Source organism: Pinus tabuliformis, chromosome 1_2 (genome assembly GCF_031772625.1).
Source record: "Pinus tabuliformis cultivar Carrire ecotype Pingquan chromosome 1_2, CPIR1, whole genome shotgun sequence".
Taxonomy (NCBI): Eukaryota; Viridiplantae; Streptophyta; class Pinopsida; order Pinales; family Pinaceae; genus Pinus; species Pinus tabuliformis.
Window position 1 is genome coordinate 765540282 of NC_142298.1, and position 72089 is coordinate 765612370.

Sequence of the window (72089 nt, forward strand, 5' to 3'; positions counted from 1 at the left end):
TAATCGAAGATAAGCTTTGACATACTCTTTTAGATATTGGGAGGTTAATTTAATTAATTAAATTAGAATTACAATTAGAATCTATTCATCTTCTATGTATGATCTACTTACATGTCTCCTTGTGCATGGTAAGAATTTACTTAAAGTGAGGATATTTACTTTAACTGAAGATTAACTCATTCCTAACAATTTAATTTAATTTATTTTAATTGTAATATGTGTTTGTAAAGATATCACAAAGAGAGATTTGATAAATTGTTATTTTTCTTGTTGAGTTGAGAGGCTTATTTTATATGCAGTATGAGGGGATGCGAAAAATAAAAATTATGAATAAAATACAAAAATAATGTCAATTATAATTAAAAACAAAATGAATATGATGTAAAGTAATTAAAAGTAAAAAAATTGTAAATCAGATGTTTAAATTTTTGCGTCGAGAGGCACATTCTTTAGCATTCTACAACCTAGTATGACGTGATGTGTAAGTATTCTTTAGCATTCTACAACCTAGTATGACGTGATGTGTAAGTATGTCCGTGCTCAAAGTTAAATTTTAGCTAATGTCGGCCAACATAAAAACAAAAAATTAGAAATCTAAAAATATTAATAATGAAAATAGAAAAAATTAAGCAAAATGAAAATAACCATATAGATAAAAAAAACTACCATACAATTATCCCATGCCTTTAGATAAACAAATTATAATACAATTATCTCATGCGTTCAATAGTTCTCTTATTATATACGTTGAATTTGAATAGATCATAAATTTACCTTCAACAAAATTTTTTACCACGTTAAAATTTCAAATTAGGTAAAATTTTAAACATCTTTATTTTTTAATAAAATCAAAATTCAATACAAAGAATCCAAAATCTTGCTTTAAAATCTTTTAATATTTCTTTTAATTAAATATTTGTAAAATGAATCTTAAAACCATATCCTATGAATATATTAAAATCTTTCTATAAGTAAATATCTCCACGTAAAAGTTGTAATATTAGAAAATATTCATTTGATGTAGTTTTATTATAAATTTTATTATCATGCCATGTAAAAAATATCATTAAAAATTTAATATTAATATTGAGAGAATAATATTGATATTCATATTATTATTAAATCTAATATTAATATTATTCAACTTAATAACTTTTAATTAATAAAATATTAAATTTTAATATATATATATATATATATATATATATATATATATATATATATATATATATATATATATATATATAGATGGGAGGGAAGAATAAAGATATAGAGTGATAGAGGTCGATAGATAGAGGGAGTGAGAGAAAGGAAAGAGGGAGGGATAAATAGATGGAGTTGGAAGGAGAGAAAGGGAGGGAAGAAGAAAGACATAGAGAGAGAAAAGTGGAGAGAGAGAGGGAGTGACAAGGAAGAGATGGAGAGAGAGTGTTTATGCTTGGGGTGAGATAAAGAGACAAAGAAGGAGAAATGGAAAGAAGGGGGAGTGGGGGGGAGCAAGAGAGGAGAGAGGGAGGGAGACAATGATAAATTCGAATGACGAAGAGAGAGAGAGGGGGGGAGGTCGGAGAGAAAGGGGGAGAGAGGAAGAAAGAGAGTGAGGATGTGAGAGGGAGAATAAGAGAGGAAGGGGGAGAGAGAGAGGAAGGTAGGAAGAAAGATACAAAGAGAAAGGTGGAGAGATTGAAAGGGAGCGATAAGGGAGATGGAGAGAGAAGGAGAGAGGAGAGTAGGAGGGAAGAGATATAGAAGTGGGAGAGAGGGAGAGAAGGGGAAGAGAGAGAGAGTGAGAGAAAGGAAGAGTGAGGTAGAGATAGATAAATATGGAGAAAGAGTGTGTATCTTTTGGGGGTGATATAGAAAGACAAAAGAGAGACAATGAGAGATAGAGATATAGATGGAAGGTGAAAAGAGAGAAGAAGGAAGCAATTGAGAGATAGAAAGATAGATAAATATGGAGAGAGAAATCATGTGTGTGTTTTTTGGTGGGGGGTGAGATAGAGAGGCAAAGAAGGAGAGATGGAAGAAGATTTCTTTCACTATCTGCATTGATTTTAGTGTAGATGGTGATTTCTAATCCTATTTGACTGCTTGCGTTGAAGGAGATATACTAAATTAGAGGGGAGAGGAGGAATGAAGAGAGAGAGAAGGAGAGGAATGAGAGAGGGAGAGAAGGCTAAGAGAGAGAGGGAGTGAGACACAAATATGGAGGGGGAGAGAGCAGGAGAGAGAAGGAGAGAGGGAGGGAGAAAGTGACAGGGTTGAAGGGAAGAGAGAGAGAGAGAGAGAGATGGGGGGAGAGAAAGGGATAGAGAGGAGGACAAAGGGAGGGACAAAGAGACGGAGTTGTAAGGGGAGAGAGGGAGTGAAGAAGAAAGACAGAGAGAGAGAGAAGTGGAGAGAGAGAGAGAGAGGGAGTGACAAGGGAGAGATGAAGAGAGTGTGTGTATGTTTGGGGTGAGATAGAGAGACAAAGAAGGAGATATGGAAAAAAATATAGATATAGATGGAGGGGGGAGAGAGGGAAGAATATTCCTTGCAATAGATGCATTGGTTTTAGCATACATGGTGATTTATAGAATCCTATTTGATTGCTTGCATTAGATGCATTGATTTCAGTGTAGATGTTTATTTCTAATGATATTTGATTGCTTGCACTATATGCATTAATTTCAGTGTAGATGCTAATTTCTAATCTTATTTGATTGCTTGCACTAGATGCATTGATTTCAGTGTATATGGTTATTTATAATCCTATTTCACTACTTGCACTAGATGCATTGATTTCATTGTAGATGGTGACTTATAATCCTAGTTGATTGATTGCACTAGATGCATTGATTTCAATGTATACATTGATTTCTAATGATAATTTATTGCTTGCACTAGATGCATTGATTTTAGTGTAAATGTTGATTTCTAATCCTATTTGATTGCTTGCACTAGATGCATTGATTTTAATGTAGATGTTTTCTAATTCTATTTGATTTCTTCCACTAGATGCATTGATTTCAGTGTATATGTTGATTTCTAATTATATTTGATTGCTTGCACTAGATGCATTGATTTCAGTGTAGATGTCAATCTTTTATTATATTTGATTGCTTGCACTAGATCAATTGATTTTCATGTAGATGTTGATTTCTAATCCTATTTGATTGCTTGCATTAAATGCATTGATTTCAGTCTAGATGTTTTTTCTAATAATATTTGATTGCTTGCATTAGATGCATTGATTTCAGTGTAGATGTTGATTTTTGATTTGATGTAACTCGATGTATGATGATACATTAATTTTAAAGTGATTGGATTAGCAATCCGATTGATCTTAGTTTAAATACAAAAAAGTTATTGTCAAATTGCATTGATTTTTGTGTTATAGTAATTCAAAGTGTTAATATTGGAGAGCAACAGAGAAAATGTAAGATGTTTACTACAATAGCTTGAGTTAAAGATTTGAATGGTTTACGATTTAAACTGCACTTTTCATATAATCGATATGAAAATATGGCAAAACTAACAAGGGTGACAATAAGAATAGTAGAAGAAAATAGTTTGAGATTGATCACAATGAATACTATTTTAATTGACTACATTCTTATTATTCACATTTTTTGCCATTCAACACTATTACATTGTCACTTTGCATTCAAAATTTTTATTTCATCATTTTTCATAATTAAAGTTATTAACAATATCTATCATCTCAACAATTGAGGTAACTGAGCAAATTTAAAATTAAAACTACTCTTCAAGATATATTTAATAATACTTGGAGGGACATTATTAAGAATTAATTAGTTGTCAAAAACTGTGATACTTAAAATTAAATGAAATAGATGTGCAATATCAATCCTCCTGCAAGCTATTGACAAGATTGTCTTCCTTCTTCATCACCAACTAATTATTAATAGAAAATTACATACACATATAGAAATATAACACAAAAACTGTAACATTCACAAACATTACCATCCAAATCCAAACACATAAACACACAAGCCACTCAAAGCATCCAAACATAGACACACACAAACACTCAAAACATCCAAACACAGACATACAAACCATTCAAGGCAAGCAACATAGACTAAATTAAAGAACAAAATTATATGGTCATGTTAGAAAAAGAAAACATAATGTAAATTTCAAAGTATGAAGATTATCTCAAACAGTTGGAACCATCCTAGATCCATCTAACTCTGGATCTATCATGTGTTGAGAGCGATAAAATGCCTCAATGTGCAAACCTTTCCTTAAATTCTACATTCCAAAAATAAGGTTTTCACCTCTAGGGATTCGATCCCTCTTGGCCCATGATAGATCTGGAGTTAGATGGATCTAGGCTTGTATACTTTTCAAAAATATTTCAACAAGAAATTTAAATAAACTATTTGAAGATCTATGTCAACTAATTTATGTCCATTTCAATTTCATATATATCTATATATAGAAAAAAATTTAAGTTTTTATGGTTACAATTTTTATTTGGTAGCATTCAAAAAATACAATTTAAACAATAAAAAATAACACATTATATTTTGCACTCTAAAAAATTTATGCATGAAGAAATTTGATCCCTCTCGGCTCATGTTATATTTTTCACTCTAAAAAAATTTACATGTGAAGAAATTTGATCTCTCTCGGCCCATGTTAGATCCGTACTTAAGATGGATATATGCTCGTTGAGTCGAGAGCCTAATTTTACAACCCAGTATGATGTGTAAGCATGTGCGTACTGAAGATGGATCTATGCTAGTTGAGCCAGGAGTCTAATTCTACAACCCAGGTTGATGCTAATTCTACAAGTATGATATGTAAGCCCTTTCGTCCATCATCAAAGTTGAAATTTTGCTCATGTTGGCCAAAATAATTAAAAAAAAATTTAAATAATTTCTGCTAATAAAATTTTTTTCAAGTGAAGAAATTGGATCCCTCTCGGCTATCCATATTTAAGATGGATCTATGCTAATTCTACAACCCAGGAGATGTGTAAGTTTGTCTATTCGTCCATGCCACTTTAAAATAAAAATAAAAAATAAAAATTATGTTCTAAATAGAAAAAACACCGTCGGCTATAATTAAAAAAAATGAATATGTTGTAAAGTAATTAGAAGTAAAAAAATATGTGTAAATCAGATGTTTAAATTTTATACTTTTCAAAAATATTTCAACAAAAGATTTAAATAAATTATTTGAAGATCTATGTAACCTAATTTATGTCATATCAATTTCATATATATCTATATATAGATAAAAAAAAATTAATTTTTATGGTTAGTATTTTTATTTGGCCTTATGTACACTCTATTTCGCATTCAAAAATACAATTTAAACAATAAAAAATAACACATTATATTTTTCACTCTAAAAGAATTTACATGTGAAAAAATTTGATACAATACTTAAGAAAAATCTATACTAATAAAACATAGTAAACACGAAACATAGTGAATACGGTTATGTAATTGCCACTAAAATAATTTTAAAGCTTTGAAATATAAAACTAACACTCAACAATCTTAAATATTTTTGTACGTCCATTCAAAAAATTAAAATAGTAACTACACGTTTTAATGACAATATTTTTAGTTAGTTTAATTTCATAATTAAAGAGTAAAATTTAAAAATGGTAAATTAAGAATTATTTGTTTACCATTAAGGGTTATAAAATAATAATTTTATGTGTGAAATTTAAATTAATTTCTATTTTTTTTATAGGAAAAAATAACTCATTTTAACCGGTTAACCTTAAAACATTAAACAAAAATTAAACATTGAATTTGAAATATAACTTTTTCCTTTACATATGATCCATGAATGAGATTTATATTTAGCCATTCATCATGCATGAGATTTATATTTATCCATTTATCATAAATATTTATTCAATGTAAATAATTTAATTATAAAATTTAGTTTAATATATATTTTTTTAATAAAAAATTATTACTAAAATTAATACATTTTTCTATAACAAAATTAAAAAATTCTTTTAAAGTAAACATTGAATACATTGATAAATTCTATTATAAATATCACATCTTTTAAATTTAAAAATAAAATAAAATAGTGATGCACAAATAAGTATTGTGTTCACGTCTCATCAGGTTCATTGTAAAAATGAGTCTTTGTATTGTATACCATTTTAAATAATCTCACTTATTCTTTATTGAGCAATGATTTATATTTAGATGCATTGATTTTAGTGTAGAAGTTTATTTATGATGATATTTGATTGCTTGCATTAGATGCATTAATTTAAATATATTTAACATATTATAAATATTAGCATCTATGTCCAATCATGCTTAGAATCTTTCGCAACCTCCCATCATACTTAGACTCTTTCGCAACCTCTATTTTTTTTATGGCAATAACATGCAATAGCATATATACTAAATACCAATACATAGCTTGTACACTGTCACAACTCTAAGGACACCACACCATATAGGCATACATTTATTCTAATCATGCACGTATGGGAATATACAATTGGTCCTAGATTTCATAGCATAGTTTGAACACCAATCACACTCCAGATTGATTTATTATGATATGTATCTGTCACATTGCTCTTGAAGAAGTCTGGTTAAGGCCTTTGCATTGAGGAACAAGGTACTAGCATCTTCTAGGTCTTCCTTGCAAACTTGATCACGACTATTAGTGTGTGCCATAATACTTGCAGGTGATAAGAGTTGGACTGCATGCGCATATCTCTGGAAGATTTTTTTTCATTAATAGTTAGTTCCATAAGCCGCACACGAACTTGTACAATCTCTGAAGGACTGTAAGGGTGTGAACAATACGGTCTAACAAATCAATCGGCCATTGATCTCAATCTCATTTTCCCAATGTTCTAAATATTTCACCTTTTACTGCAACCACGGGTTTATCATCATTCGCTATACCAGAACAATCACTCCATAACTAGGAATCACTTCCATCGATCTTCACATATTCGTGGTCTAACTTTTGATTTGCTTCCAACTCTCTACAGGACTTCACACGCACTTATCAAATGCCTGACACGTTATACACATTTCAACGTATTTGATATGCATTACACATGCACTATGCTCTTTTCCCACGATTGATACGTAGATATATTCATTGCACAATGTAAAGAAGTGTTTAATCCACAATCATGGACCAGATAATTTGCATGTTGATTTTCTGACACAGGCTATCAATGATCCATTTCACTTCGTGGTCATACGCCCTTCTAACTAGAGTTATGCCTTGTCTCTTGTTGGCATTTTAGATACATTGTGATTTGTGCTATAACATAGTAAGAACATTGACATTTCAACCCCTACGTAGTCATGGCTAAGTTTGGAGGAATGTGTTTCATGGCATAATTGGACATAGATGTTAATATAAATATGCTAAATATATTTATATTTAGATGCATTGATTTTAGTGTAGATGTTTATTTCTAATGATATGTGATTGCTTGCACTAGATACATTAATTTCAGTGTAGACGCTGATTTCTAAGCCTATTTGATTGCTTGCACTAGATGCATTGATTTCAATGTAGATGTTTTCTAATTCTATTTGATTAGTTGCACCAGAAGCATTGATTTCAATGTATATAGTTATTTATAATCCTATTTGATTGCTTGCACTAGATGCATTGATTTCATTGTAGATGGTGATTTATAATCCTAGTATATTGATTACACTAAATCCATTGATTTCAATGTATAAGTTGATTTCTAATGATAATTGATTGCTTGCACTAGATGCATTGATTTTAGTGTAAATGTTGATTTCTAATCCTATTTGATTGCTTGATGCATTGATTTTAATGTAGATGTTTTCTAATTTTATTTGATTACTTGTACTAGATGCATTGATTTCAATGTAGATGTTGATTTCTAATTATATTTGATTGCTTGCACTAGATGTATTGATTTCAGTGTAGATGTTGATTTTTTATTATATTTGATTTCTTGCACTAGATGCATTGATTTCTGTGTAGATGTTGATTTCTAATTCTATTTGATTGCTTGCATTAAATGCATTGATTTCATTCTAGATGTTTTTTCTAATAATATTTGATTGCTTGCATTAGATGCATTGATTTAAGTGTAGATGTTTATTTCTAATTTGATGTAACTGGATGTATGATGATACATTAATTTTAAAGTGATTGGATTAGCAATCCGATTGATTTTAATTTAAGCACAAAAAAATTATTGACAAATTGCATTGATTTTTGTGTTATAGTAATTCAAAGTATTAATATTGGAGAGCAAGAGAGAAAATGTAAGATGTTTACTACAATAACTCGAGTTAAATATTTGAATCCTTTACGATTTAAACTACACTTTTTACACAATTGATATGAAAATATGGCAAAACTAACAAGGGTGACAATAAGAATAGTGGAAGAAAATAGTTTGAGATTGATCAGATTATTTTTAGTTGATTACTTTCTTATTATTCACATTTTTTGCCATTCAACACTATTACATTGTCACTTTGCATTCAAAATCTTTATTTCATCATTTTTCATAATTAAAATTATTAAAATATCTATCATCTAAACAGATTGAGGTAACTTAGCATCTTTAAAATTAAAACTACTCTTCTAGATATATTTAGTAATACGTGGAGGGACATTATTAAGAATTAATTAGTTGTCAAAAACTGTGATACCTAAAATTAAACGAAATAGATGTGTAATATCAATCCTCTTACAAGCTATTGACAAGATTGTCTTCCTTCTTCATCACCAATTAATTACTAATAGACAGGCAAGCAACATAGACTAAATAAAGAACAAAATTATATGGTTATGTTAGAAAAAGAAAACATAATGTAAATTTCAAAGTACGAAGTTTATCTCAAACATATACATAATAATGATAATCTTAAAATATGACACTGTTGCCCTTAGTTGGAACTAACCTAGATCCATCTAACTCTGGATCTATCATGTTTCAAGAGGGATAAAATGCCTCGAGGTGCAAAACTTTCCTTAAATTCTACACTCCAAAAAGAAGGTTTTCACCTCTAGGGATTTGATTCCTCTTGGGGCATCATAGATCTGGAGTTAGATGGATCTACGCTCGGATATTTTTCAAAAATTTTTCAACAAGAAATTTAAATAAACTATGTGAAGATCTATGTTAACTAATTTATGTCGATTTCAACTTCATATATATCTATATATAGAAAAAAATTTAAGTTTTTATAGTTACAATTTTTATTTGGTCGCATTCAAAAATACAATTTAAATAATAAATAATAACACATTTTGCACTCTAAAAAATTTACACGTGAAGAAATTTGATCCCTCTCGGCTCATGTTAGATCTGTACTTAAGATGGATATATGCTCGTTGAGTCGAGAGGCTAATTCTACAACCCAGTATGATGTGTAAGCCTGTCCGTATTTAAGATGGATCTATGCTAGTTGAGAGGCGAGGCTAATTCTACAGCCCACTATGATGCTAATTCTACAACCTAGTATGATGTGTAAGCCCTTTCGTCCGTCATCAAAATTGAAATTTTGCTCATGTTGGCCAAAATAATTTTTTTTAAAAATTTAAAAATAAAATAAAAATAAAATAACTATACAAAACATTTAAATAATTTCTGCTAACAATTTTTTTTCAAGTGAAGTAATTGGATCCCTCTCGGCTCATGTTAGATCCATATTTAAGATGGATCTATGTTGGTTCTACAACCCAGGGGATGTGTAAGTTTGTGCATCCATCCATGCCCCTTTAAAATAAAAAATAAAAATAAAAATAATGTTCTAAATAGAAAAAATAATGTCGGCTATAATTATTCTACAAACCAATATGAAGGGATGTTGTCTGTGCCCCTTTAAAATAAAGATAAAAAATAAAAACTATGTTCTAAATAGAAAAATAATGTTGACTATAATTAAAAAAAATGAATATGTTGTAAAGTAATTAGAAGTAAAAAAATATGTGTAAATGATGTTTAAATCTTATACTTTTCAAAAATATTTCAACAAGACATTTAAATGAATTATTTGAAGATCTATGTTACCTAATTTATGTCGATATCAACTTCATATATAAAAGAAATTAAGTTTTTATGGTTAAATTTTTTATTTGGCCTTATATATACTCTATCTAGCATTCAAAAATACCATTTAAACAATGAAAAATAACACATTATATTTTTCACTCTAAAAAAGTTTACATGTGAAGAAATTTCATCCCTCTCTCGTACTTAAGAAGGATCGGATCTATACTAGTAAAGCATAGTAGATGCAAAACATAGTAAATGAGGTTATGTAGTTGCCGTTAAGATAATTTTAAAGCTTTGAAATATAAAACTAATACTCAACCATCTTAAGTATTTTTATTTTATGTCCATTCAAAAAATTAAAATATGGTAAATTAAGAATTATTTGGTTATCATTAAGGGTTATAAGATAATAATTTTATATATGAAATTTAAATTAATTTTCATTTTTATAGGAAAATAATAACTTATTTTATTTCCTTTTGGTAGGTAAGCACCCATGGGGATTTGAACCAGTGACCTATCACAAGGAGGGTCTAAACCATGCACCCATTCACCATCAATCCAAAGCCCCATGGGCTAACAATAACTTATTTTAACTAGTTAACTTTACAACATTAAAAAAATTAAAAAATAAATAAAATAAATAAAATTAAACATTCAATTTGAAATACAACTTTTTCCTTCACATATGATCCATGAATGAGATTTATATTTAGCCATTCATCATGCATGAGATTTATATTTACCTATTTATCATAAATATTTATTCAATTTAAATAATTTAATTATAAAATTTAGTTTAATATGTTTTTTTAATAAAAAATTATTAGTAAAATTAATATATTTTTCTATAACAAAATTAAAAAATTCCCGTAAAATGAACATTGAATACAATATCCCAGATGCAGGTGAACGGTACAGGTAGAGGTACGAAGTCGGCGGGAGGGGCAGGTGCGTGGAGCACTTTCAACGACACCTGGCCTCACTTGCTGCCAGACTTCAATCTCTTGGCAAGCTCATTCATGGCTGCGTTAATGCGGCATGACATTCTACACAGGCTCCCTCGCTCTAATCCCATGGCGCTCCTCCAATTCTGTTCTGTTCCTCTTTTGCAAATGTCTGGCCTCCTCGCAGTTGTAGTGCTCTGCTCTTGGGATAATCCAGGAATCCATGGCGCTCAAGCACGCAGAGTAGTTTCTTTGCTGGATCTCCTGGTTCTCCAAAGTCCCTTCAGCATTTTCTTCTGTCGTTTGTCCTCCAACTTTCTCAAAGCACCAGCGAGTGGGATAACTCTCCCCCTTCTAGTCTCCCCTGGTCTGCAAAGACTTGCTGCTTGTCCTGCTCTTTTTGCTCTGAGCAGCATGCCTATCCTGCGCCAAAGAATGGGCTGCCGAAGGGGCGGCGCCTGTGGTCGTCCCATTCGCTAGGCTTCTTCCTCTTCCTCGGATACCTTCTCTGGCTCTTCAGGAGGTGGCACTAAAAGCCATCCTGCTACCAGGCGAAGTCGTGGTCGTGGCTGGGGGAACCAAGCTGCAATGTCGAACCCACACCATTCTCATGTGCATTCAACCCGCTTTCAAATCCCCTGCACTCTCAACAATCACTCTTTCATTGCTTCTGTTACGATTCAGCTGAGTGAAGGCACAGTTGGCTTGGTTCCGGCAATTCCAAATGCGACTTCGATGCTGAGGGTGGAAGAATTGCCAGGCACCTCTCAGAATCCGAGACAGCAGGGCGATGTCCCAAGGAGTTCTGCTTCCCAGGATAAGCAAGCTCTAGCGTGTTCGAATGTTCCGAGTGAAGTTGGCCCGCCAAAAGAAGAGGGCCATCCCTCAGACGATGATGACTCCTCCAGCTTCGGTTGTCAGATTGTGGAAGAAGTGCCTTCCACCGCTCAAGATGCATAATCAAGTTGTCGTTCTCTTTTGCAGTCTCCATGTCTGTTCAAGGGGAAATGTTCAGTTGTTTTTGTCTATGTTTACAGTTCGGGTTAAATGTATCAACTCCGTCAAGCAGTTTAGGCACTCCGGTTAGTCTACATTTTTGACAATGTGGTTCCTGTTTCAATGTACCGGTCATAGTCCAAGTTCTAATCGGTCTTCTGTTAGTTTTTTTGGGTCAATTTTCAGATTTGTAATGTGCATAAGCCATCTTCAAGGTTAGACCTCTTGAGGCTATTGCCTCGTTGTGAAAATATTTTGTATCAATATAGGAGTAGACTTATTCAGAAAAAAAAAAACATTGAATACAATATTAATCTCTGTTGGTAAACTCTATTATAAATACCACATCTTTTAAATTTAAAAATAAAATAAAATAGTGATGCACAAATAAGTATTGTGTTCACGCCTCATCAGGTTCATTGTAAAAATGCGTCCTTGTATTGTATACCATTTTTAAATAATCACACTTATTCTTTATTGAGCAATAAGAATGAATGGAAACACTACCTAGAATTAAAAGTTTGTAAGTTGGCTTGGTTAAATATGTAGAGTAGTTTTAATGGTTTGAATATTTCAGGTTAAAATGGTGGAAAATGGTTAATTAAAGGTAAGTTTATGTCAACAATGTTTGTAAAATTTAGGGTTTCATTTTGTAGATTCTGAACGATTTGCATAAGTGTCTCTTTGCAAACCCAAGGGTGTCGTCTTATGCGACATCTTTGACATGGGTATGACCGCATCAGGCGGGAGGGGAGAGATCCCCTCCTATTGAAGCATAACGGTCAGAGAAATGAGAAACCAGGGAGGAGCCATGACTGCAAACATCGCTGAAGGAGGAGGCAAAGGTAGCCTGGTCTTGGGAGCATAGTGGAAAGAAAGAACCCAGGGACAATGCCTGCTAAGACCAGTGAAGAAACCTTGATTTGTGATTCCCAATAATAAATTGGATTATTATCGGAAATTTATAAAGGATCAGGAACTGATTTGCAAGTTTAGAGGCATATGGCCCTTTGAAAGAGATTTGGTTAAATGGATCCAATTGAAATGGAAACCAAAAGAGAATATAGATATGAAGTTAGGGGTTTGGGGTTTCTTTACAGTGATTTTTACCAGTCTTGATGGTAAGGAGAGGGTTTTTGAAAATGAACCCTACTTCTACTACAATGTTGGTCTCTTCATGCGACATTGGGAGGAGTGCTATAACCCTGATCAGGAGAAATCTATGGCAACCCCAATAAGGGTTAGATTATTTGGTCTCCCTATGGATTTCCGGGATCCAAAAATTTTAGAAGGAATTGGAAAATTCATTGGAAGTTTTGTTAAGGTTGCATATTCAACAAGATGATGAAGGTATACCTCATACACCCGAATCTATGTGTACATGAATCTAATGGAGCCCCTCTTGGAATTTATCGAGCTGGAGTACAAGCATGAGGTATGGAAATAACCATTGGATTACGAGCACATCCCATTTCGTTGCAAAAGATTTCATGAATACGAACACTTGTACAAAGAATGCCCCCTTAATCAATCTGAACTTATGATATCTCAGACCGATAAGGTTGCAGCAAAACCTCAGGAGGATTAAGATGGATTGCGCGAATTCCAAAAAAATAAGCACAATACGCAAAATACCCTGGGTACATGCCAACAACAGCCTCGCAAGGCTCCTAACAACAAAAATCGCTACAAGATTTTGAAGCAGGAAGACAAAACTCCTAGTGATGTGCGAGACCTAGCTAGTCAAGAAAACCCTAGCACTCCTCCAAAGGGTGGCCATAAAGCTAAGAGGAAAGTTGAAGAGGAACAACAGGAAAAAGAAGGACAAGGGAAAAATAAATATCAAGTCAATATGGAAATAGATGGAACGAAGGAGGATCTCAGTGTAGAAGAACAAATCATGAAATGATTATTGAGTGAATTGAGGCATCTAGACGAAAGATTCATTCCTGAAGACCAAAAACAACTATAAAAAGAAAAATTTCAACAATATCAAGCTAAGCAAGGCTCAGTTTCTTTGGATCAACCAGATCACTTGGGTTCTCAACCAAGCCAAGGAGAAGAGTCGAGTGTATTTGGAAAAGTAGGTAAGAAAAGGAGTAGAAAGAATTTGCAAGAATCCATACAGATGGTGGGCGATTTGTCGGTAAACTCATGTAGGGTGGTGCCGCTTTCCATGGTCTTCCACCAAATTGATAAGCCTTCCCACTGATTGTTACATTCTAGAATGTGTTGGTTAATAATTGTCATTGATGAAATATAACTCTCTTGATGGACATTGATTTGATGACATATGATGCCATGGTTGGAAGTCACCAAGGATGATGCATGGTTGATGACATGAATGCCACCATGATCACATGGAAAACTTGGAGTCATGATGATGACACACTATGATGAGGACTGTCTGCACAAAAAATTATGCACAATCAACAAAACAATTAAATCTGGACACCTTGAAGGCATCCTCTCGAAATGAACTCTAGACCATTTGAAAGAGGATTGTTTCCCCTTTCCAACGAGCCCTCACACGCCTCCAAACTCCTGGTGGTTAGAGAGAAATCAAAATTTTAAGTCAGAAAATATATATTTAATTATCTAGATGACCTACATTTCACACTCATGTCGGCCTATTCTTAAAGACGTGTATCCTCACCTCCTTTGCAAAAACCACTATAAATAAAGGTTCAGACCTCATTCCTTTAGCATCCTTCGATCATCCAATACACAGAAAAGGAGTCGTAGTTCACAACTCATGAACACAAAAGGAGGCAACATTAGGAAGGGCAGCGATGGATCTTTGGTTTGGGTCTTAAATATTACTGACAACATGGAAAGCCAAAGTTGATCACCTTTAAGCATCTAAACACAAAGTCTCAGACTGTGTATTATCTCATACACCTCGACCTTCATACCTTTGAACTGTGGTGGTTCGAATATTGCAACATCTCCTTTGCTCAGACTGTGATTATAGTAGCTCAGACTGTGGTGACTCGGATCTCTTGTTGTAGCCTATCATACCTTAGACTAAATACCTCATTACATGATTGTTCTTTCCGGCCTCATTACAGGAATGCATGTCAGCCTCATTAGAGGATTGCACCTCAGCCTCATTGCAGAACTGTTCTCTTTCTCAGCCTCATTGCAGGACTACACCTTGGCCTCATTATAGGACTATTACAGATAGTTACAGTGACAGTTACAGTTATAGTTACAGTTACTGCACCTCGTGCCTTATTACAGACAGTTACAATGACAAGGCTGGATCTAAGGCACTATACCTCGACTCTAAACTACAAGCCTTCTTCTATACCCTCAGACTATGATTCTTGTACACTCAGACCATGTCTACAACTCTAGATCAGGCAGCCTTTTCTACACATACTGGTGGTCATGTACTACTAACATAAGACCAGACTGTGGTAAGACAGTGGCTCGGATATAATGAAGGACAGTGGCTTGGAGCTTGTAGCTGGGCTATGGTATTATTAATTGAATTTGCAGCAATAGTGAAGTCCAGTGGAGGACAAGGTACAATGAAGAGTAAGTGAAGTCAATTTCAAGTATTTATGGAATAGTGAAGAATTTTATCAAAGACATCCAAGTAAGTACATCACACGTTCTCTATTTAAAAAGGAAATTAGGATTGGTGTCCAAGGGGTTGGAGCCCCTAAACACAAGGTTGGAACCTTGAGAAGAATAGGGTCGAAGCCCTAGAGGTCAGAGCCTCATTAAAAAGTCCAAGTTGGTGCTTGGCTACAGGTTGGTGCCTGGAACTTTGAAGGGTTGGTGCCCTCAACTATTATTGTACTCAATTATTTGAAAACAGGATTACAGTCCTCTCTTAATAAATTTATTATTTATTTCATTTATGATTATAATTTTAAAGAATCTAACTGGTAAAAAGAACAATTGAAAAGAAATACTGATTCACCCACCTCTCAGTATTTCCAACAAGAAAAGGGGCAGAAATAATTTGCAAGAATCCATACAGATGGTGGACGACTTGTTGGTAAACTTAGGTAGGTTGGTGCCACTTTTTGTGGTCTTCCACCAAATTAATAAGCCTTCCCACTGATTATTACATCCTAGTATGTGTGAAGCCTCAACAATAGAGGTAAGAAACGATACTTGACAGACTGACTTAAAAGAGATAAACTGAGTATTATGAAGCTCCACGAAACTAAAATCTTGAAGACTAGACTAAAAGACATGGTCATAAATTTCAAACCCCAGTAGCTCAGGATTCTGAAGAGAGTGTAGGAGGGATCACTATCTTATGGAATCCTACTAAAATTACATTTGGAGATTGGGTTAGTATGCCTAAGATTCTCTCAGGAAAATTCTGACACATTGGTACTCGTGATTGGTGTCTATTGTTAGGGGTATATGGGCCTCACATTCCAGGAGAAAAAGGGGTTTTCCTTTAGGATATTAGAAAGCGCATAAGACTTTTCCCAGAGGAGATGTGGATTGTAGGAGGTGACTTCAACCTGATCATGTCACTAGAAGAAAAGAAGGCGTCCTGCGCTGCATAAATGTCGAAATGGAAGCATTCCGAAACACAATTTTGGAGGTGCATCTAGTGGATTTGCCAAAAAATAATGTGGTATATGCCTGGAACAATCAACACGGAGGTAAACATTAGGTAGCTTCATGACTTGATAGATTTCTAGTGTCGGAGTAAGTAATTAGTCATGATATTTTCCTCGAAACCTCTATTCTCCCATGCATGGGTTCAAATCACTAGTCTATCAGTCTAGACATTGACTTGAAAACGACCCCCAAAAATGGTCCTTTTAGATTTGAATATTTTTGGCTCACGGACCCCTTGTTCATGCAAAAAGTGGAAATCTAATGGAAAGTGAGCTTAGCCCAAGGGAGGAACCACATGCACACTTTTTAGCTAAAATTAAAGGACCTGAAAATCTGGATCAAGCGATGGAATCATGAAGAGTTCGATAACATTATGAATTATAAGCACCAACTTTAGAACCGAATGCAAGAAAAAGAAAATCAGTAGCAAAGGCAGATCTGAGAGCACCTCGGTGGAGGAAGGAAGATTGGTAAACCAAATGGAGGAAAGAAGGAAACAAGAAGAACTTTTGTTGAAGCAAAAATATCATATACATTGGCTTCAGGAAGGGGACAAAAATACTCGGTTTTTCCACAAAGCTATGATCCAACACCGACAACATAATAGAATATTATCCCTCAAGGATGACTCAGGGAATAGAGTCCAACATAAACCATTTCCAGTCTCTTCTATCGGAACCTCTTGAGGATGGATCAATAGCTATTCAGAGAATAACTTGGAACATTCCACAACTCATCTCTCGTGACCAAAACCTGGCACTCATGCGAGTGGTTACCCTGGAGGAGATAGAGGATGTTGTCAAAGGGATGGCTAAAAAAAAGGCACCAAGGTTAGATAGATTCACTACAGAATTCTATTAGGCTGCTTGGAGCTTCATCGGTAAAGATATTTTGGAGGTGGTGGAGGAATCTTGTCGCAATTAGAAGGTATATCGGGGTCTCAATTCCACGTTTATTGATTTAATTCCTAAAACTGGCAAATTTGAAGACTCTGAAGGATTTAGACCAATCACCTTGTGTAATGTCATTTACAAGATCATTTCCACGGTTATTGTTAAGTGACTCAAGCCTCTCCTTCCTGGTCTTATCTCTCCTGAACAAACCGGTTTTGTGGAAGGCTGTCAAATTCTAGACGATATCATTACTTCCCAAGAAATTATCCATTCCATGAAGCAACATATAATCCCTAGCATGATGATCAAGCTAGACATATTGAAAGCCTATGATTGGTTAAGTTGGACCTACCTTATCAATATTCTTAAGTATTTTATCTTTGAGCAGCGCTGGCTGAATTGAATCCTATCTCTTATCTCATCTTCTATTTTCTCAATCTTGCTAAATGGCTTTCCCTCCCAAACCTTCAACCCTTCCCACAGCTTGAGACAAGGTGACCAGATCTCCCCTTTTCTTTTTATTCTAGCAGCTGAGGGTATTAGAAGATATCTGAGAACGAAGGCTCAATCATCCCAAATTAAGGGTTTGCGTCCTTGGGGTAATTATCTTTGCATTACCCACTAGCAATTTGTGGATGACATTATGTTATTCTGTTAAGTCTCTCTACGGGAAGTGAGAAGGGTCAAAGCTATTCTGCAGGATTTCATGTCAGCCTTGGGTACCCAGATCAATAATGACAAGTCAAATATATTTTTCTTCAATACCCTTGTGAATATCCAAACCTTCTTGTCTTAGATGCTTGGCTTTGGGATTAGTTCATTACCTATCAAATATCTGGGAATGCCTTTGGTATCTAACTCCTTAAAAAATTCTTGTTGGCAAGGCCTGCTCCAAAAGATTCAAACCAAGCTGAGTAGATAGGCTTTCCGAGTGCTCAACATAGTAGGTAGGATTGTACTTCTTAAGGCATTTCTCCAGTTGATCCCTATATACTAGCTCTCTGGGATGACTGCCCCTAAAACTTCTTGCAATGTTATGGTAGATATTTTTAAAAAGTTCTTATGGGGTGGAGCGCAATAATTGAAGAAATGTGCACTAGTTTCGATCTCACAGGAGGCAAGTTGGATGGGGGTTTGGGCCTCAGGGATTTGTTCATCTCGAATCAAGTATGGGTGCTAAATTATGGTGGCATTCAAGCTCGATGCTCAACTGATCTTGGGAATTGGGTTTGGGATTCCTCCTTTGGGTTATCTGCAAGGAAAGAAACAACATGATCTTTAAATATCTCCATAAAAAACCCTGGAGGTTGTTTGGAAAGGCATAGTCCAAAAAATTCGAGAAACAATATTAGCATAGAAATGAAATCCGGATGATTGGTTAGTAGCTCCTCATGAAGCTATAATTCTAACTTTGCTAAATCTGTCCCCTTCTATGATTGTCCCAAGCTCATGGAAATTTATAGTTGCCCTTGTAACATCTCCCCAACATGTCTCTGCTCCTCTAAATGATTTTATTAAGCTAATTTTTGATGGTGCATCAAAGGGCAATCAAATACACAAAAAAGGAGTCGTAGCTCAAAACTCATGAACACAGAAGGAGGCAAAATTAGGAAGGGTATCGATGGATATTTAGTTTGGGTCTTAAATATTACTGACAACATGGAAAGCTAAAGTTGATCACCTTTAAGCATCTAAACACAAAGTCTCGGACTATGAATTATATCATACACCTCGACCTTCATACCTTTGAACTGTGGTGGCTCGGATCCTGAAACATCTCCTTTGCTCGGATTGTGATTATAGTAGCTCAGACTGTGGTGACCCGGATCTGTTGCTGTAGCCTATCATACCTTAGACTGAATACCTCATTACATGACTATTCTTTTCGGCCTCAGTACAGGAATGCACGTCAGCCTCATTAGAATATTACACCTCAACCTCATTGTAGAACCGTTCTCTTTCTTGGCCTCATTGCAGGACTACACCTCGACCTCATTACAAGACTATTACAGACAGTTACAGTGACAATTACAGTTATAGTTACAGTTACTGCACCTCGTGCTTTATTACAGATAGTTATAGTGACAAGGCTGGATCTAAGTCACTATACCTCGGCTCTAAACTACAAGCCTTCTTCTATACCCTCAGACTATGATTCTTGTTCACTCGAACCATGTCTACAACTCCAGATCAGGCAACCTTTTCAACACATACTGGTGGTCATGTACTACTAACAAAAGATCAGATTGTGGTAAGTCAATGGCTTGGATATAATGAAGGAAAGTGGCTTGGAACTTGTAGCTGGGGCTATGGAGGACAAGGTACAATGAAGAGTAAGTGAAGTTAATTTCAAGTATTTATGGAATAGTGAAGAATTTTATCAAAGACATCCAAGTAAGTACATCACACATTCTCTATTAAAAAAAGAAATTAGGATTGGTGTCCTAGGGGTTGGAGCCCCTAAACACAAGGTTGGAGCCTTGAGAAGAATAGGGTCGAAGCCCTAGAGGTCAGAGCCTCATTAAAAAGTCCAAGTTGGTGCTTGGCTACAGGTTGGTGCCTGGAACTTTGAAGGGTTGGTGCCCTCAACTATTATTGTACTCAATTATTTGAAAAAGAGGATTAAAGTCCTCTCTTAATAAATTTATTATTTATTTCATTTATGATTATAATTGTAAAGAATCTAACTAGTAAAAAGAACAATTGAAAAGAAATACTGATTCACCCACCTCTCAATATTTCCAACAAGAAAAGGGGCAAAAATAATTTGCAAGAATCCATACAGATGGTGGACGATTTGTTGGTAAACTCAGGTAGGGTGGTGTTACTTTCCGTGGTCTTCCACCAAATTAATAAGCCTTCCCACTGATTATTACATCATGGAATGTGTGAGGCCTCAATAATAGAGGCAAACAACAATACTTGGAACACTAACTTAAAAGAGATAAACTGAGTACTATGATCCTCCAAGAAACTAAAATCTCAAAGACTAGATTAAAATACATGGTCATAAATTTCAAACCCAGTAGCTCAGGATTCCAAAGGGAGTGAAGGAGGGATCACTATCTTATGGAATCCTACTGAAATTACATTTGGAGATTGGGTTAGTATGCCTAAGATTCTCTCAGGAAAATTCTGACACATTGGTACTCGTGATGGGTGTCTACTGTTAGGGGTATATGGGCCTAACATTCGAGGAGAAAAAGGGGTTTTCCTTTACGATATTAGAAAACGCATAAGACTTTTCCTAGAGGAGAAGTGAATTGTAAGAGGCGACTTCAACCTGATCATGTCGATAGAAGAAAAGAAGGGCGTCCTGTGCCGCATAAATGCCGAAATGGAAGCGTTCCATGACACAATAGTGGAGGCACATCTAGTGGATTTGCAACAATAATGGGGTGTATGCCTGGAACAATCGACGTAGAGGTAAACATCAGGTAGCTTCATGACTTGATAGATTTCTAGTGTCGGAGTAGTAATTAGTCATGATATTTTCCTTGAAACCTCCATTCTCCCATGCATGGGTTCAAATCACTAGTTGATCAGTCTGGAGATTGACCTAAAAATGACCCCCAAAAATGGTCCTTTTAGATTTGAATCTTTTTGGCTTAGGGACCCCTCGTTCATGCAAAAAGTGGAAAGCTGATGGAAATGGAGCTTATCCTGAGGGATGAACCACATGCACACTTTTTAGCTAAAATTAAAGGACTTGAAAATCTAGATCAAGTGATGGAATCATGAAGAGTTCGATAACATTATGAATTGTAAGAACCAACTTTAAAACCGAATGCAAGAAATTAAAAAAAATCATTAGCGAAGGCATATCTGAGAGCACCTCGGTGGAGGAAGGAAGACTGGTAAACCAAATGGAGGAAAGAAGGAAACAAGAAGAAATTTTGTGGAAGCAGAAATATCATATATGATGGCTTCAGGAAGGGGAGAAAAATACTTGGTTTTTCCACAAAGCTATGATCCAACATCGACAACATAATAGAATATTATCCCTCAAGGATCACTCAGGGAATAGAGTCCAACATGAAGAGATGGAAAGACTGGTGGTAAACCATTTCTAGTCTCTTTTGTTAGAACCTCCCAAGGACGGATCAAAAGCTATTCAGAGAATAATTTGGCACATTCCACAACTCATCTCTCGTGACCAAAACCTGGTACTCATGCGAGTGGTTACCTTGGAGGAGATAGAGGATGTTATCAAAGGGATGGCTAAAAAAAGCACCAGGGCTAGACATATTCACTACAAAATTATATTAGGCTGCTTGGAGCTTCATCGGTAAAGATATTCTGGAGGTGGTGGAGTAATCCCGTCAAAATTAGAAGGTATGTCGGGGTCTCAATTCCACGTTTATTGCTTTAATTCCTAAAACTACCAAATCTAAAGACTCTCAAGGATTTAGACCAATCACCTTGTGTACTGTCATTTACAAGATCATTTCCACGGTTATTGTTAAGTGACTCAAGCCTCTCCTTCCTGATTTTATCTCTCCTAAACAAACCCGTTTTGTGGAAGGCTGTCAAATTTTGGACAATATCATTACTTCCCAAGAAATTATCCATTCCATGAAGCAATATAAAATCCCTGGCATGATGATCAAGCTGGACATATCGAAAGCCTATGATTGGCTAAGTTGAACCTACCTTATCAGTATTCTTAAGTCTTTTATCTTTGATTAGCGCTGGTTGAATTGAATCCTGTCTCTTATCTCATCTCCTATTTTCTCAATCCTACTAAATGGCTTTCCCTCCAAAACCTTCAACCCTTCCTACGACCTGAGACAAGGTGACCTGATCTCCCCTTTTCTTTTTATTCTAGCAGCCGAGGGTATTGGAAGATATCTAAGAACGAAGGCTCAATCATCCCAAATTAAGGGTCTGCGTCCTTGGGGTAATGATATTTCCATTACCCACTAGCAATTTGTGGATGACATTATGTTATTCTGTCAAGTTTCTCTATGGGAAGTGAGAAGGGTCAAAGCTATTCTGCAGGATCTCATGTCAGCCTCGGGTACCTAGATCAATAATGACAAGTCAAATATATTTTTCTTCAATACCCTTGTGAATATCCAAACCTTCCTATCTCAGACGCTTGGATTTGGGATTAGTTCATTACCTATCAAATATCTGGGAATGCCTTTGGTATCTAACTCCTTAGAAACTTCGTGTTGGCAAGGCCTGCTCCAAAAGATTCAAACGAAGCTGAGTAGATAGGCTTTTTGAGCGCTAAATATAACAAGTAGGACTGTACTTCTTAAGGCATTTCTCCAGTCAATCCATATATACCAGCTATTCGGGATGGCTGCCCCTAAAACTTCTTGCAATGTTATGGTAGATATTTTTAAAAAGTTCTTATGGGGTGGAGCGCAACAATTGAAGAAATGGGCACTGGTTTCGTGGCCCCATCTCACAAGAGGAAAGTTGGATGGGGGTTTGGGCCTCAGGGATCCGTTCATCTCAAATCAAGTTATGGGTGCTAAATTATGGTGGCGTTGGATCAAGGGAGGACAAGACCTTTGGAAAAACATATGGACCAGAAAATACGACATGCCGCTACAGACAGAGGACATTCTCTGATACCAAGATCCTTCCAAGGGGTCCTTAATATGGAACTTGGAAGTAGTCAATAGAGACCTAATCACCCAACACTTTTTTTGGGAAATTAGAAATGGTAAATTGACACTATTTTGTAAAGGTTCATGGCAACAGAGAGAGAAGCTTTTTAGTCGACAAGATCTTGGCGAGATATTTTTTTACACAACGATTCAGAATTATCAGTAGGCAGATCAATTCTAGAAACCCTTGCCAGCGCCCTCAAGATGGAGGCAATGGAAGACTCATCATGATTGACCCAATTCACCCATATCCGATCAATGGAAATACTTGGACAAAGAATTACAATCATGAAAAATTACCAGCCTGGATGGACCAAAAATTCTTAGATGGGGCTACTCTATTGGGGTATCTTCAATTTTAAGGAAGCATATAAAATTCGATCGGAGGATCATCAGAATCAACACAACCAACTATGGAAGAAGATATGGTCTGGTCGGTTCTGGCCGAAAATAACTTATTTCTTATGGCTAGTTTGTAAATGGAGAATCCTTACTTGTGATCTACTTCAAAAACATGGTATGCATGGTCCATCGTTTTTCTCTTTATGTGGTCAACATAATGAGGACCTGGAACACCTCTTGAACTCTTTTCCTTTTGCTAATCATCAATGGAGACAACTAGGCACTCTGTTTGGCCATATGTATAGAGACTTCCAAAGTATGAAGGGAACCCTTCACTTACAGCGAAAAGGTATATTTTCAAGCTCTATGCTCAACTGAGCTTGGGAATTGGCTTTGGGATTCTTCTTTTGGGTTATTTGCAAGGAAAGAAACAACATGATCTTTAAATATATCCATAAAACCCTGGAGGTTGTTTGGAAAGGCATAGTCCAAAACATTCGAGAAACAATATTAGCATAGAAATGACGTCCAGATGATTGGTTAGTCGCTCCTCATGAAGCTAGAATTATAACTTTGCTAAATCTGTCCCCTTCTTTGATTGTCCTAAGCTCATGGAAATTTCTAGTTGCCCCTGTAACGTCTCCCCAACATGTCTCTGCTCCTCCGAATGATTTTATTAAGCTAATTTTTGATTGTGCATCCAAGGGCAATCCGGGTCTAGTAGGTTATGGAGGGCTCTTCCGGGATTCAATGAAGAGGGCGAGATTGATTTATGCGGTGGATTGTGGTTTTGAAACCAATAATGAGGCAATATTTAATGTTGTTAAACAAGGCCTCCAAACCGCTATTAGAATGGGTTACCGGAAAATCGTGATCGAAGGAGACTCAAAGCTGGTGATAGAAATCATCAAAAAGATGAATCAAGGAGCACGGTGGGAAAAAATCAGCCACAATTGGTGCATTTCTCAACTAGTTAAGGAAGTCAGTGATCTCCTCCACAACTTCGATTATATCCTCACCTCCCATGTGTGGCGAGAAGGAAATACCACTGTGAATTTCCTAGCGAATTGGAGTTACACACATGAGCGTAGATCCGTTGAGCGAACTTGGCCCCCTCCTATCCCGGAAGTTTATTTGCAGCCCTTAAATGCAATCCTGGAACAGGATAATAAGGAAAGTCAACAGTCCCGCCAAGACAAAGACCCATATCCCCAATCGAGGTGCGAGCGGGATAATATCGGTCATAGTACTGTGTGATGGACACTCTCCGGATCCCAAGGCGATCCCTCACCACCCTCCACATGCTCGTATCAAATGGAGTAGTGGAAGCATGTCTAGATGCATTCAATGTAATTATAGAAGGTGGCAAGGTTGGTTTAACACGACATGCTCCCGACCTTTTAGGTGTTCAATCTTATAAGTCTTATGTCTATGTATGGTTTCGACATAAGTGTGGAATCGAGCAACCCTGCAACCTGTGGAAACACTCCGTAGAGGTATTTCGCGGGGCTCTGGTTCATTCATAATGGGTTTAGGTCGTCGGTCTTGGGTATGTGCTAAGTCTTATCGCTTATTTATCTGTCATGACTCACTCTTCTTGTCTAAGGCTTTCATGGGAGAAGGGATAAACACTATATAAAATGGTATGGGAGAAGTATTCTCTGGAAATGGCTATGGTTGTCTCTGAATTGCTTGAGGGTTGTCTCATTTTCTATATTCCTATATTTGTGCTCTACGGAGTTTTGTTGGATTGTATGGGTATTCTGTTGATTAGGACGAGGAGCTGCTTAAGGTCTCTCTAGTTCTATCATTGGCATCCCAACCATGGTTTTCCTATGGCATTTGGTGGCTACGACCCTGATGTCCCCAGGTCTTTGCAAAGAAATGGCTTGGTTTTTAATTCTTCCCTTATTTGTTATGCCTATTGTTGGACTTATGGTTCAATGCATTGGGACTTCTCCTTTTTAAGACTCCGGGTCCATAATTGGGGCCACCGTTGGGTTTTGCATGGATTGTGGTTCTCACAATTGATTACCTTGGCAAGACCTATTAGGTGCAACCCCAGTCAACACTTAACTACTAGGTTTTGGCTTGTTCCGGGTTAGCATTCTGGGTATCAATTTGTGGGTTTCATTTTGTTTTATCTGTGGCACAAATGCAACATCATGGCTCGCGCTGCTTCTGGAATAGGCTAGATCACTCGTGGTTCTCATGGGCATGGAAAGAAGCGAATATGCTCGCAATCTCTACCACTCCTAGCACATTCAACAGTAAATCTCATGGATGCAAGTCCACCTCCAGGATCATTGATGAAGCAACTACAGCGTATCACACAGGCTCGACCCCGGTTCGTCAGCTCATCGCTAAATGGGAAGCAGAGTTAAATGAGATAGTGGGACTACTGGATCTCAACTTAGATGATTGGCATACCTTTGTGCTTGATCTAGGGAATTCTCGGGGCCAGGTTTCTTAGTATAAGAAAACTATTCATTTGTATTGGTTGTTGAAGAGCCTCCTGGTTAAAGCCCTGAAACACATTCCTCCAAGATTGGCCACAACTGCGTAGGATTTCCCAGACTATAGAAAATATTTTCAGCAAATCAAATTTCAGTTACAACAACAAAATGACTACCTTAGCCACATCTAGAGGCATATCCCATGCATTCCACAATCTGAACTTCCTAGGTCAAGTGCAAAGGATTTGGCTCCAGTTGACTCAACAGATGATGAGTAGTCTGGTGTATCACCTCTATTCTACTTACTAGTATATGCATCAATTTTTGTCTTTTTATTACTTTTAGTATGTATAAAATTATCTAGATGCTAGGCAATTTAAGGACAATCATACTTATTTAGCATGGACGGATAGACTTATTCTATTTTGTTTTTGGATGACTTATCATGCCGTTAGGTGGAAAATAGACTTGGTTTCCCTCCGGGCAGGTTGAGGCCACCTAACCATTCAATATATGGATGTAACTTGCCTATTTTTGAATGATAATGAAAAGAAAGGTCCTACCGAGCTTACAAAAAAATGGTGGAAAATGGTTGTTTGTTTTATTTTTTATTTTTAAAGTAATTTTTTGTATTGTTTGAAAATAGAGGGTTATATTTTAATTCCCTGAAGTATGGTTTGGTTAGCTATTAGGAAGATGTGATAAGACATCAAACTTTAGTATCTTCAAAAATGTAGAAGACAAAATATTGTCTATATATTTTGAAACCAAATACTTATACTAGCTTTTAAGCTTGTTGGGTCAATGTTAAACTGAGGATTACATAATTAAAACATAAAAGTATAAGAAAAGAAGATTAAAATACCATCAAGTAGAATTAACTGAATCGATAACTTCCATTGGGACGGGCTCCTTGTTGCTGCTTTAGGAGAAACATGGTTCAGGAGGGATGCCCATATGTTTCTTGATATGATCTAGTCTTTGATTGATTGTTTCCAATCACTGCCGCACCCAACCCTGAGAGAGAAGAATGTCCTCCCTACTCTCTTTTCTATTTACCATCACTACGAAGGAGTAACTTTAGGTGCCAAATATATATCCATTGTATACATCTACTTATTTTATCGCCCTAGAGTGTGCCCTACATCTGGGACTCAATCAACTAACTCCAATAGCATTTTAGTGTCCATAAGGGTGCGTCTCTTGTTAGCTAGTTTTCTTTCAACCTAAGTAATTTCCTTTTGGTTTGGCTATGATGTAAGTTCTCTAAACCAATCCGCCAAGCTTTCAACTCTCATTTAGGCTCGATTTTTCCCTTTTCCTTGATATTATGCTACCCCATGGTGCACAAGGGCTATCTGACATGAAATGATGGCATCCCTAGGAGTGATTTGGAGACAAATATAGATTGAGTGTCACACTAGTGAGGAGTATATTTATGAGAAAAATATATATACTTTTGAGTAGTGTAATCAATGAGCCTTGGCCTTTTTCGATAGAGTAGGCCTAGGAAGCTTAACACCAAACATATTACCAATAACCTCCTAAGAGTGGGGAGACCCCCTCTTAGAAGTAAGCATGTCTCCCTCACCTTGGCCTGAAATAGCAGACAACAGCAAGCTTGAAATAATGAGAACTATAAACATTTTCTAGAGGATAGTAATTGAACCTAAGTAACATGCCTTGGTAGCTTCTCATGGTTGGGATGCTTAGCAAGTCATAAGATGTCTGAAGGCATTGTGACTAACTGTAGCGTGCCCTTGACCATTTCTCGAATAAATCACCCCATTTAGGCTGTGGAAAATGAGTTTATTGTTTCAAGAGTTTATTATCTTTCATTTTTCAGTATTTAAAAAAATGATATATGATATTTAAAAATATATTAATAACCAAAAAAATATTTCAATGTGTATTATAAATAAAATATTCAAAGTTCTTTGAAAAAAATAAAATCACCTTAAGCTAAACTCGTGTCTATATAAATAAAATTTAAAAAAAAATTGAAAGTTAATAAATATTTTTTACATTATAGTTTGAAAAATATGTGTAATTCTATCATTTCTTAACATAAAGTTCACATAGTGTATACAATCCAGTATGAGAAGACTCACACAATAATAATAAGTAGAATTGGTGTAAGGTCAAATATTTTGAAATACAAATATATTTTTAATGAGATTGCCTTTCGGATTTATCACATTATTAAGATTTGGTCAACATTTCGAATCATCTAATGTGGTTCATCCTCACTAGAAAGGTGAAAAAATCAATCTCTCCAAATGAGATTGATTTTTTCACCTTTGTCCAGAGGATGAACTATTAGATGGTTCCAAACCTTGATCAAATCTTACTAATGTGATAAATATGAAAGACAATCTCATTATCATTATAGATCAGAAAATTCTAAGATCTAGAAATATATATATTTTTAAAGATTATATTAAGAAGGATTTAATTTCTCTAGATAAATTTAAAATATTTTAATGTGTAAAATTTCTTTATATATAATATAGATTTGACATGAAAAAACATACAAAATAATAATCAATAGAAGTGTTGTAAGATCAAATATTTTGAAATACAAATCTTTTTTAAAAAATTATATCAAGAGAGATTTGATTTCTCTATATAAATTTAATATTTTAATGTGTAAAATTTTCTCTATATTTAATATAGATTTCCATATAATGTGTATATTAAAAAAATATAATTTTAAATTTATCATATACTTTATTTTATTTTATTTTATTATATTATATTATATATATATTAAAAAAAATTATAAATCTACTTGATAACTATAACAATAACATATCAACAATTACCCATTAAAAATTGCAAAGTAACAGATCACATTAAGGACTAACCATTAAAAATTGTGAACCGTACATATACATGATCCTTCCTAAATTATTCTCTGGACACCAAGATGCCGATGAATTGTTCTTCAGCAGCTTGCATGTGCTATATGGAGTATTTTGTGGTACATATTACATGTGCTGGTGCCATGGAGGGAGAAGGTTGTGTCCTCAAAGCTTTAATAAACTTTAAAACCCCTCGTTTAATACTGATACAACATGATGCATTGTAACAGCTGAAACCTCCACTCAATAAAACTATAAATAATTCTTGAATCTTAATTTCCAATGTAGAAAGCAGGGAAGTTGGAGTTGTTTAAACCTCAGTTTAACCGTAATCTTTTGTCTTTTTTGTTTGTTTGTTGTTAAATGTAAGGGATTTTTGTTTAGAAAGGTAAATTCTGACTATATTATTTACCATGTCTCGAGAATTTTTAAAACACTAAATTTATATGTGTTTAAACAAATAAATTTTTCTTCAAACACAAATAATCATTTAAAATCATTGGAATAAATACAATTAAATTTTGATATTGTATTTAAAATTACACTTCAAATATAAATAATCATTTAAAATCATTGGAATAAATACAATTAAATTTTGATATTGTATTTAAAATTACACTTTAAATTTGTGGGGTTTAACACATTTTTGAGTTTTTCGGTTTTTTATCTTAGTGTAGTTATAGAATGTTTGGTACACTATTGGGTTTGTGATTTGTTGTTTGTCTTATTTTTCAGATTGCAGTAAGTCTTAGTAGGAAGTTCTATCATGTGGTATAATTTGGTTTATGTTTCATTATGACGAGGCTGGTATCTTGTTGGGACTATTTCTTAGTAGTGTTCGATCTAGGGTTTGCTCCACTTTCCAGGTCTTGGTAATTTTAGCCTTTATTATAAGTGTGATCCCCTTTTGTTTGTCTATCGTGTGGTCATTTTAGTCTTTATTATAAGTGTGATCCCCTTTTGTTTGTCTATCATGTGGTATATTATAGTTTATGTTTCATTGTGACGAAGCTAGTATCTTGTTGGGACTATTTCTTGGTAGTGTTCGATCTAGGATTTTCTCCACTTTCCAGGTCTTGGTCATTTTAGCCTTTATTATAAGTGTGACCCCCTTTTGTTTGTCATGTTGCCTAGACAATGCTTGTGATGCATAAAGGGTGGTGGTGGTAGTAGCTCACCTGGTCAATGGAAGGCTTGACTGTTTGCCTAGGATTCAACTGCTACATATTTTAATGAAATATCCCTACGAGTCCAAATTAGATAATTAACTCAGGCAGGAGTGAAAAGACTATCCTACTTCGAGTTAGAGATTTTGAATGAGGTCTCTTGCTGGGTTACTAACCCTGGTCATACAAGGGGACAAAAAAACAATATTTTAGTTTTGTTGCTCTTTATTGGTAGATGAAGACTTGGGCTTGGTCTAATATTGAAAAACAAACAAGAGGAAAGGTATAACACATTTGCTTATTTGGAAGACATCTAGAGGATGTTGCGGAACCAATGCTTTACCATGGGCATGCTTCACCTGCATTGCAATACAAAAACTTGTTCCCCGAGGGTCCATGCTCCCATCTCTTCCTCTAATTATTTATGGTATTGATGCTTGCTACTACCTCTGGTATTCTGTTATGCTTTGTAATGGGTTGCCATTATATTTATTTTTTTGTAGTTTGGGATTAGTTGGCTGATATCTTTTGTATTCTGGAATTAATAAAAAAATATGAATCTTCCAATATTCTAAGCAATTAACAAAAATCTCCTAGTTATATTAATTAGAATAATTATATAATTCTGAATTATTTTGATAATACCAAAATACTTTAATGTACTAAAAAAATTAAAAAATAAAAGTAAAAATAAATTACATTTTAAACCAATAAATTTTATAAATCAGATTTTCTTCACACTTAAAACCATTCCAATAAATACAAATAAATTCTAATAAAATAATACTATTGTTTTTTTTCGGATAAAAAAACACACTGTTTTATATAATTTACCATTTCATTGTTCAAAATATAATGCCATCCCACTGCTCATAATCGTTTCTACCATTGTTTCTACAAAGACTGTATGAGGCAGCAACTACCAAAATATCCAGAAAGGTAAACTCTACGAAACATTGAAAATTGCATCATCATAAAAGTTTTGTTCATGATAGAGAAAGACCTTCATAGCAAGTAAATTATGGCAGTTTAACGTGTCATTTTTTGACATGATTATTTTCCATATATAGAAAGAAAGAAAAAAGAAAGAAAGAAATTATTTTAACGTTTACGAGGTTAAAGATAGCCTATGGGACAGATTGCTTTTTCATCCGCTTGATGTATTCGGCCTTTTTTTTGAAGCTTCACAATAAATGCTCCCGTCTTCTCGACAAACCCCTCGTTAAATAGATTATCCCAAGAGTTAGCTGCCAGCGTATCTGCATAACTTTCCCTGTTGTATGCTCCGATAGTCCCTTCTTTGATAGACTATCTGTTACAGTGTTAGTCTCCCTAAAAATATGCTGGAAGGTGATATGACAATCTGTCAAACACATTTATGCCGGCAATCCAGCAATTTAGATGACGAGTGAAGAAAGTGTTTGTTGTGATCCCACATTTATTGCAAACACTGTCACAAATCACACATCCTTATAAATACACCGATAATATTCCCAGAATTTGTAAATGAGATAAGAATGATCAAGAATTTACAACAAGGCTCTAACAAAGAATGTTTCTGTTAGAAAGGAAAATAGGAAAAATATTTTCATCCAAGCATCCTCCATCTCTAAAATTAGTCGAGCAGAATCTGGCGACTATCTCTGGGCCACCTGCGCCTTACAGTGCTCTCGATCGTATCTCTGGGCCACCTGCGCCTTACAGTGCTCTCGATCGTATCTCTGGGCCACCTGGCGACTATCTCTGGGCCACCCGCGACTATCTCTGGGCCACCTGCGCCTCACCAGAATTTGTCAGGATTGCCCGCCTACATTTTCTGTCTTGTATCTTCTCAAAGATACGATGAATCTCTATGCATGTGTAACAAGTTTCCGGTTCTCAGTTCACATGCAATTCATTTTAGTTTACATTATTGTCCTCCACACACTCCTGAGCCCACTGTTTCAAAATTAGGGAACAGATGGACAACTGAAAATGGTTGTGTAAGACTTTCTCAAAACTGAAACTCTCTGAGATGAACTAACTAGACCGTATAAATACATTCGCAGAGACTACAGGGATTTTTGGCAATTATATATCTATATATATATATATATATACATACTTTTCTCCTGATTTATGAGGTCGTCAGTGACAGCATTTTCAAAAGATAAATCCTTAATTCTAGAGTAGTCTGAGCTTTGAGAATTCATGAGATCTCATTGTAATTCCCTCGTTCCTTGAGCAGGGAGTCTATTAAAAAAAAATAATGCCCTCTTTTTACACTTAGTGTGCTCACTGATTAATTCTATTTTGCTTTATTTTGAACATGTTCTTGACCATTAAATTAACTTAAATATATACTTTCTTGTAACATTAAAGAATGAAAACTCACTCTTTTGAAAATAACATAATAATATACCTTTTCAGCAATGTGTCATACACTAATATGAGTGATGCATGACGGGGGACAATTCCTTCAATTGATTGTTTACGGAATTAGTAACATTAAGCTATAGTTGGTTCATGCAAATGTTATTGTGACAAACATATTAAGCCCTTCTAATGCATTCATATTATCAACAAAAAAAACTGTCCCATTTCAATTATATTGTTTAACCATGCTCAGGTGAAATCAAATCACTGTACAGAAGTAAGTCATTCGACATGGTTATACCACTTTCTATTCTCCCAGAGCATACATAACACACCGCGGATTTATACTCAGAGACTTAGACGGCAATAGCAAAGAATAATTCACAGAGACAGACAAATGGAGAAACAACAAGATTACTCAATCAGAAATAGTGGAATAGATAAAATAATCACTGGAGAACAGAAATCACTTTGCATTACGTAATAGGCCTAGACCTTGGCTTGCTTTCCATGGCTAGAGAAATTACAAATTTATAGAGACAGAAGAAGGATCTAGAATCTTGTATGTGATTCAGATGGAGATCTAGAAACTAATGGCGGTGTAGAAGGATCTTGAATCCTGGAGATCTAGAAAATAATGGCGGTGTAGAAGGATCTAGAATCCTGCATGAATTTGGCTTCACACTTAACATTCTCCCAGTTGAAGCCAAATAAGAGTCATCAAGTCACACTGAGTCCTACCATGCCTCTACATAACTCATGTTTATTTCGTGGTAGAATCTTAGTGAGCATATCAGCAGGGTTCCTATCTGTATGGATCTTTTCCAATGATAACTGTTCTTCCTCCAACACATGTCAGATCTAATGGAACCTTAAGTCAATGTGCTTGGTTTTTGAATGAAATGCTAGGTTTTTCGCCAAGTGAATGGCATTCCGACTATCACAATATAACACATACTTGTCCTGGTTTATTCCTATCTCTCCTAGGAATTGTTGCATCCACAACATCTCTTTACAAGCCTCTGTTGCAGCTATGTACTCTGCTTCTGTTTTAGAGAGGGCTACTATTCTTTGTAGCCTTGACACCCAAGATACTGCTGCACCTGCAAATGTATACAAATAACCTGTAGTGGAATTTCTGGTGTCCATATCTCCAGCCGTATCTGCATCTGTAAATCCTTCAAGCACAGTCTTATTATGACCAAAACATAAACAATAATGACTAGTTCCCTTGAGATACCTCAAAATCCATTTTACTGCTTGCCATTGTTGTTTCTCTGGATTGGGAAGGAACCTACTCATTACTCCCACTGAATATGCAATGTCTGGTCGTGTGAATACCATGGCATACATCAAGCTGCCAACTGCTGAAGCATAAGGAATCTTGCTCATTTCTTCTTTCTCCTTGTCATCACTAGGACATAATTCAGTACTCAGCTTGAAGTGGGCTGCAAGGGGTGTACCAACTAGCTTGGCATCCTTGATATTAAACTTGTCAAGCACCTTCTTGATATATTTTTCTTGTGACAGCCACAACCTTTTGTTTTTCTTGTCACGCATAATCCGCATGCCCAATATCTGTTGTGCTAATCCCAAATCCTTCATTGAAAATTTACTACCCAAATCTTTCTTCAACCTATTGATCTTATTCTTATCATGCCCAACAATCAACATGTCATCCACATATAACAATAGTATGATATACTTTCCTTGATCGTACCTCTTGATATAGACACAATGGTCAACTTCCAACCTCTGAAAACCATGTTCCAACATGAATGAATCAAATTTCTTGTACCATTGTCGAGGTGCATGTTTCAACCCATAGAGACTCTTCTTCAACCTACAAACAAGGCCTTCTTTGCCTTTTTCTATAAAGCCTTCTGGCTGCTCCATATAAATTTCTTCCTCCAATTCACCATGAAGAAAAGCAATTTTTACATCTAACTGTTCACATTCTAAGTCTAAAGTAGCAACTAGACCAAGAATGACTCTAATGGATGACATTTTAACAACAGGTGAGAAAATTTCAGTGAAGTCAATACCTTCTTTTTGGGCAAAACCTTTCACCACCAGCCTTGCTTTATATCTCTTCTTCTTTTTGTCACCTTCATGCTTAATCCTGTAAACCCATTTATTTTGTAGAGCCTTTCTACCTTTTGGGAGGTTTACCGACTCCCAATTTTTATTTTTCAGCAAAGAGTTCATTTCTTCTTCCATTCTTCACTGTGCTCAACTTTATAGGCTTCTTGAAAACAATTAGGCTCACCTTCATCAGTCAACAAAATATAGTTTGAAGGAGGATACCTTTGAGAAGGCTTATGAGGCCTAGAAGATCTGCGAACCAACTGTGGTGGTGTATTATCAGGTTGAATCTCCTGTAAAGGTTCCTGCAAGATTCCTTCTTCTTGTTGTTCATCATTTTCCACTTATTGTTCTTCATGCTCCTGAATTTGCTGTTCATTTTCTTGTATTGGTGGGATGCTTTTCTGCTGCTCTTCAAACTTGTCAATAACCTTCTTGACCTCCAACTCACCTACAGTCCTCTTGAACATTTCTGACTCATTAAATATAACATCCCTTCTTCTAATAAATTTATGTTTTAATGGATCCCATAGAATATAACCAAAATAGTCATCCACATATCCCAAAAAAATGCATTTCATAGATTTATCATCTAGCTTAATTCTATTTTCTTTGGGAATATGTACAAATGCTTCACATCCAAAGATTTTAAAGTGAGAATAATTCAAATTCTTACCAGTCCAAACTTCTTCAGGGATACCGCTATCCAAGGAAGTAGTTGGAGATCTATTTGTGAGGTAGCAAGCGGTCCTGACTGCTTCAGCTCAAAAATTCTTCTCCAAACCGAAATTAGACAACATACTTCGCACTTTTTCCATAAGGGTGCGATTCATCCTTTCTACGACACCATTTTGTTGAGGAGTACCAGGCACAATCTTCTCATGCTTTATGCCAAACCTGTTACAATATTCCTTAAATGCATTTGAGCAATATTCTCCACCATTATTTGTTCTTAAACACTTCAGCAATTTGTTAGTCTCTCTTTCAACAACAACATGAAAATTTTGAAATATTCCAAACACTTCACTTTTACTTTTCATAGGATATGCCCAAACCTTCCTGGATGCATCATCTATAAATGTTACAAAATATGATGCTCCTCCTAATGATTTGATGTTAATAGGCCCAAACACATCTGAGTGTACCAATTCTAACACATTTTTCTTTCTGTCATGGCCACCTCTAAGGAATGAAACCCTTCTTTGTCTACCATATATACAATGCTCACAAGGATCAAGATTGTAGGATTTCAAACCTGGCAATAATTTTTTTTCAACAAGGATTTTTAAGCCCTTCTCGCTCATGTGACCCAAGCACTTATGCCACAGATTTGCTGAATTTCCTTCTTTTGTGACTGCAGCCAAATCTAATTTTCCTATCAGTGTCTTTAATGTGTATAATGTTCATGTCTTGGGTCCTTTGGCCATGACCAATGCTCATTTGCTAATTTTCTAGCCTCCTTTTCCAAAGCTTGTGGAATAGCCTTCATCATCCATTCATCCCATAGAGATTAAACTCATACACATTGCTGGTACATGCCTGACCTGTTTCAACTATATATCTTGTCCATATTTCATCTTGATCTAGACATCTCCCACTCAACAATACTGCAAAAATGATTATTCCCCAAATGCACTCTACCATAATCACCAGGATTATATGAAACACAACTATCTTTACATGGGGTTACATGGTGAGATGCCCCAGAGTCAAGGATCCAATCAAAGCTATTGCTAGATGTATATACACATGCATCCTCTACTGAAACAATAAACAACACATCACCATCTGTGGCTACAGCAGTAACCTCAGCTTCATTTGTGTTGGATAACTTGTGATTTGTACTGGACGGTCTTTGATCCTTTTGTCCTTTCTTCCAGAATCAAAATTCTTTCTTCATGTGCCTGGGTTTGTGACAATAAAAGCAAATGATACTACCTCTCCTTGATTTTGATCAGCCTCTCGATCTTGATCGCCCTTGCCAGCCTCGATCCATTCTCCTACCACGATCAGCTAGAGCTAGAGCCTCTCCTCCCTGGTTTTCCGCAATTGACTTGCGTCGTAGCTCCTCATTCATTAAACTGCTGCTGACATCATCAAACTTTAGGGTCCTAGTAGTTACTGAAGTTCTCATAGCTACAATTAAATTTTCCTAGTTGTCTAGCATAGAACACATCAGCAAAATGGCTCTAATTTCATCATCTAAAATGATTTTAACAGAGGCAAGCTGATTAGTAATAATATTAAATGCATTCAAGTGCTCAGCAACTGAAGCACCCTCCTTCATTTTGAGATTATAAAGCTTCTTCATCAAGAACACTTTGTTTGATGCCGTGTTCTTCTCATATAGATCATGGAGCTTCTTCCATAATCCTTCTGCCGTCTTTTCTCTAGACACATTGAAATAAACATTCTTTGCTAAATTATTGCGGATTGTTGCAATCGCCTTTCTATCTAGCTTATTCCACTCTTCATTGGTCATCGATGAAGGTTTCTTTGTTGTGCCCTCAATCGGCAAATACTGATCCTTTAAAATCAGTATATCCTCCATCTGTGATTTTCATAGGGCAAAATTAGCTCCGCTCAACTTCTCCATATCTGTAAATGTTGTCTCCATTTTCAACCAAATTCACGCCCCAAAACACAAAAACTCCACTTAAAAATAAAACTTCAATTATTACTCTTTAAAATTTAGTAATATTGACCTTCCTCCTTTTAAAATACCCTTTTCAAAATTCCTGCTCCTTTTTAAAATATACTTTTCAAAATTTCCACTTATAATTATATATGTTTCATATTAAATATAAAAAACATAAATAATGTTTTAACCTTTTCACATTTCACACATACATATGTTGGTTTGAAAAAAAACTTGACGTATATGTGCAAGCTTGATGTAAAAAAAAATTACGAACTCCACGTAAAGCACTTACACACTCCACGTTTTAGGCTTCATGCACATTTCACCATATGCCCACAACCTTTGTATTTCTTGCAACAACTGTCTTAACGTTCCTCAACTATTTCTTGAACAGATCCTTTTCCTGGACTCTCTTCTTTGAAGCGATTTCCGATTTCCTAGACAGATCCTTCAATAGCTCCAGAGGTAACAACCAACGTTTTAATGAATGTTGCCAGAGTAAGGTGATGGCACTAAGCGGCTTGCACAGTCGATATTCGACCCTAGCTCTGATACCAGTGGTTGGAGTCACGATTGCCGTTACACCAAAACCCACAGGTGTTACTAAACATACACATTGCTAGATTTAAGCACATGCCACGAAACACACAGGGAGCGTTGGATTATCCTTCTACACCGCCATTAACGGGGAGCGCAACATCAGTTGATTGTTTACGAAATTAGTAACATTAAGCTATAGTTGGTTCATGCAAATGTTATTGTGACAAACATATTAAGTCCCTCTAATGCATTCATATTACCAAAAAAAACTATCCCCTTTCAATTATATTGTTCAACCATGCTTAGATGAAATCAAATTACTGTACAAAAGTAAGTCATTCGACATGGTTATATGACTTTCTATTCTCCCATAATGCAATCATAATAAAAAGAACTCTAAAAACCCTTCCAGTTATATGGTTCTACCATTCTAGGATGAAATCAAATTATTGTATACAAGTAAGTCACTAGACATGGTTATATGACTTTCGATTTTCTCATTTTAATTTCCACGTTATCTAATGTTTCTGGTTGAATTGGCTTTATCAAATAACAACCTCAAATTTTTCCTCTGGCAATGATGAACATTCCTTTGGAATACCACTCGTGCCGGCTCAACATCATATTCCCCCACGATTTATGGCCTTGTATACTCCATACATCATAGGATATGGAAGATTAGTGTCAATAAATAAAGAAAATGCACCCCATTGTCACAAAAAAATTACTCTATTTTCACAAGAAAATCACATTGTCTTGGTTCACAAAATTTATTTATGTAAACCAAATCTCCCTACTGAACCGTTAGATCACAATCTTTATGATAGTAAACACTAAAAATGATAATCATGACCTTCAAAACTTCAAAACAATACAAAGTATAATGTTTCAACCATTCTATACTAAATTAATAAATAAAATTAATGTTAATTCATTTCATATAGCAAAAGTATGCCAAGTAATATTAAGAAAGTAATAATTAATAATAACCTAACAAAAATTCAAAAATAATACAAAGTAATGGTAAGAAAGTAATAACTAATAATCAATTTTTTTTACAAAAATCATGATTATAAATGAAAAGCATAATTTCTTTTTCAAGTTGTGTTATCTCATCTCTATCATTAACCTTGAAATTGGTTCATCAATGTTATAATAGAGTCATTATCATACTATTTTTTATTTTTTTATTTTATTTTTATTTATTTATTTATTTTTTCCAGGTAGAAAAAGTGAGATTATATTATATGAGAAATATAAAAAGCATACATATGTCCAGATTCTGAAGATTGTTGCTATACAAAACTTGCTAGTAAGACTATAGCCAGCATAACCAGGAAGCAAAGGAACAAAAGCAGATCGCACATCTTGATGATGTTCTTCATATGTTTTAATCACAGAAAAGCATAGGAGGATGCTTCCGCATGGACAAAGATAGGAATTTCATCATGAATAAACAAAAAACAAAAGAAGAAACCTGAGAGATTGCATGCGAGAGACTAGAAATCCTGAAAGGAGAATTCCCGAATAGGAAAAAGGTTCCCTTCAAACAAAACCTGCAAGAACCAAAGACCCGGAGCTGAATGAAGACCCTCTTTTGACAGCGAGTCGGCCTGCTGATTTAGGTCCCTGCTGATATGATGTATGGAGCCACCTTGCAAGCTTCCCCAGTAAAAACTGATCATGTTCGTCCATCCTACAAGGTGCGGCATGAAAATATGATTTTTTCCAGAGACAAAATCCACCATTACCTTAGAATCTCCAAACACCGAGACGTCCTGTATATTTAGGAAGATGCAAAGTTTTAGAAGGCCCGCTAGGGCCATCGCCTCAGCCTTACTGTTGGTGCCTTTCCCACCGTTCCAATGGGCGAAAAATTGATTGTTTTCATTTACCATAATGATAACTCCACATCCACAGGAACCAAGCTGTTCCGCTCCATCGAAGTATGCTCTTGGATAGAAGGAAGGATCCTCTGATAAATCATTGCTGGCGCTCTTGTTTTTCTTGAGGGACCTTTGCGGAAGGGCTTCATGAAGAGAAACAATTTTGAGAAAAATGTCCAGGAAAGGGGAATTGCAGCCATTGAATATGGAGTTGTTACGCCACTTCCATATACTCCACAAAGCAATGATGAAGATTGTCCTCCAGGATTCATTTTGCTCACTGCACCATAGGAGCGAATTTGTGATAGAAGCATGAATATTGTGCTGGACTCCATAATAATTCTCCAAGGCATGCCATAATTGCTTTGAGCCTTCACATTGCAGAAATAAATGGTCATCAAATTCCTCCTCAAACTTGCATATGGGACATAGACTGGGGCCGTGCCATCCCCTTTTCTTTAAGTTTGCCCAGGATAGGTTCTTATTGTGGAATGAGAGCTAGGCAAAGAAGATCATTTTGGGCAGACATGAAGCCTTCCAAAATATGCGAGGGAAGATGGGATGGTGGGAGGACTGCTTAAGACTGATCAAGTTTAGATATACATCTTTAACTCGGATACTATTCAACCCTTTCGATGATTTCCAAGTGAGGCTATCAGATTCTCCAGAGTGAAAAAGACCACAGTTCTTTAGGCATGTCCTGATATGCTCCCATTGAAGGGAAATCGGGCCAGGCATTTTTAAAGTTCCTGCATCTTTCCACAGAGGGATAGGACCCTGCCATGACGCAATCAGACTGTCCCAAAAGAAGAGACCCCTTCTGTGAAAGAAGTTTAGTAAAGGTTCAGGCACATTGATCTCCTCAGCACCACTTAAGAATTGATCCTTCTCAATAAGGATCTTGTTTCCAGATTGGAAGCGCCAAATTAAATTATTTAAAAAGAAATTTTCAATCTTGCAAAGGCTGAGCCAGATTGGAGAACCATATGGGACGCCAATCCTTCCCTTCCTGAACCAAAAAGTTAAGTCCTTCCTACCCAAATATTTCTTCTGTATAATGGAGCTCCATGATCCTTCTCCATGAACCGCTATCCATAATGACTTGCATAGAAGAGCCTTCCCAAAAGTGCGCAAGTCGAGCAAGCCCCAACCACCCATGCTCTTTGGCAACGATATGCTGGACAGTTTTGAAAGGTGATATTTCGATCTTCCCGCTTGACTGCCCCAAATAAAGTTTGCTGTGAGATTATTCATGGATTGAATAATGCTCGCCAGGAGAAAAAATAAATGTGCCCAGTAAACCACAAGCTGATTCAGGACTGATTGTGCCAAAGTCACTCTTCCCGCCAGTGTTAAAGTTCTGTATTCCCAGGCTAAGATCTTCCTGTAATATCTGTCTGTTATCCACCTCCAATCTGCCTTTGAGTAGCCATTTGCTTTTAATTGAAAGCCCAAATATTTGATGCCAAGACTGATAGTTTGCGTTTTTATTCCAAATAGATTAGCTAGCCAAGCAACTTCAGCCAAATAGCTGACTTCGCATAGTTTATTTGCAGTCCTGTAGCCATTTGGAATCTTTTTAGGATTTCATAGAAGCATTGCCAGGAAATTCTGCAAATCATCCCGAAAAGAATAACATCGTCTACAAAAAGATTATGGGAAATAGAGACATTTCTGCAAATTTTTAAAGGTCGGCATCTATTTTCCTTGACAACCTTGTTTATATGGAGGCTAAGCGAGTTCATGGCCAGTATAAACAGAAGCGGCGCAAGAGGGCATCCTTGGCAAAGGCCTCTGGCTGCGCGGAAGAAGGAAGATGGGATCCCGTTTATTATGACCGCATAGTTCACTCCTTCAACGCAAGCCATAATCCAGTTGATCATGCTGGCTCTTAGACCGATCTTTGCGAGCATGCACCTAGTGAAGCCCCAGTCAAGGCAGTCGTATGCCTTGCAGAGATCAACTTTGAGGATAACCGCATCAGTTTTTTTTGAATGAATAGCGAACAATGCTTCCTGTGTGCTTGCAACAACGCTCATGATATTTCTACCTTTAAGAAAGGCGTGCTATTCCTTTGTTAGATGTTTTGATAAGGTTCCTTTTATTCTTTCAGCTATGATCTTTGATATGATTTGGAAGGAAATGTTACAAAGAGAGATCGGTCAATATTCCTTAAAGGATTCCACATCACTTTTTTTTTGATAAGAGCTATGTTGGTGGAAGAAATCTTTTGATTGATGCAGCCTGACATCCTGGTTGCTTCCACCATCCTTAACAGGTCTGATTTCATAAGATCAAAAAAGTGAGAGAAAAATTCTATCGTCCAACCATCAGGGCCCGGACACTTATCCCTCTTGAAGGATTTTATTGTTCTCAGCAACTCCTCCTCTGAGACCGGCTGAAAGATTTGGTCGTTTAGATCATCATCAAACATCCTAGGAAACTCTTCAATGCCCCAAAGAACATCCTAGATATTGCATTCTTCTGACCTTTTGTACTGGTTCTCAAAGTATTTGACCGCTCCATTTGAAATGTCTTGTTGGGAATATAGAAAACCTCCTTTCCCGTCACTGATTTTCCATATGGAATTCTTTTCGCATCTAGAGCTGGCGAAATTATGAAAGAAATTTGAATTCCTGTCTCCTTCCTTCAACCAGATCGCTCTGCTTTTTAACCTCCAGAAAGATTCTTCCTGTTCCAAAATTTTCGCTTTTTTCTTTTGGAGCTCCTTTATCCGGCATCTTGTTTTGAAAGGAAGCATGTGTGTGGCCATGGAATCTGCAACGCTATCCAGTTCCAGTTGAATCTCCCGGAGCTCCTTTCTGTTCGCAAGTCTTTTTTGGCTTTGCCATTCTTTTACCATCTTTCGTATGGCCTCCATTTTGTCTCTGAAAGTCAATAGAAGAGGAGCAGCTTCGGAGGATGACATCTCAGACCAGGATTTGGTAATGATGTCATTGAACTCCGGATCTTCAAGACATGTCCTGTTGAATTTAAAGGAATAACCATTTCTAAACCCCTTTGCCCTCCATCCGAGCATAATCGGCCTGTGATCAGAGATGAAGACGTTCTCAATTGTTGAGAAAGGCATTCCTAGTTTGTCAATTAGACTTGCATGGAGTAAAAATCTGTCAATTCTCTTGGCAATATAAGCATTCTCGGCCCTTCCGTTTTCCCACGTCGGATGCAGCTTGGGAGGGAGAATGTCAACAAAATTCCTGCTGAGCAACTCGTTCTTAATTCTGTCGGCAATAGGATCGTTTTTCTTGTTTAAGCCCCAGATTTCGTCCATGTTTAAGGTGAAATTGAGATCACCTGCAATCATTAAAAATTCAACATCAAATATTTCTGATGCAAAAAGAGATTCCCAGAAAGGCAGTCGATTCTTGTATGGTGCGTATATATTTAGAATATTAATGGGGCATTTTTGTCCTCTAAGTTGAGCCGAAATGAGAATGCCCGCGAGACAGCGGTAGGTTTTGGCTATTATCCAGCTAGGATCCCATAATACCGCCAAACCGCCTGAGAGGCCGTTTGCTTCTGTTGATGCCTCGAAAATCACTGCAACAACATTGGGGGATAACAACCCGGTCCGGACCTTAAAGCAGCTACTTTTCCGTTTGGTGTGGTGGCTCCGACTGGTTTAACTAGGTCCAGTTACCTTCTCCCTATAGCTATTGGTTTATGATGTATCTTTCACTACCAATAGTTAGGGATATCAGATCACTTCTTCTTGCTGATCAGGCAAGAGAATGACCCTTAAGCTGATTTGGGTTCAGCCAAGCCACAACTAAAGTTTTGCCTCTTTAAGGAGAAGACTTAAAAGAATGTAAAATTTACTCTAAATGCAAGCTTATTCTATGATGCAAGCAAAAGAAACTAATCTAAATCTATCTTAATTAGGCAGATATAGATCTAACCCAATTAAGAACAAAATAATTAAAGTATTGGGATTTAAACATGTCTTGCTTATGATAAATATCAAGTTAATGAAGTAGTTCAATTAATTGATATTATGGATATCAAAACAAATCATATTGAGACCTCTAATTGAAATAATAAACCAACAACACTCAGGAAGTAGTTCACATGAATGATATTGATTATCATATCAGTAAATCCAATAATTAAATGATAATACGTGGAAATAGTTCACAACACATTACCATTCAATAAATCAGTTTTATAAGACAGATTTCTAAGTAAATAGTTACTTAGAAATCAGATTTTAATTCTTAGGAACAAAGATACCTAATAACAATATTGAGACAAATTACCCATATTGACAATAATGTGCAAACACGAATAAAATGAGACATTCCTGTTACCATAAAATGAAATTGATATTTGAAACAATAGTATTATAAATACCAATTTATTGCATCCATTTCTCTGATCTTGGTCTCCAACAGTCCTTTACATTGCTTGAACTTCTGCCTTCAAAACTAGAGCCACAATAGTGCAAACTCTGCCCCTCATACATAATTCAAGATACAAAGGAAAAATCCTCAATAATCCCCAGATTTGAGATTTTCTCTCCTCTCTCCTACAACTCTAAATTCCTATTACAATAGTGCTTTTAGAAGTCTAGAATTGCAGAGGAGAGCAGCCCCTTATTACATTCTGCAATCTATTACTTATACTATTTGTGTAGGAGTTCTTGAGAGGAAAGTTTTGGTGAAGAGAAATCTGCCAAATCCAATTTATTTGCTCAAAAATCCTGATCTTCAATTGCTGGAGCATTCTCATTGATTGAGATTCTTTTCTCCATATTTCTTCCGCTGTTTTCCTGCAAAAGAAATCAAAATAAATTAAGATGCAATCAAAATATAATTTCTGGCAATTAAATCAAATCCAATCAAATTCTATTTAAATAAATACTTGAAAATAAAATATAAGATTTCAATTGATGCATGGGATGGTTTGATTGGCCAAAGATATTATTAACCAATGGATCTGCAATTAGAAGAGGTTTGGACAAATGAAAATGAAGAAAATAACTCAGAAAATTGATTTTGTTTTCAAAATTCGGAGTTGATCTTCTGCCTGATTTTTGACCCAATAAATGATTAAATCTGTTAGTGAAACCTCCTCAAAACTATTCTCCTTGATTTTCTCTTTCCAACGAGCCGTCCTGGGCCTCATTTGGCCAAGTATAACTCAATCTATGAACCTCCAAAGTTGATGGATCAAATCTGGCATGAATCTGGAAATTCTGTTGCTGGGCTAAAAATATTGTAATTAAAAACTAATCCTAAATTAGTCTCTAATTAATTCTAATTATAAACTAACCTAATTGTTAATTAATATCAATCTATTTATTAATTAATATCTAACTAACTAAAATATTAACTATTTATAAACTAATTAAATCTAGTTAAAAACTAATTAATATTAATCTAAATAATATTTAAATGTTAATTTAATCAAATTAATTAAATGTTATAAATTAATTAATCTGATTAATTTAAAATTTATTAATTAAATATTAAATATTTTAAACTAAACTAAAATATACCATCCTCCCACTTCATAACTACCCCACTTGACTTCTACTTCTTTACTCATACGTATGAGTGGAAGTTAAGAAAAACAAATGAATTACAAACTTTACAATATAAGTTAATGCCCGATTCTCTTTTTATGATTGGCGATCACATCGGGAGATTGGGATGATTGTTAAACTCGCTTCGCATGAAAGCTCGCATCAGCTCCGATGCAATCAAAGTTTATAATAAGACTTGGTTAATGCCCCTTTGCCTTATGTAAAATCCCCGATCCGATACCGGCATCGGGGTACGACGTGGTGTCAGAGCTTTTTAAATATGTCCCATAAAACTTCCGATGCGATCTCTCAATTGCGAAATAAGTTATATATATATATATATTTTATATATTAAATTTTAATTTAATTAAATTAAGATTTAATATTATTTTTTATTTTGGTTTTATTTTAATGAATTTTAGTTAAGATGTGAAATTATTAAAACTACAGCCACTTAAAAATAAATAAATAAAAAGAATAAAAATAAACTACAACCACTTGAATGTTATGGGTTTTTAAGACTAGTAATTGATTTGGAAATTTGAGTATATTTCTTAAACCCGATACTTAATGATTTGGTTGCATAACTAAAAATGGAAAAATATTAGTAAAAACTTGCTATGGGATTAATATTTAAAATGAATGCATTATTGAACTAATTTATTTACAAAAAGTAATATTGTACATTTTAAGCATTTTTGACTCAAGCTACATAAATAATCGGATTTTAAAATGAGTGCCATTTTCAAACCAGTTGACCAAATGAGGCAAAACAAGCGTCAATGGGAAGCCTATAAAAAATTGATTCTAACAAAGCAATCAAAACAAGAATCCAAAGAAAACGAAAAATTAACAAAAGCGTAGGACAATCAACTAAATAAAAATCCAAAAAGGTGTTTAGCCAAAATTTTTATAGAAAGGGTCCCCATTATTTGAAGTGAACAAGTCAAAAATGGGGGGTTGTGTTTTTACCACAACAATGGCGACACACGGGAGAAGAACCAGTTATCTCTGTTTGATATGAATAAGATTTTCCTAAAATTAAAGTAGAAATAATTAAAGAAGAGAAAATTATGCTTGAAATGCTTGACTAAGTTCATTAGTCTGAATAAAAGCAAGAATCATCTGATTGTAATTTTTCTTAAAATTCCTCATACATTAAAATATTTCAAAACTCTTCATCAGTCCTTAATTAGTTGTAGAGATAAAGCAGGGGTCACTTTACAGCTTAGCTTTTAAAATATACTCCTTTGTCATAGGTAGAGCCACTGCTGCCAGCAAACATCTATAGTTTCGACAGGGTTACCTTTTAATCATCAATGATTCAGAATCCCATCTCTTTAAAAATTATTGATCTAGAAATAAATCCATATATATATGTTTATTTTATTTTTTTTTTATTTTTATTATAAATCTTTAAAAGCCACTGTCCTGGTTTGGTGGCCAGATAGTTGACAATGCCATTCACTGGTTATAATCGGACTGAACAAGCTGGCTCGTGATGAGACCCCTTGTCTTATAATTGTTTGCAATCATAAGCCATTACCCTAGTTTGTTTAGCAATGTTGGTAATGTCAGCCTATTTTTCCCCTATGATCATGGTAAGCAGGCTCACGATGAGACCTCTTATCTTTTAAGTTTAAATATATTTTTGGATTATACTCTAGAAAAATAAGACTTTTTGGGACAGGGAGAATCATTGACTCCTTAAGAGTTAAGAATGACAATTTCAGAGTTAAAGGTGCTTTGCTGTAAAGTGTCTTTACTTGGTTATAAATAACTTTTCTTGACTGATAATAAAACTTTGAAAGATCTTAATAAAATTTTGAAATCTCAAAATGATTACAATTTGATGAAAAAGAAATTTTCAGATTTTATGATACTTTGCCAACTTCTCTAAATTGGTAATTTCTTCCTTAAGTATGTCTACCTTTATAATAAGAAAATCAAACTTTACTACGATATTTAAGAAAAAAAATTAATAGGTGACTATTAACAATTTTTCTCCACGTATCCTAACCATTGTTAGGTAACAAATAGGCTTTCCATATAAATAATGGCAAAGTCACCAAAATCAAAACTGAAATCCAAAGGAAAAGAATTCTTATGCTAAAATGAGAAAAGAAATCAGCGAACAAAAATAAAAACAAAGAAATCTCTAAAAATGGAAAGGAAAATCCAAGTTTCGCAAGATAAACTCAAACAAGAATGTTTATACCAATGTCTCCAACAATATGAAGAAAAAGAAAATAAGCATGTAATCATTCCTTCTTATGTTGAGATTTAGAAAAACATACCTTGCAGAGTTGTGAATGCTTTAGGCTTTTAGATAACAGTGATTGTAAAATTCAGCCACAATGAATACTTTCTGTCTGATATGAATCTTCTTGTTTCCAAGCATCATCTTAATCATTTTCTAAAAAGGAATGCTTAAAGAAACAAACTAAAGGTTCAAAAACTTCCTGGTGTGGCTGTTTCAATGAGGATTATCGCTGCCTCTTGAAATAAAGCCAGTAGAAGAGTATGGACTTCAAGAATATGATCCGGCAGAGGATTGAAAGTTTTTATGAAGAGCTGCAAAACAGATTTGTATATTAGAAAAACAAAACTGAAACTAAAGCAACGAAATGGAAATTAATGAAAGTGGGTACATGAATCTTACCATTGGATAATTTCTTTTGATCTTACCTGAAAATATCAGTTTCTCCAAACTAGCTGACTTCTAATTTTAATTAGCATTCAAAACATAAAGAAGTCAAACTAACCAAAATCCTGTAACTCAAAATCATTATTTATTTTATTTACACTAAAGGAAGCAGTAAAATGTAAAAATGGAATGCTTAATGCTCAAGGGAGTTGAAATTAAAACAAATGCATAAGAAATGAGAATGAGAATTTGCAGTAATGACTGTTTCTCAAAATTCCATGATTTTATAAAATCCAAAATCAAGACCAAATCGAAGATAATAGAATTCAAATATAAAGATAGAGAGGTCTTGAATTCCATTTTTAATTATGGAATTATATATTTAAAACTAAAATGTATGAGAAATTGAAATGATTTTTGTATGCTGCAATTTTGTCAACAATTGTTTTTTTTCCATAGTGGTTTCCCAAGCTTGCTTTTAAAATAACATATCGCCGTATCGGATGATTCACATAACATGTTTCTTCACCATGCTTCAATTTTAATTTGCAAGACTTCACTTTTGTTGCTATGCCATATATATATTAAATGTTAATGGCTTAGAGGCATGCATTTGAAGTTCTCGCATCAAAGGTTGCAAGGGCAAATCGCTGATATGAAAACATGCGATGAGAAGTTGTGCTATGAGATGAAGCGATCGCATCATTAAAGAAATATTATATCGGGGGTCGGGGCATATTTACACTGTGCTTCCCACATCGCACATCGCAGATTCCAAGATATGATATGAGCATAAATAAAAATGCGATGAGATGATTGCGATATCGGCGATTGCTAATCGGCGATGAGTGGACTTTTGGTACCCGATGTAACACAATATGATTCTTGCGATGCCGATATGCGATGAATGACGTGGCTAATCGGCAATCGTGATCGGCAATCTTAAGTGCATGATGTAACAATTCTCAATACGCCGATATGCGATGAAAAGTGGACCCGATAATTTTATGATGAAAATTTGATAACATATCGGATCCGAGACATCGACCCTTTAAAAGTTATGCTCTTACCATTATTGCGATTAAACGGACGCGATAATTTTATGACTTTGATTTGAATTTCATATCGGGTCCAGAATTATGTGTTTATCGCAATATCGGTAAAGTCGATTATCAGAGATCGACGATTCACGATAATGGAAGTATACGTCAACTGCAAAGCTCCGATATGCGAAATGCGATATGGCATATGAGTAAGATAATACATCGGAGGTATGCGAAATGTTAAGAATTACTTCTGATGAAATCTTTTGATGCAAATGGTCTTATGATATTCCTTGAAATTTCAATTGGGTTTTCTAAGTGAATAAAAGCAAAATTAAAAAATGCTTAAATTCTAATGCATCACAAATAAAATTTCCCTGAGCCTATTGCAAATTTGAAATGGGTTTACTGCTTACTTCAAGTTTTTGAAAACAAATGAAAACCTGTAAATAAAACATAACACGAATCAAAAATAAACTAAGGAAAAGAGAAACTAATAAGAGATGAGGACGAACTTGTAAATGCGTACCTGGAAGGAAATTGTCTGCAGATTTTACCTCATAAATCTTTAAATTCTTCCTTTGATTTATCAAAATTTTTTCTTCGTTTAAAATCATCTCATTATTTATTCTAAATCTAAGTGTGCAATCAGCCTAAATAAAATCTGTTTATTCATGTTCAGGAAATATAAAATTTACCAGAAATAAATATAAAAATAGGCTCCCCTTTCGAATTGAAACAACAATTTATTATCTCTGCTTATTCTTAATAACTTGAGAAGAATCTGTATTGTTATAGCGACTGTTCAATAATACCTTTAGTAAATGAATATGATGCGTATTACAACATCAAATAATCAACTAAAGATTAGAATGAGATTAAGCCACTAATTGTGGAAAAATATCAAAACAGATTTGAATGTGTGCACTTAGCAAAATGGACATCCTTAAGGTCAGCTTTTAGCAAATTCCGAGGAAGATAATATGAACTTCATATAATTACCGTGAAAGGTTGGACTGACTAATAATGATGGAATTAGAATTAAGCTTATCATAGACAGTCATACATTTCATGGGATAATGGGGTCCTGAAGCTTTTCTATCCTCAAATCCTTACCATATAAATTTCAAAAGAAAATCTTAGACGGAAATCCCGAAATGAAGAAAAGTGGCTTTGAGGAAATCGATACCAAGTGCAACTTTAATTGAATTTAATCAAGACATTATTCAAAATAGGCAGAGTAGAGATATCGCTATAAGAAATTTCAAAAAGGAAAGCCAGAATTAAAATTTTCTGATAAGGAAAAATGTTTCCACTGAACATGTATGAGAAGGCTGATTGCTTTGTTTTATTTTTTAATCTATAGAACTATTGCAAATTAACTACATAAAACAAGCTAACTAAATTAATTACGCCGTAAGGCGTTCCCTCTGAGAAAGACATCCCTAAAATGTGACGTGTGTGATCCTGAGCCATTGATTCTGTGTGTTAGATGATTGGAGTGTTTTATGCCGTTCGTTTTATCTGTTTTTCATAAAAATGGTTTTTTTTCCATGGTAATGGGGCATGAAAGGCTAGGCCTGGCCTGCTGGCGATGAGACTCTTTTGCTGGCGATGAGACTCTTCGCAGAGACTGCCTGCTGGCAATGAGACTCTTCTGCTGGCGATGAGACTCTTCGCAGAGAATCTTCATGTCTTTCTTCCCTTCTCTTTGTACCCATTTGAAGGCTATGTGGAAAATCTGATGCATTGTTTTTTCTTATTCCCACCTGCCTCGCGAATCGCATGCTCCTTTGGCCTATCCATGTCCATAGCAACCCTGTGCGCTCCTTGGAGGGATCTGATGTCAAAATTGCTTTTTGGGTAAATTACCAGTGTTGTTTATCCCATATCCTTTTCCAGTTGCTATATAGGTTAATGTTAGTAATAAGACGCAGGAAGACAATAAATTGTGTGTATATTCAAGATCTTCTCCATTGTTTCACATGTGTATCCTTCCTCTAAGTCGGCATTAAAACTCGAGGAAAACTAGTAAGAAGGCTATGATTTAGAAACATTACAGACACATGGGCCATTATTTGCGGATATCTGGTGAAAAAACATAGAAAATAGGCACGCATTTGTAAGACGAAAGAAAGTTTGGGGTCGGCCGGCCTTCACATTTTTCGGTTCGTTCCTCTGCCTATTCTTAACTCCGCTCTGGTTTCCTTGCTCATTTTTTATTAATGACTGTCTCTTATTGAATTTCTTAAAGCATTTTACATGGTATGATAGTGACCCAAATTAGGACTTGTAGGCTTCTAATTTATATACTTTTAAAGGCAAAATACTATCTTCCTGCACTTTAAGGCAAGACCAAAAAAGTATAGGCTATATTGTCTTCTTGATAATGAATTTATTATATTAATTATATTAGAAAAAGCCTATAAGACCCTAAAGCTTGGAGGGATCTGATGTCAAAATTGCTTTCTGGGTAAATTACCAGTGTTGTTTATCCCATATCCTTTTCCAGTTGCTATATAGGTTAATGTTAGTAATAAGACGTAGCAAGACAATAAATTGTGTGTATATTCAAGATCTTCTCTATTGTTTCACATGTGTATCCTTCCTTTGAGTCGGCATTAAAACTCGAGGAAAACTAGTAAGAAGGATATGATTTAGAAACATTACAGACACATGGGCCATTATTTGCGGATAATCTGCAAATGATTCACACAGCCAATAGGTGAAGATTATTGAAAATTGAGAATACCATCATCTATGATATGCTCAAGTAGTCCACAAGATAGAGGACATCGGGGTTACCTTGACTAGCAATAAGGGGCACCAAGACACCATGAAGAGGTCCTACATTAGAGAAGTCACTAGGGGATAGTGGGTCAATGAACCATCCTTCATGGCATTTCTACGGATCTGATACAGTAATTACTAGAAATGCAATCAAGTATGGCATCAATTTATGAAGATTAATATGTAAATTCCATGGGATTCAAGTATAGTTCCAAGTTTGGTATGAGATTCAATTGCTCAGATTGGTGCGGGTAGGAGTCAATGGGAGCCGATCAACATCTGGATGCAATATAGACCACGGTATAAGGGAATTCTTTCTGCTTAGTTGTTATATTGCTATCTAAGTTGGTCACCAGGATTTGATGCTCATGGCCGCAAGACCAATCCAATCTAGCCTAATTGAAATCATCATGCAGAAGCAATAAAAATGGGAAACATCCAAGTCAGTAGAAACATTCCCAACAATAGCTGAAAGGAACAATGTGGGACAAGACAATAGCCACAACCGATTATGGTAATCGTGCATTTATGCACCACCCTCTATCACGGTCAGACAATGTTTCATGTCAAATTGTGATCAAACTGTGTAATCTTGAAGGTGGAACGTAATTTATGACTATTAAAATTGTCAAGCTGAAGAATTGACCCAGCCACAAAATATTAAAAGTTGGAAACAACATTTATGGTTCCTTGTTGAACATTCTATGTTATTCATTTACATCTTGGATTACACTCAAAGTACAGAAAATGAAGATAGTTTGTTCAACAAAATGCCATCTCAATGTATAGATAAAGAAGGTTGTTTGTTCAACAAAATGTCATTTCCCTTAAATGAATGTCACACCTCAAACATATATTTGGTCTATTCTGTTTCAACTTTCAACTTGATCACAAACATTTTTCTTAGCTGGAATAGGTTTTATCAGATCTCTTGTGCTTCTAATGTATAATACAAAACAAGTCTGCATAACGTGCGTCTGGAAATAGTAGTTACAACAAAAGTCCAATACCTTGTCTATCTTCAATTTAGTAAACACGTCTTGCAGAATTTTATAATTCTGGATCATGTCATGCTCTGTTTTTGCATCGAAATTTACCTGCAATGTAGCAAATTCCAAAGGGTCATCAAATACTTCAATCAATGATTCATCAGACTTGAAATTTTTTATTAAAACTATTCATCGTTAAGTGCTTCATATCTTAACTACTCGAAGAGCAGGTTTATTCATCAAACTTGAAATGCATGCACTTTTCAGCCCTGGTGAGGTGGGTAGGAGTGATCCATCAACTCTTTGTATGTAAAGTGATGTGTTTAATTGTGCATCGAATCCAGACGGTGCATTAGGTCCATTGACTATGAACACCAGCATAGACCCTCTAAACTCCGGTCTAATATGCACCTGTAGGTTGAAAAATCTCAAGTACCAAGGTCACTTGTGTAAACTCGAGATATTTATCCTCACCTGAGCAACCTCTAGGTGCATATCAGACGCGCGTTTATGAGGGTATGTGCTAGTAAATATAGTATCATAGATTCTCCATAGATTTCAAACATTATAGGCAGAGTGAATCATCAAAAGACGAGCAGCGATTCAGACCAACAACCTGAGCATGGATTCAAATAGAATTACATGGCAATTGTGCTCAAAAGCCATTGTGAGTTTTATTTAATTTAAACCTTGTGCATGGAGACAACTCCTGGGTGAACCATGTCTATCATTTGGCATTGAACAGCTCCTGATGCAGCCTGTATATATACACATAACCATCATCCTCATTTCAGAAATCAAGACATGAAAATGTGTTGGGCCCTCAAATGATACATACAAAATCCCTTACAAATGATCATTCAATGATGGCATCCTGCTACTATCATGTTTTAACATCTCAGCATTCAAATACTGGCAATAACAATGAATTGGGTATGTATTGACTATTGAGTACCTCCTCTATTTTGGAGAGATTGAGCTGCAGGGCAGAATTGATCCATGCTAGAAGCTTGTTCCTGCCTACAAAGTAGGCACCATCCATCATCCCTATATTAGCTCCTACTTGTTGAAGAGGGCTTTGTCTTAGGTTTTGGATTTTGAGGTAGATCATGAGTTGGAGCAGGGGAACTTGAACATGATCCAGGTTTAGGAACAACAATTTCAAGAAACAACCATTAGAACACCACCAACAACATCATCACTAAAATAAACTAAAACCAAAGTAATTGCATCCTATAAGAGAAGGCTACTTGGAAGACTCTGGTCATTTCCAGCAATTCCCCCCCAAGTCTGGCAAAAAGTACCACCATAGGCCTACTATTGTAGGTTGTAGGTTTTGTCTGCTGATAGTTGTCTCTTGCATCTACGAAGTTATCATTGTTATCAGGTCCTGCAACAACAACACCAAATAAAACATTAGGGTCATTCCACTAGCAATCAAACCATATTGAATATCCTCCTTTGCAACTAAGAAAGGTTGAATCCTCTTTGTGATACAATGGAAGAAGCCCTGTGGTGGAACTGACGAGGATACTTTGGTCCATATCCCACCATGTAACTTGTGGCCCTTGGATTGTCACCCAGTATGTAATCAACATGAGAAATGTTTTAGTCCATAGACTGGAGAAAATTTCAATATTTCTAGCTCTTAAGCTAACTGAATTATCATAATGGATAATAATAACCCACCAAGAAGACATTCCAGGCACCAGAAGCAATTTTCTGTGAGATATTAGAAAATGCCCAGCTGGATTTCTGCACGTATTAAATTTACAGAAGCCGGGTTTTAATCTTGTATACTCTGTATTAGAATTAGTTAACATTATCTCCCATGGCAACGAAACAAAATTATATACTGCAAGGTTGAAGAAATTCTATAGGATTTTTAGTGGTACTTCTCTCATGCATTGGTCTCTGAAAGAGTATATTGTAGATATATTCAACTCAGCTTCAGCAGAAAAGCTGCCCAAAGTGATGATTGGGATTGCATAATTATATGGAGGAAACGTTAACTTCTTGCTGCCATGAAATGGGAAAGAGGGCATAGTATTCAGATGAGCTGGAACTTCTAGATAAAAGAAATCAGATCCTTCCTTCTCTTGATATCGTTTTGCACACCTTTAGATTAGTCATCCATTGGTGATTCACCAACATTCATTTTAACTAATTCCAGGAGCTTACTTCTCATTGAATCAAAATGTACAGTTTGGGCATAGTCTTGTACTATAAGCCTTGATCATTGTAAAAGAGGCATCTCTGTTTAGCTGGGAATTTTTTTTTGTTTATTTAGTTGCCTAATACCAAAAGTCCAATACCTTGTCTATCTTCAATTTAGTAAACACGTCTTGCAGAATTTTATAATTCTGGATCATGTCATACTCTGTTTTTGCATCGAAATTTACCTGCAATGTAGCAAATTCCAAAGGGTCATCAAATACTTCAATCAATGAATCATCAGACTTGAATTTTTTTATTAAAACTATTCATCATTAAGTGCTTCATATCTTAACTACTCGAAGAGCAGGTTTATTCATCAAACTTGAAATGCATGCACTTTTCAGCCCTGGTGAGGTGGGTAGGAGTGATCCATCAACTCTTTGTATGTAAAGTGATGTGTTTAATTGTGCATCGAATCCAGACGGTGCATTAGGTCCATTGACTATGAACACCAGCATAGACCCTCTAAACTCCGGTCTAATATGCACCTGCAGGTTGAAAAATCTCAAGTACCAAGGTCACTTGTGTAAACTCGAGATATTTATCCTCACAAACATAGAACCTAGAACCTATTTGCACAATCGCATTGATTCCTCACAGTGTTCCACTATTCATCATTTATTCCATTGTACATACCGACACTTACTTCGGACTTGCATCAACTGAGCATGGTCAGTTTTCCTAATCAGCAGAGATCTAAGCGTTGCATATTACCGTTTGCAATCAACTTCTTAAACTATTCAATTAAACTGTTATATGTACCTTCGCTGACAACTTGAAGGAGGTCTGAAATTTTTATTCACAATCTGTCTAAATTTATAGTAGGCCCCAGCTCTCTAGTAAACAATAGCTGTTGTTCACACAGAAGCTGTCCATTTACACAATCAATAGATAACACTATGAATATAATCTAAAGGATATTTAATACAAATCTATGGAATCTGATTTGTAATATCTAGTTCTGTTATCACCTTTTGGTTGTCTGGCAGATATCCCACAAAGTCATCCAATCCAATAGCCACAGAGACCTGGATTTCCAACAAAACTGAGGCAAAAATCGTTCCCATCAGATAAAATGTACAGACTTGAGAATATCAAGAAGAAAACTGAATTTGATCTAGAAATAAAATGTGTTCATTATATCTATACCTTTCTGGGGTAAACCTTGTAAAGTTCTGTGTGACAGGAATATTCCCAGACAAATTGTTCATTCACAGAAAATGTCTTCAAAGTTTTCTGATCGCCCCGCGATTTTAATTGCTGCCGATTTTTCTTTTTGGGATCTTGCTTTTTGATGTCCGGAACTACACTTGATCATGTATGAGGAGTAATGGGTTCCTGTTTTCTCAAGCCCTCCAGGACGGTATTTTGTCATATCACTGTTTATTTTCTGTGAATGATATTTACTTCACATCATTATCACCGATAACAATGCATAAATCCCAATCTATTAGCGTAGTTGTAGTTGTGGAAAACCCATCCCAGCCGCATTTTAAAGTAGCGAGAAAAACCCATAATGAGGGCAAGATGGTTAGGCTACAGCTATGAGTCTTGAGTTTTGAAAATGGCTATCATAGCAAACCTTATCTGACTTGACACTGATTTGGGGTTGTTCTGGAACTATTAGTTTGAACTAATGTATAGTCTTTTGACACTGGTTTGGGGTTGTTCTGGAACTATTAGTTTGAACTAATGTATAGTCTTTTGACACTGGTCTGGGGTTCCGGAACTATTAGTTTGAACTAATATATAGTCTTTTGGCACTGGTTTGGGGTTGTTCTGGAACTATAAGTTTGAACTAATGTATAGAATCTTTTGACACTGGTTTGGGGTTGTTCCGGAACTAATGTATACAGTCTTTATATATTTTTGAGGCTATGTCTACCCATATGTTTTTTATATACATCCCTTACCAAACAATTTGAATACATCAATCTTACCATGCCATTATCCCTGTGGAGTTTTTGTCTTATTAGATTACCTAGGCTTTTTAGGATTGCCTAAATATGTATCTTTTAATTACATCCCCTACCAAAAACATACGAATACATCCTTTTACTAAACAAAATCTCTTTGAGCACTCTGTTTTGAACTATGCTCTCAGGTTATTCAATCAGGCTTTGATGTGCATATATATATATATATATATATATATTTCCCATGTAACAAAGTACAACCTTATATTCTAGCTATACTCTCAATTACAGAGTATAAGTAGGGTAAAATGTTTTTAAATATGAAGGTCTTACAACAAGGTGGCTGGAAGTTCTTGTAACGAGATCCAATATTGTTAACTTGGGAAGTAATTTGACTCATAAAATGTATTTATATATTTTACTTCTGAAATCACTATTTAAGTTTGCAAAGTTATACATATTCTATTTTTAGTGTGCAAAGTCATTCTATTAGCGTAGTTGTAGTTGTGGAAAACCCATCCCAGCCGCATTTTAAAGTAGCGAGAAAAACCCCTAATGAGGGCAAGATGGTTAGGCTACAGCTATGAGTCTTGAGTTTTGAAAATGGCTATCAAAGCAAACCTTATCTGACTTGACACTGATTTGGGGTTGTTCTGGAACTATTAGTTTGAACTAATGTATAGTCTTTTGACACTGGTTTGGGGTTGTTCTGGAACTATTAGTTTGAACTAATGTATAGTCTTTTGACACTGGTCTGGGGTTCCGAAACTATTAGTTTGAACTAATATATAGTCTTTTGGCACTGGTTTGGGGTTGTTCTGGAACTATTAGTTTGAACTAATGTATAGAATCTTTTGACACTGGTTTGGGGTTGTTCCGAAACTAATGTATACAATCTTTATAGATTTTTGAGGCTATGTCTACCCATATGTTTTTTATATACATCCCTTACCAAACAATTTGAATACATCAATCTTACCATGCCATTCTCCCTGTGGAGTTTTTGTCTTAATAGATTACCCATGCTTTTTAGGATTGCCTAAATATGTATCTTTTGATTACATCCCCTACCAAAACCATACGAATACATCCTTTTACTAAACAAAATCTCTTTGAGCACTCTGTTTTGAACTATGCTCTCAGGTTATTCAATCAGGCTTTGATGTGCACATATATATATTTCCCATGTAACGAAGTACAACCTTATATTCTAGCTATACTCTCAATTACAGAGTATAAGTAGGGTAAAATGTTTTTAAATATGAAGGTCTTACAACAAGGTGGCTAGAAGTTCTTGTAACGAGATCCAATCTTGTTAACTTGGGAAGTAATTTGACTCATAAAATGTATTTATATATTTTACTTCTGAAATCACTATTTAAGTTTGCAAAGTTATACATATTCTATTTTTAGTGTGCAAAGTCATGCATATTCTATCTGTAAATTTGAATTCTAAATTTGAATTGATAACTTTTGAATGATGCAACATATTTTTTTAACCATCAAATTATATTAAAAGATGATATTAAACTACTTGTTCTCGGATCATCTTGCATGTAGTTTAATCTCTGTTTTGTTATTGCTTTTTAGGATTGCCTAAATATGTATCTTTTGATTACATCCCCTACCAAAACCATACGAATACATCCTTTTACTAAACAAAATCTCTTTGAGCACTTTGTTTTGAACTATGCTCTCAGGTTATTCAATCAGGCTTTGATGTGCATATATATATATATATTTCCCATGTAACGAAGTACAACCTTATATTCTAGCTATACTCTCAATTACAGAGTATAAGTAGGGTAAAATGTTTTTAAATATGAAGGTCTTACAACAAGGTGGCTGGAAGTTCTTGTAACGAGATCCAATCTTGTTAACTTGGGAAGTAATTTGACTCATAAAATGTATTTATATATTTTACTTCTGAAATCACTATTTAAGTTTGCAAAGTTATACATATTCTATTTTTAATGTGCAAAGTCATGCATATTCTATCTATAAATTTGAATTCTAAATTTGAATTGATAACTTTTGAATGATGCAACATATTTTTTTAACCATCAAATTATATTAAAAGATGATATTAAACTACTTGTTCTCGGATCATCTTGCATGTAGTTTAATCTCTGTTTTGTTATTGAATTTCTCCCTACCTTTATCTGACAATATCCATTTTTTACTATATGTGAAGCAGTTGCAAACTAATTTGTAGTTGCTGTTCAACTTTCAGCGTTGAAGGACATTTCTGGACGTTCTCTGTATTGCTTCAACTCCGGTAACAACCTTAATCTCCTTTCCGAGTTTTTGCTTCATTTCTATTTCATCCATGGACCATGATAGAAAATCCTCTTCCATCAATTGTACATTAGCCACTCAGCAACTATAGAGTCTTACTTGAAAGCAAAAAGTGTTTTTCATATATTTAACATTATGTATATTATAGAAGTAAAAGATGAGTCTTTTATCATATTGTTCAAGTTCCTTTGGAGACAATGCTTAATAGTAAGTGGGTATTATGGTAAACATTTTTATTTGCTGGGGCACCCACATTTGCCTAGGATTTTATAACATAAGAAAACCTTTAAATCCCTGCAAAACCTTCCTCGTGAGGATTAGATTGTGTGGATTATGTTGGGTTTTCTTCTCGCAAAGACTATTAATTTGCATAGCACTGTGCAGCTTATGTTGGTTACTCACACAACAATGTTAAATACAGATACTTTGCCTTGGCCTACTCTGTTTTGTCACTAGGCAATCCAACTTTCAGCATTGAGGGACATTTCTGGGTGTTTTCTGTATTGCTTCATCTCCGGTAACAACCTTAATCTCCTTTCCGAGTTTTTGCTTCATTTCTATTTCATCCATGGGCCATGATACAAAATCCTCTTCCATCAATTGTACATTAGCCACTGAGCAACTAAAGAGTCTTATAAATTTCATTCAAAATTATTTTCCGATTGAAATGATTCAGTTAAATATATGCTTTCTTGATAATTTAAACTTTATTCCTTTGTGTTAAACTAATGCAAAGTGGTGCCATCGTGGCTGTCTTGTTTTTAGTGAACAGATTCTAGAAAATCTTAGATACAAATGTCAATACCTTTGCTTAAATGTCTGTCTGAATTCTGGACTAGTCATATCCCTGTATTGATATTATATTCCACTTGGCATTTTTTTTGTCATCCACACATTAAGAAAGCGGAAAACAAATACATGCATGTACATTTACATTTAGAATGCATGCGGAAATTGATTTAGGACTTTGCGTGTGCTCTCTGCTCTATGTTGAAACAGTTTCTCTTCTCTTTCCTTAGTAGCTAGGATTTTCACTGCAAAAAAGAAAGTAAACGATTGTTTATCATCTTAGATTGCATATTTAGGAATTGTATATGTACATCACGTGATCAACCTTAAAGGCAAACTTCTTAAGAAAGATCAACTGTAAAATACATTTCAATAAACATAAAAACACTTTGGAACCTAACGCACACCATTTAGACGTCTAGGCTAGAGACATGTTTCGGCGTCGTAAAGCCTGGTAACTATCACTTTCATCGTAGGTTGGGTGATTCCTCCTCTTTGAAATGACAAGTGCCAGTACGGACTTGTGCTCCCACGTACCGTCGAGTATATATTGGGAGACCATAGTAGGCTATATCCTTTATCCTTAGGAAGCTGTGTCTGCCGCCCTATCGATCGCAATGCACTGAACACAACATTCGGGAAGATTGACTGCCGTACCATAAAAAGTATTCTGCAGTTTTGCGATTGGTTTGGTAATCCCCCTCTCTAGATATCCAGAGTAGTCACTTTTGTTCCTTTTCGGACTCCTTAAAAGAAAAGGACCATCTGAGCACTTGTCACTTCAGGCTCGTAAAAAATTGAAGGCGACTAGAGTCATCTTTAGCTTTTTCTCGACTCTTAAAAATTGAAAAAGCAAATTGTGTCAAAGTGTCATAAAATTTATTTAAATCGGAATAACCTCACTGTTCCCTCGTTGGTCTTAGGGTAGGAAAATGGAGTCCACCAATCAAGGATTTCCCCTTGGAGGAATCCTGCTCCCTTTTCCTCTAGGGGAGATGTTGGTGCACCTCATATGGCTACATTGACCCTTCCAAGGCTTGCAATTGGCCTGCCAATATGCTTTTTCTCGACCTCTGCCATTCAAAACACTGTGATTCTTGAACAATCAACTCAGCAACCAGATGATACTAGAGTTTCCCAAATCGAAGGCGACTAGAATCATCTTTAGCTTTTTCTCGGCTCTTAAAAATTGAAAAAGCAAGTTGTGTCAAAGTGTCATACAATTTATTCAAATCAGAATAACGTCACTGCTCCCTCGTTGGTCTCAGTTTGACAAAATGGAGTCCACCAATCAAGGATTTCCCCTTGGGGGAATCCTACTCCCTTTTCCTCTAGGGGAGATGTTGGTGTACCTCATATGGCTACATTGTCCCTTCCAGGGCTTGCACTTCACCTGCTGGTATGGCTTTTCTCGACCTCTGTCGTTCAAAACACCATGATTATTGGGCAATCAAATCAGCAACCAGATGATACTAGAGTTACCCCCAAACCTTCTATTTCATTTGTTTCTCCCTCTCCTTCCTCTGCGCTTTGTGGAAGTATGCTTAAAAAAAATGAACGTATAAAAGTTGTTGTAATAAATATCTTTCTTCATTATGTTTACAAGCTTAGATGCCCACTCATTTAGAAAAAAACTGAACATGCTTCTTTCAACATTTTTATGTTTTGTTTTGTACCAGAAAATGACATCAAACCTCACTGAAAATGCAATTTCCTCAATGTTATATGGATCAACTCATATTCAACCATACCTACAAATTGCTGAACTTGAGCCAATACAATCAATGCAAAATTCAACTCCACGATATCGTACTGCAATTTCAGACGGAACACATAAGAAACACATTATGCTTCCAAAAGATTTCAATGATCTCGTAGCAACAAGCTTGCTACAAAAGGGTTCTATTATAAATGTTAAAAGTTGGACTACCTCAGCTATTGGTCCTTCAACGTAAGTTTGTTATAAATTTCTTATTTCAAATTTAACATTTTTTTATTTATAACACAACCGCTTCTAACAGTTATTCCTTTGACTCTCATTTGTCTTGTAGGTCTATAAAGCTAATAGACTTTGAAATATCTACTTCATTTGCACCCTTAATTGGCAATCCAAAAACTATGAGTATCCCCATCACATCTAATGAAACTCTCCATCCTCATCTGATCCACATCCTCCATCAAAAAGGCACTGCCCTCTTCCAACTACTCCAGCCCCGTCCGTTCAACCAGTTCAAATTCCCATCAAATCGTTAAACCCTTACCACTCAAACTGGTGCATAAAAGGATACGTCCAAAGGAAAACAACTGTTCGACAGTTTCATAATCAATACGGACTCGGTAAAGTGTTTGGTTTTGACCTGTTCGATACAGAGGGTGGAGAAATACATATTACATGTTTCAACAATGTCGCAGATTATTTTTTCGACAAAATCCAAAATGGAAATGTCTACATTGTCTCTAAAGGGAATGTAAAAATGGATAATAAGCAATACAACCACTTGAACAATGACTGGGAAATTTTGTTGAATGCAACATCTACCATAGAACATGTTGCCAGCGAAAAAAACATAATCCAACAGTGCGATTCAATATAAAATCAATTGATGATATCAGAACAACAAACGTCAACTCCATTGTTGATATTCTTGGTGTTGTCACAGACATTTCCAGTGTATGCACTATACGTAGAAAAGATGGCTCTGAAGTCAATAAACAAACAGTACAGCTTCGAGACATGTCAGGGTATAACATAGATGCAATCTTTTGGGGAGATAATTTTAATGTCGTTTCACAGGAAATCTCCTCCCTATGTGCTACAGGAAATAACCCCATCATTGCAATCAAATCTGCACGTGTTGGAGAATTTAATGGAAAAAATATCGGCACTACAACGAGATCCATTGTTCTTGTAGATCCTGACATTGAAGAGGCCCATGCGCTAAAGTCGTGGTTTAAAAAAGAAGGCTCGACTGCAGCTTCTACATCTTTGACAACAAGATCTCCTTTTGGCCACCAACAAAAAAAAATAATAATTGCTGACATTTACAGTATGGATTCCTTAGAGAAACCAACATTTTTCCAATTAAAGGGCACAATAACAAAAATTGGTATGGATAGTTTTTACTACATTTCTTGCCCGTCGATTGTTGGTGGGAAAAAATGCATGAAAAAACTTATTCCACAAAATACAGGGATGTGGTTCTGTCCAAAATGCAACGCTGAAGTAAGCGACTGTGATTACATATACTTATTGAAAATCGACATACAAGATCACACTGATGAATTGGCTTCAATTGTTGCTTTCGAAGACGTGGGCTCTACAATTCTTGGAAATAATGCCAAAGACTTCTATCTATTATCTTCAGATCCAGAACTAATCAAGGAAATTGTTCAGATCCAGAACTAATCAAGGAAATTGTCTCTAGAGCTCTATGGACAGATCATATCTTCACACTATCGGTGAAGACAGAAACTTTTAAAGAAGTCCCACGATTGAAATGCGTTATCATAAAAGAAGAAAAACTGCATTTCACGACAGAATGCAACAACATCCTTCGAGAAATTCAGAGCATCTCGACATTGTAGATAAATATTGCAGAATGTGTTCCTTGCTTTTTGGCAATTCCTATTGTCCAATTTTATAAATACAACTTTACAAGATATATTGTTGCATGTCTTCTTATGAAATTTTCTTATATACCATTGAAATAAATATTCGTTCTCCATTGTATCTAGCATTATGTTAGTAGACAAAATCACATTTTTTTTTCCTTTTATCAGCTTTACACATGAAACTACCTACATGTATGCAGAAAAAATACTAATACGTTCTTTCAAAAACATTTCTCAAATAAAAAAATTCACATGGCACTGTTCAGAACTTAGATTTTTTCCCCTTCTTTCGCTTTCGCTTGCATTTTTTACCCTTCTTTCGCTTTCATACAATAACATGGTTGTTGTCTCCAAATAACATTCTTCTTTTCCCCTCCCTTTCTTATAGCTACCATAAATTTTGCGAATGGCTTCTTCTTCTAATAATGAACGTGCTCAAAGATACTATGCAACAAATAAAGAACGAATAAATGCACGGCGCCGTGAGCTTTACCAAGCAAAAAAAAACATCATAGAATGTCAAAAACACAAAAAACAAAAGGGTGACCAACCTTCCTCGTCTGAAATGGCCCACCCTGAAAACAATCCTCCCTTGCAATTATCAGACTCTTTATCTTCTCAGCAAACCTCTCAAACAAATACATCCATGCCTCATTGCCCTAACCCCTCCTTCGTACATGCTTTCAGCAACGTTTATACTGATCAAGCACATCGAGATTTCCATTCAAAGCTTGATAAACTTCCACCTAAATGCCCATGCTCCATTTGTCTTGAATCATATCCTGGAATACATATCCGCAATTCCAACCACATGTATTGCTGCTCCAGATGCGCCTTTGAAACAAAGGGTCATCGCTTCTCATTATCAAACAACATGAACCCTGGCCCTCAACCAGCTACCCTTACGTCTCTTTCACAAATAGAAGAAATGCTCATTGCTAGGGTTAACCCTATACTTCAGGTAACACATGCACATGGTGGCCAATATAAATACAGTGGCCACACAATTTGTTTTCCTCAAGACATTACAAAAATCGCAAACATGTTGCCACGACGTGTTGAGCACTTGGACATCCTAATTGTCACGCGTCATAGTAATGACCATAAGGCTTATGATTTCATTGTCAGTAGACATCACGTTCTCGCTGCATTGGAATACAAATTGGCTAATGACCCATACTATAAGAATGTTCGTATTGATTCCAACGCACTGGCATCCTTACTAGCAATCCCCACCGATGTCTCCTCCTCCCTTCACCATTCCAATACTACAGAAACCACTGTTCGCCTTCCACTTGAACCACCCCATGAGCTCACCGAAGATTTCACAGACCCATCTGCTGGCCAAACATCATCGTTCATACCCATCATACCCAATACAAATACAGAAATCCAAGAAATCCGCCATTATTTGCATGCTTACAACCACCAATCTGATACTACAATTGAGTGGCCAACAATTGGTTTATCGCCAGTCAATGAATACAACACAGAAGGTCTACTCTCTATGGTTTTCCCCGCCCGTTTCCCGACAGGCGCTGCAATGCCAAATTAGCCAAGAATGAAAGCAGTGCAGTTACATGAATATGCACTTCATCTCATACGTTACTATGATAACAGATTTGGAAGCCACCCACGCTTTCATTATTACATATATAATCTCATGATGCAGCATCACAGTCAAGCAACAACGTCGATTTTTGTGAAAAAAAACATCACAGATAACTTTCCAATATCTATTCAAGATCTGAACATTCGATTAGAACAATTTCCAGATAAGCAATTGGCAGAGCAAGTCATGCGATTCGGTAGCTCTTTACGTGGAACAAGGTCATTTTGGCACAAAGCTAAAAATGAACTAATGGACATGATATCTCAACTCAGTTGCCCGACGTTCTTCTTCACATTAAGTGTAGCTGATACAAAATGGCCTGATCTTCATGCAGTCATGCCCGGATTTCTTCCTACTGATATTGGAAAACAACAAAAGTGGAGAAATGATAACATTATCTCTAACCCACATTTAACATCACTATATATGCACCATAGATTCACAGCATTTCGTGAGATTATCTTAGAGAAACACTTGAATACAAAAGATTACTGGTACAGGTACGCATTCTACCGCATTTCTTTTCCTCCAAGAACTCTAAACAACATTCCTCACCTATTGCAAAATTATCTTACAAAAACGCATACTTGTTAGGTATGAATGGAAACATAGGGGATCTGCGCACATCCATGGTTTCCTTTGGATAGAAAATGCACCTGATATGGAGAATCTCAACTGGGAAGACACAGAAGCAGTCGATATTGCAAGGCAGTTCTTCGACAAATATATTTATGCTTGGAACCCTCGTGCTCCTTCGACTTCAAACCAACCAAATGCTTGGACAAATCCCGAAGACCCTTGCCTGTTGTCCACACCGCAAATCTTCAGAACCAATCCTTTCAGTGACTATGAACAACTCGTCAATTGTGTTGAACGTCACACAAAGTGCTCAGAAATCACGTGCCTAAGAAAAAATGGATCCTCACTCCAATGTCGTTATAAAGCACCGTGGGAATTACATCCAAAATCGGCCTTATTCATTGATTCCAATGGCAAAAAAACATACACCCCTGCTCGGAATGACGATCGACTCAATAGCCATAACCCTACCATCCTATCTATTTGGCATGCAAATGTTGACTGCCAACCCGTACTCTCCATACACGTTGTACAAAAATATATCACCAAATATGCATCCAAAGCAGAAAAAAAATCTGAAAGCTTCCACGACATGCTACGTAGAATTGTCCTGGCTTCACCCATTGCTGACCCAGCAACATCCGCATTTCGAAAATTTCTTGTAGAAACCCTTGTTGATCGTGACATTGGAGCACAAGAGACCTGCCATATGCTGCAAAAATTACCATTAACATTATGTAGTCGGCCATTCATTTCTTTAAATGTAAACCAAAAAATTCTTATGCGCCTTCCACAAACGGACACCACCTCCACTACATCCCCGCACTTCATAGATACATATATCCAGCACCCTTCCACCCTAGAGTCCACATCACTAATAGAGTTGGCAAGATCCTGGTCATATGATCCTCGTCGCAAAACAAACAAATGGAAACAAAGGCCTACAAAAGCAATTGTTCGGGTCATACCACGTTACTCCTCCATACCATCCACAATAGAACCTTGCTACGCTGACTTTTGTAGGGTTGAACTTATGCTATACAAACCTTTTCGCCGTATCGTACAAGATATAGGAGATTCTGCTACAGAATTCATTGCAAATTGGCAAACATTTCGCCCATTCTACAATCCTTAGCATCAACACCGCACACTATCTGATATTGAATCTGTCACAAATGATACCTCAACTATGAATGAAGCCAATCCAACAGACACCATGGAAATAAATGAATGGGAATTACTTTCCCAATTACACCCTACAAATGAGATTCTCATAAACGACCTTGACATGCTTGGTCTTCGTGGCTTTGATGACACCCATAACTGGAATCATACCACTATCCCATTGGATCTACAAAATAATGCAATACAATTCATTGAGAATAGCCGCTCCATCCACCGCATTCTTCAAACACATCAACATACCCTGCTGACCTTTACTACATTATCTCCAATGCAAAGAAAAGCTCTAAATATTATTTTTAATCATTTTGCTAGGAAGGATTATTTACCTGCTCTCAGAATGATAATACAAGGCACTGCTGGTACGGGAAAATCCCTCCTTATTAATTGCATCAAAGATATGCTCATAGGCCTTGCAAGCCTGGAACCTTCACCGATCATGCTCCTCGCCCCTACAGGGGTTGCTGCCTTCAACATACAAGCATCGACAATCCATTCTGCTTTGCACCTTCCTATAAAGGATCTTATGCCGTTAGAAGGTAGTGCTCTTGCAAAATTCCAAGAAGAACTCAGGCATATAAGATACATACTAATCGATGAAATGAGCTTCATTGGGCCAAATCTTCTCAGCCATATTGATGAACGTCTTCGCGAGGCATTTCCCCACCAAAGAAACACTCCTTTCGGTGGTTGTTCCATAATATTGGTTGGTGATCTCGGTCAGCTACCACCCGTCAAAGACATACCTCTATATGCAGGGACGAGCCACGGAAGTGCACTGTGGAACACCTTCAACACAATCATCACATTAAACACAATATTTCGTCAACAAGGCGACGACATCGCACAGGTTACTTTCAGGAACATTCTCCAGAACATTAGATATGTAAATCCAACAATCGACGACTACAACGTACTCACGTTGTGCACAGATTCCTTTTTATCATAAGAAGAAATATGTTCATTCCATGATTCCATGCATCTATTTCCAACAAATGCTCAAACAATGGTCCATAATAAGCAAATGATGAAATCTCTAAACACTCCTATCGCAGGATCCATTGCTGAAGATGACAACACATATTCCAGTCTTTCCTCTGAAGATGAGCAACTTGAGCGAATTGTATTGCTATGAAATGGCGAAAAAGTTATGTTGACTTCCAACCTTTGGGTTTCAGCCGGTCTTGTTAATGGTTCCCTTGGAAAAATTGTAACCATCTTTTACAAAGAATCAACTGCACCACCAAAAATTCCAACATTTGTTGTCGTAGATTTCCCCAAGTACATTGGGCCTCCTTGGGATGAAAGAAACCCCACTCACTTGCCTATTCCAGCAGTAAAAAGAAATGGTCGTGCACAAATTCCACTGAAGATGGCTTGGGCTTTAACCATACATAAATCTCAAGGTATGACACTTCCAAAAGCAACAATTGACATTGGAAAAACAGAACGTCAAGGTCTCACATTCACAGCTATTTCAAGAGTGCCTTCTCTACAAGATCTCCGGATTAACCCCGCATTCAGTTTCGATCGTTACAGTAAAATGAAGGACACCAAAAACATTGCTCGCAGAAAACACGCAGAAGAAATTCTCCGTTCAATGCCGCCTCTAGATAATCTGCTCCAACCCGTACTTTGACATCACCAAAAGGTTTCCTCCATATTTACCTCATTCTATTTCATGACATACTTTTCATATCTTTCAACAACAACAAACTTTAATCAATATTAGTAAATAAGCAAATATTAGAATGTCTTTATATTATCTGTAAATCTCATTCTAACCTTTTCTTTCTTTTGTAGCAGGCCACATGGGCTCAGAAATAACATACCTGCACAACTACATGTAGATTGGCAAGCAAAAAAAACTGCATCTCCAGCTGTGCATTGACCTCTAATGCTGTTCAATATGCTGTTATTCACCATGCATCTTCCACTAACAATATATGGATCCCCATAGCAAAGGTAACTTCATTACCATTCATTCCAGATTCATTTTGACACAACTCACCTACAGAGTATTACTAATAAATTTCTGCAACTGCTTTACATATTACTAATTCTAACAAAATATAAATTTTGCAGGTCCATTGCTGCTTCTTCAGGCCTTCGCTACCTCCACCATGTTTTTGTACAACTTCAAATATGTAATGACAAGCACAATGTTCTTTAGACTATTATATTCCTTCTCGAACCTCTTTTGTTACAATTCACTGTTTGTATTTTCCATTTCAAACTTGAAAAAGGATGTTTCAAGATCAAATATCGTTTTCATTGTTTGTTTCCTCACAACTATTTGTGTTTTCCATTTCAATCTTTAAAAAGGATGTTACAACACACTATTTGTCTTTTCCATTTCAAACTTTAAAAAGGATGTTACAATACACTATTTGTATTTTCCATTTCACACTTAAAAAAGGATGTTTCAACATCAAATACCATTTTGATAGTTCATGTCCTCACAACTTTTTGTGTTTCCCGTTTCAAACTTAAAAAGGGATGTTTCAAGATCAATGCCATTTTGATAGTTTATGTCCTCACAACCATTTCATTGTCAATGGGTTTTAACATATTTTGTTTACAAAATCAATTGACTTTAATGATTATAATACATGTTTTCAATATATCTTCATATTAATTTAATTTTCAATTTGAGTAATGGTTTCTTAAATAGCCCTTTCCAAATCAATATGGTTGCCCGGTTGTTGTTCGCATATTAATTTAATTTCCATTTGAATAATGATTTCTTAAATAGCCCTTTCCAAATCAATATGGTTGCCCGGTTGTTGTTCGCATGGATTCATTCATTTATCTTCACCTTTGACTCCACAATTTTTACCAACTACAAACAAAGGTCTCTAAACAGGTTCAATGCATATTTATGGCTGCTTGCATTCCATTTCAACGGTTTTAGGCATCGCTCCCTCAAATTAAAACTCTAATTCATCGACCCTTGCTTCCAAAAAAGCCCGCAAAAGCCTATTCACGTTTCAATATTCTTCCACACACTATGCCTTACGGCGTTTCCTTTGCAACACTAGGTGCAAATGCTAGTTCTACTCCTATTCTAACCATATGCATGAAAATGACTAGGTATAGTCATATTTCCAATGTAGCCATTTTCTCATTTTAATTGCTGCGTTTATGTACGGTTCAAATGTTAGTAATAAAAATACAAATCTAAATAAACTAAGGAAAATAAATATGAAATCAGAATGTACAGTTATTGTTAGGAACTTAATTAAAATCTCTTTCTCTTGAAATTTCCTTTCCAATTGACTACCAATTGGATCATAAAAATCTGGATGGATTTCCATTAATGATTGGGAAACGTTTAAAAGAGGAGATAACAGGCTGAATTGTGGATATGAGTTTTCAAATTCAAAGGCTGGAAAAAATTGTTAGTGTTATGTACAAATGTTAAGCTATTAACAATTTCCTTTGAGAGAAAAATTTCCAAATATTTTTCAAATGAATTAATGAAAAATGGATGAAATTTTTCAAATGAAATGGAAAATTATTAATTGAATTGAATTGCTGGCTAAATTGCAAAAATACATTCTCTTGTTGACATTGTCTTTGAAAAAATAGAAGCTTTTGATGAAACATTAGCATTGATTGAAATTGAAATATTGATATCTTTTGATGCTCATGATTATAATATGAAACTTCAATTTCCCAATCGGGCAATGCATCAATTGAGTGTTTGATAGTAAGGTGTTCAATATGCTAGCGAAAAGTGTGAAAATTTTGCAAAATAAAATCAGAAAATAAATCTAAGTTTAAACAAAATAACTGTGAGAGAAAAATTAAAATGAAACCACTATTTGTACAACTAATGTTACAGCACAATTGGGATTGTTTTGAAATAATTTCTCTTTCACAAGGATTGGCTAGAATTATGAAATTTAGGTAATTTCGAATTCCAACTTGTGAAATAGAAAACGAACTATGATTATGAATAGGAATGGGAGTTTGATCCTCATATGAATCATAAATTGGAATGTTTTCTTGAATGGTGAAATCATGAAGATAATTTGCTGCTCTAAAATGAGGATTAGTTGGGATAATTCCTAAATTGAAGCGTTCCTCATCCTCAGATGTTATTTGAATTTTATCATGAGGATTCTCTTGAGAAGAATATAAATCAACATCCTCAATGTCAGAGTAATCATCATAAATGACGTCACAAAATTGTCTGGAATTCCCTTCGATTTCATCCAATATACCAAAACAAGGAGGAACAAAAATCTCATGTTCATTAGTGTCAAAAGAATGATCAATTATTGTTTCTTTATCTTGATAAAAATTTAATGGTAATTCATTTAAATCATCCTCTTTAATTTCTGAAATATCATTGATACCAAGAGGGGAAAAATTACTATCATTAAAAATATCAGGATAAAGAGAAAAATGTGAACCTGAAACAATGCATTTAAAATTGTCTCTGCTTGAGAGCTCTTGTGCATTATGCTCATTGTAAATTTCAGATTGCAGATCATTCCTTTGCGTGCGTATGCTTTCTTGAAGAACGCTGCTTTGCTTCTCTGATTTTGGCATTTGCTCATTATGGAGAAATTCAGAAATTTGTACAGCAGTTTGCATTTTGATTGCTGGTTGTACTTGCTGATTTGTGATTTGATTTTCCGAATTTACTTCAAAGTAGCTTTCAGATTTCAAGGCGGCTTTTTCTCCAAAATTGTTGTTGTTGTCTTCTTGCATTTGAATAGAAATATTTTTCAAGCTTTGTGAAACCACTTCATCATAATTTATTTGCACATCCATATTGGGATTCTCATTTATATTAGAAGGGGATGAAACAAAACTTGAATTAATTTCATATGGAATGGGAATGGTTGGAAGAGAACAAATATATTGAAACCAATCTAATGATTCTTCTTCTGTAGGTTTATCTTCATCTTTAAATCTTAAGCAATTCAAACGAAATCGAATATTAAAATCATTAACAGACTCATTTTCAAACCTACGTAGATATTCAATTTCTTCACATACCTGTTCATAATTATAGCCGTCAAATTTACAAATGAAAATTGTAACAAATTGTTCTCAGCTGTGGATTGAAGCAACTGGAAGAGTTCTACACCAGCTTCTGGCTTTTGCCGCAAATGCAAGAGTAAAAATTCTGCATAAGATGCCCTCATCAATTCCTTGAAAATCATAATTTGAAATGTTTTGAATAAATTGAAAGACATGGGTAAAAGCAGAAGAATTTCTCTTACCATTGAATTTTACCTGAGACAAGAGTCTTACCACTTCGGGCGGGGTATTGGAGGATGCACGTCCATGAATACAACTCCAAATTGGAAGTTTAAGAGGAGCCATCACAATAAATAAAATATTAAAATTGAAAAGACTCCAACAGACAAAAAGTCTCAGGCCCTCCTTCTAGCGCCAAAAATGTTGATGCCTCGAAAATCACTGCAACAACATTGGGGGATAA

At 35.5% G+C, this 72089-nt stretch overlaps 3 protein-coding genes across 3 annotated transcripts; all 3 read right to left on the reverse strand.

Moving 5' to 3' along the window:
• Nucleotides 1-31517: 31517 nt before the first annotated feature.
• On the reverse strand, nucleotides 31518-41448 carry LOC149208077 (uncharacterized). The gene is made up of 4 exons (XM_089398231.1): nucleotides 41125-41448; nucleotides 40013-40984; nucleotides 39097-39631; nucleotides 31518-31675 (listed from the first exon to the last, which is right to left on the reverse strand). Exons 1-4 carry the CDS (start codon nucleotides 41446-41448, stop codon nucleotides 31518-31520), a joined length of 1989 nt encoding a protein of 662 aa, XP_089254357.1.
• A 428-nt stretch (nucleotides 41449-41876) lies between these two features.
• Nucleotides 41877-42701, reverse strand: LOC149208078 (uncharacterized). The gene has a single exon (XM_089398232.1). It carries the CDS (start codon nucleotides 42699-42701, stop codon nucleotides 41877-41879), a length of 825 nt encoding a protein of 274 aa, XP_089254358.1.
• Nucleotides 42702-47405: 4704 nt separating this feature from the next.
• LOC149208079 (microtubule-associated protein RP/EB family member 1A-like) lies at nucleotides 47406-53475 on the reverse strand. Its single transcript, XM_089398233.1, has 4 exons — nucleotides 53379-53475; nucleotides 53113-53181; nucleotides 52445-52531; nucleotides 47406-47528 (listed from the first exon to the last, which is right to left on the reverse strand). Exons 1-4 carry the CDS (start codon nucleotides 53466-53468, stop codon nucleotides 47406-47408), a joined length of 369 nt encoding a protein of 122 aa, XP_089254359.1. The 5' UTR covers nucleotides 53469-53475.
• Between the last annotated feature and the right edge of the window lie 18614 nt (nucleotides 53476-72089).

Bases quoted from the DNA above. Each gene is read 5' to 3' on its own strand.
- LOC149208077 (XM_089398231.1), bottom strand. From the start codon at position 41,448: ATGAGCGTTGTTGCAAGCACACAGGAAGCATTGTTCGCTATTCATTCA. The intron at 39,632-40,012 runs GTATATCTAAAC...AGTATATGGAAG, and splicing joins ATAGTATCCGAGTTAAAGAT to TGGCGTAACAACTCCATATT. The intron at 31,676-39,096 runs GTCTTTGGTTCT...GGTGAGGCGCAG, and splicing joins GGGTCTTCATTCAGCTCCGG to GTGGCCCAGAGATAGTCGCG.
- LOC149208078 (XM_089398232.1), bottom strand. From the start codon at position 42,701: ATGGACGAAATCTGGGGCTTAAACAAGAAAAACGATCCTATTGCCGAC.
- LOC149208079 (XM_089398233.1), bottom strand. From the start codon at position 53,468: ATGATGGATGGTGCCTACTTTGTAGGCAGGAACAAGCTTCTAGCATGG. The intron at 52,532-53,112 runs GTTTAAATTAAA...GCTACATTGCAG, and splicing joins GAGTTGTCTCCATGCACAAG to GTAAATTTCGATGCAAAAAC. The intron at 47,529-52,444 runs GTATTGGACTTT...TCTGTTTTGCAG, and splicing joins CTAAATTGAAGATAGACAAG to CTCTTCATAAAAACTTTCAA.